The 71,502-nt window shown below is 36.2% G+C and overlaps 6 protein-coding genes across 7 annotated transcripts; 5 read left to right on the top strand and 1 right to left on the bottom strand.

Annotated features, from left to right (window-relative positions):
- The first annotated feature begins 1,220 nt into the window (after window positions 1–1,220).
- Window positions 1,221–8,415, top strand: LOC123883668. The gene is made up of 11 exons (XM_045932567.1): window positions 1,221–1,620; window positions 2,932–3,906; window positions 4,290–4,517; window positions 4,927–5,156; window positions 5,259–5,552; window positions 5,691–5,795; window positions 5,974–6,099; window positions 6,181–6,417; window positions 6,739–6,919; window positions 7,001–7,120; window positions 7,639–8,415. Exons 1-11 carry the CDS (start codon window positions 1,603–1,605, stop codon window positions 8,125–8,127), a joined length of 3,003 nt encoding a protein of 1,000 aa, XP_045788523.1. The 5' UTR covers window positions 1,221–1,602; the 3' UTR covers window positions 8,128–8,415.
- Window positions 8,416–9,353: 938 nt separating this feature from the next.
- Window positions 9,354–12,280, bottom strand: LOC123886169 (protein FAR1-RELATED SEQUENCE 5-like). Its single transcript, XM_045935506.1, has 2 exons — window positions 11,375–12,280; window positions 9,354–10,927 (listed from the first exon to the last, which is right to left on the bottom strand). The coding sequence occupies exons 1-2, from the start codon at window positions 12,258–12,260 to the stop codon at window positions 9,354–9,356; spliced, it is 2,460 nt and encodes an 819-aa protein (XP_045791462.1). The 5' UTR covers window positions 12,261–12,280.
- A 1,267-nt stretch (window positions 12,281–13,547) lies between these two features.
- Window positions 13,548–46,016, top strand: LOC123883667 (187-kDa microtubule-associated protein AIR9). Of its 2 annotated transcripts, XM_045932565.1 has the most exons (37): window positions 13,548–13,819; window positions 13,954–14,736; window positions 15,422–15,493; window positions 16,397–16,462; window positions 16,557–16,628; window positions 16,731–16,796; window positions 16,893–16,955; window positions 17,041–17,106; window positions 18,482–18,581; window positions 18,679–19,013; window positions 19,108–19,222; window positions 20,300–20,420; window positions 20,543–20,718; window positions 23,828–23,963; window positions 24,204–24,304; window positions 24,394–24,441; window positions 24,853–25,034; window positions 25,171–25,288; window positions 25,586–25,713; window positions 26,488–26,656; window positions 29,224–29,342; window positions 29,447–29,615; window positions 29,728–29,812; window positions 35,068–35,141; window positions 37,828–37,947; window positions 39,032–39,224; window positions 39,323–39,444; window positions 39,582–39,789; window positions 40,971–41,044; window positions 41,168–41,306; window positions 41,807–41,988; window positions 42,108–42,263; window positions 43,311–43,442; window positions 44,676–44,734; window positions 45,237–45,269; window positions 45,389–45,520; window positions 45,625–46,016. In XM_045932565.1, the coding sequence occupies exons 2-37, from the start codon at window positions 13,987–13,989 to the stop codon at window positions 45,799–45,801; spliced, it is 5,058 nt and encodes a 1,685-aa protein (XP_045788521.1). In that variant the 5' UTR covers window positions 13,548–13,819; window positions 13,954–13,986; the 3' UTR covers window positions 45,802–46,016. The 2 variants fall into 2 exon arrangements, with proteins under 2 accessions (XP_045788521.1, XP_045788522.1); XM_045932566.1 differs by lacking the exon at window positions 17,041–17,106 and having other exon boundaries at window positions 13,597–13,819.
- Window positions 46,017–47,754: 1,738 nt separating this feature from the next.
- On the top strand, window positions 47,755–48,378 carry LOC123886168 (iron-regulated transcriptional activator AFT2-like). The gene has a single exon (XM_045935505.1). It carries the CDS (start codon window positions 47,755–47,757, stop codon window positions 48,376–48,378), a length of 624 nt encoding a protein of 207 aa, XP_045791461.1.
- A 4,944-nt stretch (window positions 48,379–53,322) lies between these two features.
- On the top strand, window positions 53,323–54,965 carry LOC123883664. Its single transcript, XM_045932564.1, has 3 exons — window positions 53,323–54,516; window positions 54,599–54,687; window positions 54,766–54,965. Exons 1-3 carry the CDS (start codon window positions 53,337–53,339, stop codon window positions 54,862–54,864), a joined length of 1,368 nt encoding a protein of 455 aa, XP_045788520.1. The 5' UTR covers window positions 53,323–53,336; the 3' UTR covers window positions 54,865–54,965.
- A 454-nt stretch (window positions 54,966–55,419) lies between these two features.
- LOC123886167 lies at window positions 55,420–56,496 on the top strand. The gene has a single exon (XM_045935504.1). The coding sequence runs from the start codon at window positions 55,420–55,422 to the stop codon at window positions 56,494–56,496; it is 1,077 nt and encodes a 358-aa protein (XP_045791460.1).
- Window positions 56,497–71,502: the final 15,006 nt, after the last annotated feature.

Here is a 71,502-nt window from a genome sequence, read left to right as displayed (position 1 = left end):
TTATTTCTATTTTTATTACCTTAACATGTGCCATATATGCACATGTAAATGTTAACATTCTCCAATAAAATAAAATAAATAATTAGTTCCAAAACTGGATTTTTTTCCCCCAGTACCCCTATTTTTTTCTCTTTTTTCCGTAATACCCCTGCTTTGAAAAAAATTTCCGTAATACCCCTGTTTTGGGACAAAAACTGACGCGTTGCAGGTTCCCACTGATGGCGGAACCCACATTTGCGCCATCAAGGAGGCATGGCGGAACTGCCACTGCCGCCATTGACCAAAGACTGTTTTTTGTTTTTTTTTTCGTTTTTTTTCATTTTATGGGCAGAAATTGCCCTTTTTTTGTTTTTTTTTTTATAAAATAAATATGACGAATTGGAAATCACAGAACGTGAATTTTCCAAGTTTTATTTAGTTAAGTCCAGATCCAAATATTCAAACACGAAAAAAAAAAATATCAACAAAACAACAACAAAAAAGAAAGCAGATCTGAGAACAAAAGAAAACAGATCTGAGAAGAGAAGAAGAAGAAAAGCTCGAATCCATAGTTCAACCTTGACCTATCTTTTTTTTTTTCTATTTGTTTAAAAGTCTTCCGTTTTGGTTTGTTTTGATTTTTGTGAGGTTTTTACCGGAATGAAAAAGAGTCACATAACTTAGATCTAAGATTTTGGATATTTGGTTTTTTGTTTTAGTTCGGATTTGGTTTGAAAATAGTTTTATTGGTTTGATTTGGGGTGTTTTGGGTTTGGATTTTGTGTTTTGGGTTTGGATTTGGTGTTCTTCATCATGAAGAACAATGGTGAAGGAGAAGAGCAAGAGAGGGGCGGTAAGAGACTGAGAGGAAGAGAGAGAAAATTTGTGAAAAATGAATGATTTGTGAGGGTTTAGGTTATTTATACCTCCTGTTTCAGTGTGCACATGCCTACCATGAGTCCTCCCATCACAGCCGTTGATGTAGATCAAACGGTTCAGAAAACGAAAAATAAAAAAAAATATTATTTGGTCAATGGCGAGATTCTAAGTTCCGCCATGCCTCCTTGATGGCGCAGATGTGGGTTCCGCCATCAGTGGGGACCTGCAATGCGTCAAATTTTGTCCCAAAATAGGGGTATTACGGAATTTTTTTTCAAAACAGGGGTATTACAGAAAAAAGGAAAAAAAATAGGGGTACTGAGTGAAAAAAATCCCAAAACTGAGTCTATCTTATCATCGGGTCCGGTTATTATACATAAACAAATACTTATGCACGCTGCATAAGTCCAGCCCACTAGCCGAGCCCAACACGCCTAGCCCAACCCATTCCTTCCTACAACGGCTTCCCACTAACGACGTTAACTCCAAAAGTAACGGTTATCTCGCAACTAACATTTTTCTGTCCAAAACCAACAACAATCGTTCATCATCACCATCGCCGGAATCAACATCATCACCGGAAGCTACATTCATCATCACCGTCACTGAAATCTACAATCATTTCCATCAGAGTTCACTCCTTCATCATCACTGTCACCGAAATCAATCTTCAAACCCAAATACTGTTGATTTCTTACACGCAAGTAAAGGATCATCATCAACGATTCACTTCCAAAAAGCAAAATGAAGAAAACGACACAGGTTTGAACTTCCCTAATGCTTTTGCAAGTGTAACTGTTAGTTGGAAAATGCTTTTGTTTTGTTTGGAAAGAAATTGCATTGGTGTAACCTAGATTCCAATTTGGGGAAAATCATAATCTGAAATGGTTATGGTTTTGTTTAGTTTGGTTGTTTTGAAAAAGAATTGATGAAACTAAAAGTAGAGATGATTTTGTTTAGTTTGGTTGTTTTGAAAAAGAATTGATCAGTGTCTCTTTGTGATAATTGGTTGCTTTGAAAAAGTATAATTGTACACTTTTAGTGTATCTGAAACCAAAGTAGCCCTCTTATGGTTTACATGAAAGAATTCTTACTAGTTTATGTAGTGATATGAAAAAGTAGAGATGGTTTTGTTTAGTTTGGTTGTTTTGAAAAAGAATTGATCAGTGTCTCTTTGTGATAATTGGTTGCTTTGATAAGGTATAATTGTACACTTTTAGTGTATCTGAAACCAAAGTAGCCCTCTTATGGTTTACATGAAAGAATTCTTACTAGTTTATGTAGTGATATGAAAAAATAGAGATGGTTTTGTTTAGTTTGGTTGTTTTGAAAAAGAATTGATCAGTGTCTCTTTGTGATAATTGGTTGCTTTGAAAAAGTATAATTGTACACTTTTAGTGTATCTGAAACCAAAGTAGCCCTCTTATGGTTTACATGAAAGAATTCTTACTAGTTTATGTAGTGATATGAAAAAATAGAGATGGTTTTGTTTAGTTTGGTTGTTTTGAAAAAGAATTGATCAGTGTCTCTTTGTGATAATTGGTTGCTTTGAAAAAGTATAATTGTACACTTTTAGTGTATCTGAAACCAAAGTAGCCCTCTTGTGGTTTCCATGAAAGAATTCTTACTAGTTTATGTAGTGATATGAAAAAAGTAGAGATGGTTTTGTTTAGTTTGGTTGTTTTGAAGAAGAATTGATCAGTGTCTCTTTGTGATAATTGGTTGCTTTGAAAAAGTATAATTGTACACTTTTAGTGTATCTGAAACCAAAGTAGCCCTCTTGTGGTTTCCATGCGAGAATTTTTACTAGTTTATGTAGTGATATGAAAAAAGTAGAGATGGTTTTGTTTAGTTTGGTTGTTTTGAAGAAGAATTGATCAGTGTCTCTTTGTGATAATTGGTTGCTTTGAAAAAGTATAATTGTACACTTTTAGTGTATCTGAAACCAAAGTAGCCCTCTTGTGGTTTCCATGAGAGAATTTTTACTAGTTTATGTAGTGATATGAAAAAAGTAGAGAATTTAACTTATTATCTGCCATGTGAAACCATACTTACTAGTTTCCTTTGATCCAGGTGAAAAAATCAAAGAACGTACAGGAATTGCCATCCTTCAGTATCGGGCTGACACCGTCAGATGAGGATAAAAGGAATGACACCGATTCATCATCCAGTGGTGGTCAAAAAATTAAGCGAAAAACAGGAGCTGCAAAAGGTAATGAAAAGAAGAATAAAAAAAAGAAGGAACATAAAAAGGGTGATGAAAGCATTGCTTCTCGTGGTCGTAATAAGAAACCACAAATAGAGGCACAAGATTCCGATGAGACAAGTTCGGATGATGAAAATGAAAGGAATGGTAAGAAAGTTTCTTGTGCTGTTGAAAATGTGAAACAAGATATGGTAAAGAAAGATTCTGATGCAGATGCAAGACTGAGACATAAGATGAGTGTACCTAAGGTCTATGACCTTATGCATTCAGTACATGTCAAAAAAAGGAGAGACGAAATAATTGACCAACTAAACAACTGTGGCTTTGGAGGGATGCTACATATCTGTAACTGGACAAGGATCCACACCTTTTTTATCGATTGGGTTGTCAGAAGATTTGAAAAGGAACATATGTGGATAAGATTGAGCGATACGGAGGTCCTAGAGTTGAAAGAGGATGATGTGCATAGAGTCTATGAACTTCCAATGGCTGGAAAGAAGATAGACACTAATCTTTGCTCTGATGGAGCAATTAGAAGGCTAAGGAAGGAATTGGGATTGACTGGAGATTATTCTCCAGTTGTGAAGGTTGCTGAATTAGAAAGGATACTGAAGACTACAGAAAAACCTAAAACATGGGTGAAGGGTATAATTTGTTTCATCATTCATAACATTTTGTGCCCGACTAATAAAGGCAATGTGTCACTGCAGTATGCAGATATTTTAGAAGATCCAGCCGGTGTATCTTCATATAACTGGTGCTCACATGTTCTAGACTATATGAAAAAAGGCCTGCAATCTCCAGGAGTTTTAAATCCATTAGCAGATTTCCACTTCCTAATGGTAATGATGTCCACTCAATGATTTGAATTAAAAGTCAATTTTACAAACACATACTTATTCATATTTTATCCAACACAATCTTATAACTGAAACCATGAGTGTGGTTTAATGGTTTCTCTAGTTTTATATCTGTAACCAAAATAGTCCTCTTATGGTTTCCAATAAATATTCATATTTCATATCTCATTTATGTCTTTTATTCTTAATACAATCAACACATACTTGTCACATGCATATTTATTCATTTACTTTTGAGCATGTCTTTCATTTGAGCAATATTTATACAATCAACACATACTTGCCTTCATTCCTATATGTATATTCCTTTTGAATTGAATGTGTCATGTTTCCCAATTTGAGGCAATATTAACTAATTGTTGCAGATTAACTACATGGATAAAATGGGGAAACGAAGCCCATTTTTGACGGGCAAATACAAGCGGCCATCCCTTCGTGATTGGGATGTCAAGGCGGCAAACCAGGAACTTGCCAAGATCCATGATATCATGGGGCTTGAAAATGGATTGACAGCCGGGGTAACAAGTCTGTACAGACCCGCAGAAGGTCCGCTTGTACTGTGTTTTGATGCAGACACATGCCCACTGTCTAAGGTAAATGTTATTGCTCTTATGTTTGGATTATTTAGTTTAAGTTTTTATCGATATTTGTATACCAAATCCTATTTAATGGTGGAAATCGTGAATTATCGATACTCATGTACCGTCTTTTCTTTTCGAATCCTAATTTAACATAAACTTATTATAACTGAGACCAGAAGTGTGTCTTAATGGTTTCACTTGTGTTGTGTCTGAAACCACAATAGCCCTCTTATGGTTTCCAACAAAATATTCATATTAAATTTAACATAAAATATTATAACTGCAACATAAAGTGTGTCTTAATGGTTTCACTTGTGTTGTGTCTGAAACCAAAATAGCCCTCTTATGGTTGCCAACAAAATATTCATATTAAATTTAACATAAAAATTATAACTGAAACCATAAGTGATTGTCCTTGCAGGCAGAAATGTATCTTAATCACTGTAGGTCTTGTATAAATATCTATACTAGATCCGCAACAACATTGGAACGACGAATAGCTGAGGCAACTGTCGGAACTTCTGGGAAAAAAGATGCAGTCCCAGAAGAAACAAAAACTGACAAGGACAATCCAATGGAAGCCCAGGCTGAAACTGAAAAGAATAACAGTTCCAATAAAGACAATGATGCAGACAAGCACAATGATGAAGGGTACTGCATTTAGTCAATATCGCTTTGTCAAAAATCAATGTTGAAGCATTAGTTTAACTTTTTTATGTCAAGTGCTAAAACAAATCACATCAATGGTTTCAGGTTGAATAATGACAATGATGCAGAAGATGAGATCAATGCCAAAAGCATTGATGAAGATGACAATGATGAAAAGGATGAGATCAATGCCGTGATAATTGATGAGGATGACAATGATGAAGATGAGATCATTACCAAGATGATTGATGATTCAGTTAAGGCAGCAACCAAAATCATTGATGATTCAGTGAAGCTGACAATGACACCGGAAACAAACAATGTTGGACTCACATTAACACAGGAAACTATCATCAAGTTTCCGGAGTTTTTTGATGGGGCTGAAGCTTCAAACGCAGGGTAAGCAATGAATATGTATGATGTCTCTATTTAAAGGAAACATATTAGTTTAACATCTTAAACAATAACTTTAAAAGTGTTTGCCAATAGTTTTGATATGTGATTTCTGACAAACAAAATGATGTTTAATGGTTTCAGGTTCGATAAAAATCATTCAGTGTCACAAGGAACAGATTCAGTTACACAGGAAACTATCTCCAAGTTTCCAGAATTGTTTGATGGGGCTGAAGCTTCATATGCAGAGTAAAAATGAATATATATGATGTCTTTTAATGGTTTTTATTTGTGATTCTTATAATAACTTTGAAGATATTTAAAGGCAATATATTAATCTAACATCTTAAACCATAACTTTAAAAGCGTTTATCAATGGTTTTGATATGCGATGTTTGAAAACTAAAATCATTTTTAATGGTTTCAGGTTGAATAACGATGATTTAGTGAAAAAAGATTCAGTGCCACAGGAAACAGATTCTGAGCTAGTGTTGGTACCACATGCGATGCATCAGGAGAACCCTACAAAATCTGACTCGAATGTAGTCATAAAGTAAGAATCAAACAGTGTGATAATTGTAATATTATTTGAATTTTGCAAAAATTAACACTATTATGTAATATTATTTCACAGTGCAATTCCATTAAAGTCAATACAGCCAGATGAAATAATTGACTTGGACAATGTCACTCCAAAGAAAAGAAAAAAGCATAATATGCTTTATTCTGATAATACATATCCTGAGCGTCGACGGGCGGTGAAGAAATCGAAATACCTTGCAAGCCCATATGATGACGCTGTCCACAAGTCTGCTGCAACGGAGTTGCAGAAAAAATTATCAACATATGCTTGGAACCCGGAGCTTGATGAGTAAGTGAAAATGGTTGTTTTATTTGGTTTTTAAGCTGTTGTTTTGAACAAAATTATTATCTTGGCTGTTTGTGAATTCAAAACCATTTTTCGCAATGAATGGTTTCCAAGAAGTTTCCCTACAGTAGTAAAAAGTTGAACATGATATTTCTCAATTATTAGTATTCTTAAATGGGTGAAACCATTACTAATATTAAATGGTTTCAAGATGTTATACACTGAAACCATTGGTAATTGGTAAATGGTTTCAAGATCTTTGCTTAAGATTGTTCTAGTAGTTTGTTTGCTTATCCTAAATACTTATACTTAATTATTGTATAGGGATCACATTATGTACTGCTCAGACAACAAGGCTCATTTGTATTCTCTACAAAGGGCTGACTTCTGGACCCTTCAAAAAGATGAATGGGTATCATGCTTTGTCATAAACAGTTGGGTTAATTGTTTAAATTGGAATCAGCAGGACAACATGACAAGACTAGTGACACCATTGGTTAATTATGTATGTATTATATCCCTTTAATATTAACAATTTCAATACTTTTACATAATCTTATTGATTTTACTCATTTTATATAACCAGTTTGACATGGAAAGAATGCCTCCTGTAACTAAATCAATTGCGCACTGGAGATTCGTTGACAGACTGAAAAATTTTAAGTACATGGATTGGAAGGCCATTGACCCTACAAAGCTAGAATACGTAAGTAAATCAATTTTGTACTGTTTGGTTAATTTGTTAATACATTAAGTATAAATGCATAATCAGTAATCTGCATGTTGGGAGACCATCCTTTAGTAGGTTTCAACTAATGCTATTTCAATACAAGTGTATATATATAACTGAAACCATTTATCAAGAGTAATGGTTTCAGTGTGCAAATTAATGAAACCATTTATCAAGAATAATGGTTTCAGTGTAAAAATCCATCATAGGCTAATAACAATTTGACTTTTTTATGTATACATTGTTGAGTCTCTAACATGTGAGTTGGTGTATGAAGAAAGAATCTGACTTTCACATTGTTGAAAATCAGTAATCTACATAATCTATCATTGTTTCTGGATTTGTACACTGAAACCATTACTCTTGTAAAATGGTTTCATTAATTTGTAATATGTTTGATATGATGATTTAAGTATGATAAATTTAGTTTAGTAATATGATTTTAGACATCGTTTTATTTTAATTTTAATAATATGTTTGACATGATGGAACAGATCATGACACCAGCAATAGCTGGCAATCCAGGAAGCCATTATGTCTGCTTTGTCGTCAATTTTAAAAGCCACAAATTTGAATTCCTAAACAGCTTGACGGGGGGAGGAGAGAAATTGCAGTTACCAAATGGTGAACCTAGCTTATACAAACAGATGTTTGATGTTTGGCTGAATGAGGTGGAAGCATTTGTGACAGAATTATATAAGTTATGGAAAATCAAAATGCCTTTCCAATTCACCACATTCAATTGGGATACACCAAAGGTGCCTACTCAAGTTGATTCAGACAATTGTGGAGTGTTTTGCATGAAGTTTCTTGATGAATGGGGTGGTGAAATGCAATCTTTCAAAGGTTGGTCCAAACTTAGGAAACATGGGGACAATGGAAAGATTGCAAAAATTATGGATCTCCGCATTGATCTATGTTCAGCTATATTAACCAACTCTAGCAATTCCAGAAAAGAACAAGTCCTGAAGGATGCAACTTGATGGTTTTTTTTTTTGACAAAGAAGCAACTTGATGGTTAAGCACTACAATTTGTAAAATGGTTTGATGCTTCTCTGTAAAATGGTTAGAAACCATTAGTGGTATTAAATGGTTTCAAGCTGTTGGACAAAGAAACCATTTGGCAACAGGGTTTAGGATGTTTTAAACATTTTAATATTTGTTTACATAACATTTTAGTTTTAATGGATTTTACTTTGTATGGTAAAATGTAGTTGTTTATGTTGATGCTATGATTAACTTCTTATTTAAACTTTATGGTATCCGGAGCGTTGTCGACGAAGTAGATACACTTCTTATTTAAAACGTAATGATTCCAGCATTCAACTAATCAATCTCTGCGTTATTCGTACCATATAATATACACAAATGACAGTGTAGTTTGTAAACCATTCTGCCCAATGAATGGTTCCATACAGTTATCCTACAAAACCATTTGATGTACTTAATGGTTGCAGACAATTATTTGGAAGCTGTGATGTAATTTAGAGTATGTCATTGAGCAATATGAAACAAGCTAAGATTAATGGGTAAAAGTTAATTAGTGGAACGTCAAGTTTTTTTAAGATTAGTTTAAACAAGTGTGTTGAATAGACTCATTGATTCATTGAATTTGATTTATGAATCAAATAAGTCAAATTTGAGCTAAACTTAAATTATATATAGTTCAATTAGTTTGATTCACGAGTTAGCTCGATTATATATGTACTAGTGTATCAGACTGTATTCTTCCTCCTTGGGTGTGTCTTCTGTCTTAATTTATTTAATCTTCTTTGGCCTACGAAACCATTCTGCCCAATGAATGGTTCCAGACAGTTGGCCTACGAAACCATTTGATGTACTTAATGGTTGCAGACAACTATTAGCAATATAACCATTATATTAGGAAGCTGTGATGTAACTTACAGTATGTCATTGAACAATAAAATTTAAAAGTAACATAATAATCAAATATCTCTTAGCAATAAACTTATAGTATGGTTTCCAATAAAATATAGTCGATGGTTATTGAAACCATTTAGCAATAACAATGGTTTCGCTGTATAATATTGGGGAACCATTTGATGTACTTAATGGTTTCAGTGTAGTTAAAATATAGACGATGGTTATTATAATACCAACAAAAAAACATGAAATGACCAAGTACGTTTAATACAAGTCTAATGCTTCTGTAACAAAGTCTAATACAAAATTATAACATGTAAAAATATCAATCAGCAGACTCTTTCCCCTTTAAATCCTCAGCCCCTCTCTGTTTTCTCTTCCGGTGTATAAGCAATTTCTGGTGTTCTCTAGCCAATTCATAATCACTTTTAAGTCGTTTCTTTGATCTAATTGGATTTGGTCTTTTTTTGAACTTTGGACCAGTCGACTTTTGAGCATCAGATGCTTCACTGACAGCTGTTGTATTGCAAGACTTAGATGGCGTAACGGAAGATGACTTAGGTGGCGTCACGGAAGATTGAACTGTATGAATACCTTTCGAATTAAGCAACTCTTCTGCCTTTCTCCCAGCTTCAATAACACCATTAAGAAAAATTTGAGAAGCCTCAGGATCTGCACAAACACGTGTACAAAGGTTAACTGTAACAGCACAAATTTGTTGATATCGTTGTGCTTGAGTCGCGCCTTCAGTGGCAACATTGATAGTAGATTTAACAGACTGACGCACATCTCTACACCAACGCTTTAACACATATTCTGCAGGTATTGTCTTCAAACCATGATATTGCACAGAACCACCTAAAAACTCCAATATTTTGAAAATATGTCGACACAAGAAACCCCTGTTCTCAAACATACGGCATGTGCAGCTAATACGTTTGGCCCTAATATCAATTGTCACAAGCCGTTCATCAAGTCGATCATGCTTTTCAAAGTTTGGGGAAAGGTTTTCAGCAACTTCTTCATCCAAAACATCACGGTTTGAAGGCCCATCATTACAAGCATCATCATAATTAACACCATCTACTTCCTCAGGTTCATCAACATGTACAATTGTAAAAACTTTGAAAACCTTATCAATTGAAGAAACTTGGGGTGTGACCTCTTCATAAAAGTATTTGAAAGAAAAATCATACTGCCTATGAATGAATGCAAAGCAAGTTGGGGTGTATTTGTTTACAACTGACCGCATCAGTTGACTGTTGGGATAATTGTTTTTTGCTCTAGTGTTTGCAGCCTTAAAGTCTAACTCAGTATGATTATCCCTCATTCTCTGGACCATAATATTAAAATGATTGAAGAATATAACAAGTGAATGATCAGGCTGCAGAAAATGACGGAGAAAGGCATTGAAGGACTCACTTAATTGAGTTGTTTTCAAACCAGCAGTAAAATGATTTTTGACCCAAGCTGAAGACCAATGCATACGATTCCTGTAAGTTTGAACAAGCCACTTAAAGTCTGCAGTTGGCCTTCCATCAAAACAGGTTTTCATCATCTGATCCCAATTGTAATCAAAATCTGATTCAGTCTCAACATGTGAAATCAAAATATTCAACTCATCAAAAAAAGCACTATTTGCACGAGACCCGAGATTCTTCTTTGCATTCTCTGCCATATGCCATGAGCAAAGTCCATGAAAAACACCTTCAAAAATATTTGGAACTGACTTCAACAATGCAGTCGCCTGATCCGTGTATATCGATTGTGGTTTTTTATTGGACATACATTTCAAAAATGTTGTAAACAACCAGTCAAAAGTTGCTGCAGTCTCGTCATACAACAGGGCAGCGCCAAATAACACACTTGTACGATGATTGTCAAAGCCCATGAATGCAGCTGAAATGTAAAAATGAACCAAATCAGAAAAAAAAAAAAGCATATATCAAAGTTACAGTATAGCAAAACCATTAGAGTGGTCAAATGGTTTAAACATGTTATACAATGAAACCATAACTGTGGCTAAATGGTTTACCAATGACCTACATTAGAAATTATAAGAAATATATAAGAAAAACACCTCTGATAACATCACAAGACTACAAATCTCATAAAGTACAAATTTGGTTAGATGAAAACAATGATGGAACTACTATTCATATGTTATTCTGCTAGAAACCATTAGAGTGGTCAAATGGTTTAAACATGTTATACAATGAAACCATAACTGTGGCTAAATGGTTTCAATAAGTTCAAATTACCTATACTATTCATGGCAACACAGTGCATAACATAATGATATCAAACCAGTAATTTCAAAACCTGATAGAAGTTCAAAAAACTAACCTAAAGGGCGATACTGATTATTGGTTCGGTAAGTTGTATCAAAGCTTATAACATCACCAAATAAGGCATAATCAAGCTGCATAATCCCATCTGCCCAAAAAATACTAGCTATATCTTCCGCAGCATCAACTTGAATATCATAATAAAAGGATGGTTTCGACAAAGCTTCATTTCTAAAAAAATCTTGAATCACGGTTGCCTCACCAACTAGCATCTCTTTTTGCCGATTTGTCATCAGATAATTCTTTAAATCTGAAAATCGAAAAGGCAAGTTATCTGTTCCTCCAACTCCCTGACCCATGACTTCATAAGAAGTTCTCATCGACATCCCGGCTTTCGAATTTATTACAGCAAGCTGTCCTTGCACTTCATTGACTTGTTTGAATGATCTCAAGTAACATCCATGTTCCGGTTTATGTAACGGATGACAATGGGGCACATCCCATTTGTATATCTTAAAGACATTCAGAGTTTCATCCAACTTCAAAGATATGGCAGCTGTACAACCAACCCTTTCCTCAGGTTTTTCTTTTACTTTCTCAAATTCAACCACAACCGGACTCTCTGATTTTGGCTTGTTCTTCGGATCAAGCAAACTTCCTTTCTTGTAACCTTGTTTGTTACATCCATATCGTAGATAGTGTATTTTATCAGTTCGCTGATTCTGTGAATTGTTTCTTGATTTCAACAAAATCCGAATTGAAAACCCACTTTTAAGTGCATAATCACCATAAAATTTTTCAACCTCTTCAACCGATTTAAAAGCAAGATACTCCCAAGTTTCTTTTTTAGTAGGAGAGTAGCATTGCAAACTATCAGCAAGTGTGTCTGAACTATCAACAACAGGCATTTGGGCAATTCCAGATGAAGTTGATGTCAAATCCATTGAAAACAGAAACAATACCCTATAAACGACAATCATTTAACATTAAATTAACCACTGAAAACACCAAGCAAAGTAACATGCATGCAATAGTATACTTAAAATACCATTTACATACACAAGCGTTGTTCTTTAAACCATTGAACAGTCTTAATGGTTGTACTGTTGCACATCTGGAAACCATTTAACAATAATAATGGTTGCATTTAATTTAAATCAGATGACAATAATGATGATGATGCTGATAATGATACATTAGAATTAATCCACTAATATGAAGACATACAACCCAAAAATTCATCAACATTACAATTAATTGAATAATAGTAATATGCATCACCAATGACTAAAGCAGCAGTTCATTGCCCTGTATAAAAGCTTGCAAACATAGAGAATGTGATACCATACTCTAGTTACATGATTAAGCAGCAGTTTATGCTAAAAAATAGACTAATTACATGATTAATAATTCAGTTACCATACTCTAGTTATACTGAATTCATTTATTTAAATGGTTTCAATGTGTTGTCTCCTGAAACCATTACTAGTGCAAAAATGGCTTATCAATGGCCTCCATGCAAAAATTGTTAAAAACATAAATCCATCAGAAAAAAACACCCTCCCTCTGATAAAATCAGCAGACTAGCAATTTCTTAAACACCCAAACTAGTGATTCTTGTACCTCTTCATGCAAATCAATAAATAACCACAACCATTCACAGATTTAACAAATACTGAAAAACACATAATAATCAAAATCAGTAGAAAAAAAGCTCATGAAACAACCTCCAAATCAAATGTGATCACTGTGATTTGAACTGTGTTTGAAGTAATGTTGCCGGCGATGTCGATTAATGATGAAATCGATTTCGGTGATGATGATTTCAGCGAATCATGGAATAGGTGACCGTGATGATGATTTGGATGATGATGATTCCGGCGAATGATGCAATCGGTGACAGAGATGATGATTCCGGCGGCAGAAATCGTCTGAGAAGGTTTGATAAGCTCGTGTGAAATCGTTTGAAGAATTCTGTTAATTTTGGTGACGGAATCCGTTAGCTCCTGTGAAAGAGTGTGATTATTACACGTGTCACGTAATCTGAAGGCTGAGGTTCAATTCCTTTGACAGGCTGAGATTGTAACACGTGTAAAAATGACATCTGGTGGTTGTCCTTTACTTATGCACCGTGCATAAGTATCAGGTTTATGTATAATAACTTCAGCCCTTATCATCATCTCATAATAATCCGCTTTATTATTCGCGGGCGTTTCCGACAAATTTAGTTTTTAAATTTTAAGAAGCTACCCCACACTGTCACTTTAATCTTTTGGCTCATTTCCATTATTCCCATCCACCATTTGTTTATTGTCTTCTGTAGTTCCTCCGTCTCTCTCAACAACAACACTCCTTCCACCTTTTTCCTACCCACTCCCTCCACTCCACCCTCTCAAAACCCCTCTCTCTCCCTCTCTCTCTCTCTCTCTCTCTCAATCAATCAATGCTACTCAAATTCCCCTTCAGTATCTAGATCTCCTCATTTTTCTAGCTAGGGCACAAGGTAAACCACCATTCCTTCACTCACATTAGATCCAACCACCCATACCATTTCTTGTTTACACTTTAATTTAACGAACAACATTGCTTATTTACTTGCTTCTTTCTATTTTTGTTTTTATTTTTATTTTTTTTTAGGTTCTGGAAGTTTTTGTGAAGCAATTCATTGAAATGGAAGTTCCGTTAGAGTCTGAAAAGAAGAAATCATCTTCAGAAGCTGTGAAAACCGCTTCAATTGGTTCGGTTTCTACGAGAAAGAGAGTGGAGGCTCGGAATGCTTCGGATTCAGGTTCGGTTACAAAGAGATCAGGTTCGGGTGGTGGTTCTGTTAGTTCAGTACCGAGACGGAACAGTACTGGAGGGTTAGCGGCGCAACGGTCTTCGTTATCATCAGATGGAAGAAATAAAACTGCTGTTAATGCTAAAAGTGTTTCTTCAAATTCAAATTCTCCGGTTACTGAATCTGTTCGGAGATCTCTCCCGGAGATTCGCCGGAGTTCGATTTCTGCTTTGCATGCTGGGAAGCCGGTTGCTGGTTCTCCTGTCGGTTCGGGATTGCGGACATCTGCCGTGTTCGGTTCGAGTTCGAGTAAGACCGAAGCTGTTAAGAGGCCGTTGAATAAGCCGGCGTTGTCGGTTTCTGCTTCTTCATCTTCGACTAGGGATAGAGTTGGTTCTTCGACGGTGGATGGTAGTGGTGGCAGTACTGGTGGTTCTGTTAGGAAGACTGTGGCAAAGTTTTCTTCTCCGTCAGCACGGTCACCGTCTTTGTCTGCCGGGTTGAGAGCAGGGTCGTCTTTGTCATCCTCTTCGGATAGAAGTTCTGGTTTGTCTGGAAGGAGGAAAGTGGCGACTCCTGATAGCCGTAATTCGCGGTTTATTGTTCTTCCTCAGATTGAGGTTAAGGCTGGTGATGATTTGGTAAGTTTTGTTGTGATTATTGCAATGATATTAATTTTATTAAGTTACTATTTAGAATCTTATTAGTGAATTATTATTATTAATATTATTACCGTTGACTCTGGAAATGATGCTATTGTTGAAAAGGAGAGGATTATATGGGCTGTTACAGCAGGATATCTCAATCCAATTATATGTATGTGCATTATTAGATGTAAGGTGCTTTTGTTTTTTTAAAATAATTAGTGGTTGTTGGGTGGTTTTATCTATTTTAGTCTTAGTAGAGAAAGATCTCTATTATGGAGTTTTAACTTAATAGCTACCTTTTTCTTTAAAAATAGAACTGAATGGGTTGCACAGTCACATTGATTGTGTATTTAAAAACTAATACTACTTCATGTTTGGCATATTGGAGTGCTCAAAATGGACTCACCACTCAGTCTACTTACTTTTTTTGGCGCGGGGGGGGGGGGGGGGGGGGGGGGGGGATGTTTTGAATTACAGTTGCATTGTGAGGGTTGATATTGAGGAAATAGGCAGTAAAATATGACTGATATGGCCAGAATTGTGGTTACAATTGAGGTTGCAAACCGTTTTTAAAACCTTGCTTGAAGCTAAAGATCTATTGGTTGGTTAGTGAGCTAATGTGATGGAGCTTTCATCCCTGTTTACTATCTAATTCTGAACCATGTTGATGTTTTATCAGAGATTGGATCTTAGAGGACACAGAGTTCGTAGTCTCACTGCCAGTGGATTAAACTTATCCTCAAACTTGGAGGTAAGCATGTCTTCTGTTTAGCACATTGTTTTAGATAATTTGCTCAAAGTTGTTTGAGGCAATTTTTAGATGAAATTTAATTTAATTTATGGCCCCATTTTATTTATCAAGTCCTATAACAGATGTGGATGAGTAAATTTATATCAATGTGTCAGTATGTTGCTCTACTTATTCTCTAACAAACATAAGTTAGCTACCATTTTCATTTGCTATCTGTTTTTAGGAAATACATTTATATATTTTTTTGAAATGGCCAATGTTAGTAAATTAGTTGTTTTATTTAGTATTTTTCTCCTTTGTCCGGGTTTAAACCAAGGATCTCCAACTCCCTTAACTCTTAGCTCAAACCAGTTGAGCTGCCCACCCCTATTTTTAGGAAAGAAATTTGTTTGCTATGGTTCAACAAAGACAGTAGTATGTGTCGAAAAATAGTTGAGAAATATTTTTATTTGCAAGAGAGAAAAGTTGTGTGTAAAGTGCATCTCTTTCTTGGTGCAATAGTTGAGAAATCTTTTCATTTGCTAGAGAGAAAAGTTGTGATGAAAGTGTATCTCTTTCTTGGGGTTCGTTTTTGTATTACTCGTATTTTAGTGAATGTCTAGATTGGTTTAGGCTTACAGTTTTCCTAAATGGGCCGAGAAACATTGTCCAGTTGCCTCTGTGCGAAATACCATGAGAAGGCAAGTGCGCCGATGTTGTTTTAATTGCTTTTAACTCTGTCAATGACTTTAGCTTTTGTTGTATAAGATTATGAAATGAAAATATCTTATTTGCCTTTATTTATTCCAACGACTGCATAGTTTATAGGAGAGAATCTCAAGTTGTAATTTAAATTTTAAAGATCATAGTTATATTTTATTTTGAGGATTTTCATAGTATTTAACTTATGATTCTTATTCGCAGTTTGTTTATCTCCGAGACAATCTCTTGTCTACATTGGAAGGAGTAGAAATATTGACAAGAGTGAAGGTTTTATACATAAATTTATATTTGGTTATTATGTTTGAATATTTTCAAGTTAACTTTTTACTAACTAGTTGAAAGAAAGCATTTAATTTATCAGGTTCTTGATTTGAGCTTTAATGATTTTAAAGGGCCTGAATTTGAGCCTCTTGAGAATTGCAAAGTACTGCAGGTATACATATGTTTATGTGGGCCTACTTGCTTTTGCCTTATGAATGCAATAATAATATGTAATATTAATAATACCATTATGAAATTCATAACCTTTATATAGCAACTCTATCTTGCTGGAAATCAAATCACATCATTGGCAAGTCTCCCGCAACTTCCTAATTTGGAGGCAAGCTTTAAAAGAACCTTTTCTGTTCTATTTTTTATTCAGATCTTTTTTTGGTCTTCAACTTAAGTTTTCATAAAACATTTGTATTTTTTGCAGTTCCTCTCTGTAGCTCAAAATAAGTTGAAATCTCTCAGTATGGCAAGTCAACCTCGCCTCCAGGTTGTTTTGTTGTATCAATTATTGACCATATAGTGTGTGCTTTATTTAACTCTATATTGAATAACAATAATGTAATCTGATGTAGGTCTTAGCTGCCAGCAAAAACAAAATTTCTACACTTAAGGGTTTTCCATATTTACCAGTTCTTGAGGTTAGTCTGATATCATAACCTCAATTTTGACGGGGAAAAACCGAATTGACCGGGTTTGAGTTCGGGTTTGGGTTTTCCCCGATTTTAAAAGACGGGGGTGGGGCGGGTAATGGGGACATTGATACCCACCCGAACCCGTCGCCGTCCCCGTACCCGCCCCGCTTATGTCTAATTACATTTTACCTCTTTTAAATTATAAACCCTTAAACAAAGTCTTATATTATATTCATATGTTTGTGTTTATTTTTAAGTTGAGTATTAAAATAGTAAAGTTGTTTTTTCTATTTATATTAATTGTTTAAAAAAAAATCATATTGTTGAAACAAAATAGTTTTCAACTTTTACCCCTTTTTTAATAAAAAAAATTACCAAAACTCAACCAAGTTCATATGGAAGCGAGGCGGAATGGGGATACCCGAACCTCGTTGGGTTTGGGGTTCTACTTTTACCCGCTGAGAATTGGGACGGGTTTGGGGAAACCCGAACTTTATGGGTTTGGGAGAGGCAAAATCCATCCCCAACCTGCCCCATTGCCATGCCTACCTGGTATGTCTTGATTATTGGTGGGTGTTTCTATCAGTTAGCATTTATATGAGCTAGCAGTAATTGTAGCCGTTGCTCTGATTGTATACAAATTTGTTTCACTATAAATTTTGTTTTCTATATAAAGGAAATTATATTGGCTTCTATAAAACTGAAGGACGCACTTCAAAGAGAAAAGCACATAATTAAACCATTGATTAGAAAAACATGGTGAGTTTAACCATTCCTTTGTTTTATATATATACACCATTTCCACAATCTTAATCTTTGGTTTTCCAATCAATGGGTATACTACTGCAATTTTCTCTCTAATGCGATCCCCTGATTTCAAAATAGCCAAATCCTTATTATGAAATCATATACCTGCTAGCCAAGGGGTAAATAAACCTTTGCATTTAGACCAAAGTTGTATCTTGCTAAATGCTCCCCTTTTCTCCAACACCGCTGAACATTTGGTTGAAGAGGTCATGGCTGATGGAAAAAAAAGATAAATATATAATAATGTACTGGTTGCAGTATGAGTTTAGTTTTAAATACTTCATTTCCATTGAACCAAAACCATATATTTTCATTTCTAATATCTAATCGAGTTTGCACTGCATGAAAGGGGACATCATGGACCCATTTAGAAACAACTTGTAATATCAAGCCAAGGGTACTAATATAAAAATTGGATAAGATATCAATAATAATGAAGTAATTTAACTTAAGAAATTCAAAGTAACTTTCGAAGACTTAAATTAGGGTTGAATTTAACATGCATGGATGAATACTTTAGTGTAGAGTCTGTTGACCGATTCATGTTGTTTTCAATGATTTATTTTCAATGTAGCATTTGCGAGTGGAGGAGAACCCTATACTGAAGATGCCTCATCTGGAAGCAGCCTCAATATTGCTAGTTGGGCCTACTTTAAAAAAGTATAATGATAGAGGTATGGGCCATCAAACGTTAGCCTTTGTACCGGCATCTTCAAATTCTTATGTTCTTATGCATTAAAATAGTTCATTGAATATGAAAAAGTTGTGTAGATCTTTCTCGTGAGGAAATGGCAATAGCAAGGCGATATCCTGCACATACAGCTTTTTGCATTAGAGATGGTTGGGAGTTTGGTCGACCTGAGCATGCTGCAGAGTCAACTTTTCGCTTTCTAGCTGAGAAATGGCAGGATCATATTCCCTCTGGTTTTTTTCTCAAAGAAGCTTCAATAGATAAACCTTTGGAAGAAGATGTGTGCCGCAGCCACTTCACATTTGTTCATGATGGTGCAACGAGTACAGTCCCACCATTAGTCTTAAAATATCAATGGTTTTGTGGTGATTTAACTCTTTCAAATTTTATCCCTATTCAAGATGCTACTGATGAGGTATTTTAGTAGATTATATGATTATCATTACTTCAAATTTGTTTGTATATATAATTAAATTATTTATCTTTATGATGATATTGTATTGTTTCAGTTTTACTCGCCAAAACATGATGAGATTGGAAAAATTCTGAAAGTGGAATGTACTCCCACTTTAGGAGAGACAGAATATCCTTCTATATTTGCTATCTCTTCCCGTGTTAAACCAGGTAGGCTTGCCTTGTTCCTTATAAATGAACAACTAACATTTTAGATCTTAGACTGAAAGGATTTCTACTAAATATAATTTTTGTTAACAGATGATACAATCACCGTTTTCAATCATGGACCAATATTAAATGCTAGTCTCGAATTACACATTAATAGAAACAACTCATGTCAATTATGCCACATTGCATTCCCTTTAATATAGTTAATGGGTATTTATTTTTCCTAGTTTGCTAGTAAGATCTGTGTGGAGCATCTCAGTAAACATGTCTGCTACCGTATCTCAAGATGTAGTTGTCAAACCCTGAAGGAACATATATATACCCTGTGCTTGTGTATCTCAAGATGTTTTTTTTTTTATGTTAAATCTGATTGTTTACAAATATTAATGGCTGGCGGCTTATATTTAAATAAACAGCTTTACGTGAGGTAGATGTATTAATGAACATTTGAAACAATCCTTTTATGTGTAACTTAAGGTACTGTAGAATCCTATTCACTTCTTTCTGCCGTCTCATCCGCGAGTCATATGTGAATTGAATTATCGACTGGCTGCACATGTTTAGTCTGGTACTGGGTAAATATATGAATTCCCCGATAATTTCTGATATTGAGTGTTCTACACTATTGGGCTTCTACCTCATTTATAGGTCTTTTATTGTTAGTTAAGAGGATAGTTAGTCAATTGTCAGTTACCGTTTAGTAAGAGGTTAGTCAATTATTAGGTGGGGTTAGTTAGAAGAAACAAGACATGTTGCCTATAAATAGAAAGGAGGGACTAGAGAATAAGTTTCTTGTTAATTGAGTGTTTAAGGGTCTTTTGGCACTGGGATGTGCGAAGACACATGGAGAGATGCCAGTGTTCCACGTTTAAAGGGAATTTTGTGTTACCGATCAATATCCACCTTTGAATTGATTATCTTTGAAGGACCTGCCTACTCTATAATTCGGACCGGTTAAAGAAAAAGGATTTATATATATTCTATATTAATTAATCAATATTAATTTCCTATTGTTTCAATAATTTCTTAATGCTTACATAGTTCATAATCATGTATTAAATTTCTACTTTTCACAAGGGAGTGGAATTCCAAAGGTTTTAAACCTTGAAATCCGCGGGGAACTGGTAGAAGGAAGTATCATCCGGGGTTGTGCTAAGGTTGCATGGTGTGGTGGGACTCCAGGAAAAGGTGTTTCTAGGTCAGATGATATTCCTTATATTTGTTTGTGTCGTTTTGCATTATGTATATATGTTTGAATCATATTCAACTAAAAATGGTGTATTGCAACTCTGCCATTTGTTTGTGTCCTGGTTGCTTTAGTTGGCTGCGGAGAAAGTGGAACAGTAGTCCTCTGGTCATTGTTGGGGCAGAAGATGATGAGTATCAGCCAACCATTGATGATGTAGATTCAAGTTTAGTTTTCATGTACACGCCAGTAACAGAAGAAGGTGCCAAAGGAGAACCTCAATATAAATATACAGATTTTGTAAGAGCTGGTAATGATTGAAATTTATCTATTTTTATATTCTTCATTTTTTCCTAGCTCTGATTAAAATGCTTGATAACATTTGCAGAATACTAATCTAGATTTGTCAGCATGTTTAACACTTGTTAAAATATGGGTCGTTTGGATTAGCTTATATTTTAGCTTATGCAAAACAGCTTATGCAAATAAATAATTTTTTATGTATTATTGTAAGTTTGTCAAGGTAGTTTATGATAAAATAGCTTATAAAAATACAATTTTTATTAGTAGGAACTTATAAATTAACATAAAACCTCATTTATTTGCATAAGCTGTTTTGCATAAGCTAATCCAAACGGGCCCTATATGGTCAACAATAATTATGAAATGTATGTGTTAGTGAGTTAGTTGGCTTTCAGTTTGCAATGGAGTTGTTTAATTAGCTCCTCGATTGATTTGATTGCAGTCATACTTGGATAGGATATAGTTATGGAGCTTTGAGGCACCCTAGTTCTTCCAAATGCTATCTGTTTTAATTTGGTATTAAAGTTGTTCTATCCCTTATGATCTGATTCTTTCCCTATTTCTATATCTGAATTTCAAAAGTTTGGAATTACTTTTGTTTACTCCAGATTTGGCCTGATGGGTCTCTTGCTGTTGGCAGTCTATTTCATTTGGTTGCTGGAATCTGTGATTTCCCTCACAATTGTTACTACCATATACCTTTCTAGAAACCATTAGCGGCACTTTTGCCTTTTAGGTATGTTTCTCCTTCCAGGTTCCAGCACTGCCAACCTTCCGCTCTTTCTCTTTCTGATAGAGACTTGAATGTGAAAGTGGGCTTTGACTTTGGCCCAAAACTAAGGTGTGATGAGGTGACATGAGTACATGGAGAGTATGAGGACTTACTCCACTATATAAGGAGTGTTATGCACAAGGAATAATTTAGCTAGAATTTCAGTTAGAATTAATGGGATCACTTTTAGTGATTTGGGGCACTTTAGTGCTTTGGGGCTAGTAGACTCTCTCTACTAGTTTGTTATCTTTGTTATTTTCATTCTCCATTTTCATAAACTGTGTAATTGTTCATCTGTTTCAATCAATACAATTACATATTTCTCCATTTCAATCTTATTTTCATTATTTGAGATCTAGAGTTCTATCAATTGGTCCGACCTACCGGATCCATACCACCCATACCCGATTCACCATAGGTGCGACAAACACAATGGGAGATAGCATTCAGTTGTTGGTAGAGAAGTTGATAGAAGGGAATGCAAAAATGATATTGCTATCAAAACAAATGATTCAACAGGCTCTCGGGTTGAGTGAACAGATCGGAAGGATGAGAGAAGAGATTCAAAAGGTGAAAAAGATAGAATCTGAATCGCTGCAGAATTTAACCAATTCAGAGCAATCATCGGAGCCGTCAAATCGGAAATTGCAGAGCCACAAAGAATCGATGGCTGGGCTTGATGCAGCAATTGAGAAGAAAGAAGCAGAAAACAGAGCGGCGAATGTTAAGGTGAATCAAGTGGTGGCGGTCGATTCACCGCAGTTGCCGGAACTGCCGAATGCGGAAATAGAAAGAAAGGAGAGTTTACAAATTTTATTTTGTCCGCCGATTTGGAAACCGCCAGATGCTGAGTCACGAGTCGTGACTTCCCCAACTCCACCGAAGCCATCAGAATCGTTTGAATCACACTTAGCAACAACACAAGGAGGTTTTATTGGAAGTTTTCATTCGTCACTGAAGCAGAAGGAACAACCTCCACCGAAACCACCGGATTTTTATTTCAACGCATTCTCGGTTGCCCTCTCTATACTATGCTCCAAAAGCATGCTCCTTTCTCTAATGCCTCCTATTTCTAGTTAAAATCAACCCCCATGCCTTTTGACTTATGTTTTCGGCACACAAAATCTCCCATTCCATCTCTTTCTTTCATGTTTCAATTTCTCACTCTTTTTCTTTCATTTGTCTGCAAACTCTTCTCTCTCTTTCTTCCTTGCATGTTTCTTTTTATACCTATCTCACCGTGTTTGAGTGTGTATCTCTAATAAGTACCCAAGCACTAGGGTACCCTGACTTAAAGTTAGCTATCAAGGGAGAAGAACCAAGCCGTTTGGATGGAGGATTTTAGAGGGGAGGGCTAATTTTCTTTTCTAAATTAAAGAAGCTATAAATTTCTAAATATGAATTAAGTATGATTGAAATGTTATAATATCATGTATCCTATTATTCTTTCAATTTTTTAAAATTCTCAATTGTATATCAGAGTATAGACTCAGCCTTCCAAAATCATCCCCTCAAAAACCCTGAATCCAAACACACCCTTGAGTACTCCACCGAGCATCTCATACTACTGAATGTGGGACTTAGACACCCGTAATATCCAAGTCGCTATTGTTCTCATTATATTTGTGTTTTACTTTTTGATTACCTTAGTCAGTGTTATGTATACCCTTTGCTTTTTTAATAAACCATTATGCCATTTTCCATTTTTTTAGATTAGAAAACATATATGGTAAAACAATGGTGTCGTTTGATCCATGTAGCCAACCTCACTTAGTGGGATAATGCTTAGTTGTTGCGGTTGTTGTTAAATTAGAAAACAACAAGCTTGATAAACTCAAACTGAGCCAATCCGTTCTTCATTGGATTGGTTTTGTTTTTGTTTTGCGGAAAATTACAAAGTCGAACCTGACATTTTTTATTGGTTTAGTTTTCCCCTTTCACTAAAACTGAACCAAACCAACTAGTTACAATCTATTCTTACCGTACTGGCTTGTTAGGTGAATACTATCAAAGCCTTCGTAGTTTCCGTAGATAGCTTAGGCTGGTTGATTTTATTCCAATATGATGGAATCATGTTTCTCGTTGTTCTAGTGTATATATGCTTTTAAATCTGTTGTGAATGATTAAGTGAAATATTCAGATTCAAATGATTTAATGGCTCATAATCATTAAACTGGATTATTTGTTTATTTAGATTGGTTTTGTCAATAAGTGATTAGTTTTATCACTATATATATATATATATATATATATATATATATATATATATATATATATATATATATATATTTGTAATCATGTCTAACTAATTCTCTATAATTTCCTTTTTTTATTCATATGGCAGCTCCCCCTTCAGTCAGTAATGTTAGAATAGTTGGAGATGCTGTTGAAGGAATAACCATTAAAGGAGTTGGTGATTATTTTGGTGGACGGGAGGGACCTAGCAAGTTTGAATGGTTACGAAAGAACAGGGATACTGGGTCAGTATTCTCTTCATCATGCTTTGCTGAAGGGCATGGAAATATTACATTAATTAAAGCCTCATATTCTTGTTTTTGATTTGTGCTTCCACAAATTGGAAAGTGAATTGTTGCATTCATTTTGATGCTTCAGCGATAGTTAACACCTTACTTTTACCTAATTTTTTTTCTCTTTTCCTGTCCTCTTATTTTTCTTCACTAAGCTCTTTTGTCTTGATTGATTATGACAAATATTTGCAGAGACTTTCTGTTAGTGTCAGCTGGTACATCTGATTATACCTTGACCAAAGACGATGTTGGTTGTTGTTTGACTTTTGTATACATACCAATTAATTTTGAAGGTTTGCTATCTGGGCTGGACATAATCAATTTATCCTTTATATTTAATTGTCATGTATTTCAATAACATTGTCATTGGTTTCTCTTTCAGGCCAGGAAGGAACATCATTGTCAGCAATGTCTCCTGTCGTAAAACAAGGTATCTTGATGATTATTAACAATGTCTCCTGTACTGGGTACTTCTGTTTTGTGTCATTTCCATTTTATTATGCTTTTAGGGAGTGTTTGTTTCTAATCATGTATATTCATTTTTTTTGCTAATAACTTTTCCTCATAGTGTTTGGTTAACATTTATAGCATTTCGTTGTATCATTAGTAATGTGAGAAGTCAGCTCTTAATTCAATAGAAGGAATTTGAGAAGTCAGCCCTTAATTCACAAGACAAAAATATTTACTGTGTTTCTTACCTAATTAGGCGTGTGTTTAGTTCTTTCTCGTTCATTTGCTAACATGATGAAATGTTTGTTGGGGATGATTTTAAGAAATACAATTTCTGCTAATATATACTGGCAATTGGCATATGGTTATAATGCTTCGGTCTCAATTTCAGCCCCACCAAAATTAACAAATGTCAAAATAATCGGTGATCTACGAGAGAATGGAAAAGTCACTGCGACTGGTATTGTAACTGGAGGAACTGAAGGATCTAGTAGAGTTCAGTGGTACAAAACATATTCGTCAACTTTGGACGAAAGCAATCTTGAAGCATTAAGTACTTCTAAAATAGCTAAAGTAGGTGGTTTGCTTTTTTTGGCCATTGGAGTTCTGGTTGTTTCCCATTTAGTTTCAATTATTTTTCCTTGTAAAGGGTACATTTTTCTCCACTATTCACCAAATTCCATTTTATTGTTTTGTTTTGACCGGTCAGGCATTCCGCATTCCTCTTGGAGCTGTTGGCTGTTACATTGTTGCAAAATATACACCAATGACTCCTGATGGTGATTCTGGTGAATCAACATTTGTAATATCTGATAGAGCAGTTGAGAGTAGGTTTACTTGTCTCTTCACACTCCCATTTGTTCTTTTTCTGCCATATATTACCAAGTATATAAAGACATAATCTATTAGTGTGTTTGTGTTGGCGTTGGGAGAGGTCAAACACTCCATGAGTTCGCAGAAAATATTTGTTGTATTGGCATGGGAGGTGTTTGTAATGTGGGCGAATGCTAAACCAAACACACCATATATGGACTGATTCCTTGAAGTATCAAAATAACTTTTTTTTTTCAAAATAAAAATCTATCTGAAGTTTGATATAAAAACTTTCTGTTTCTCTTTTGCAGCTCTTCCCCCAAGCTTGAATTTCTTATCAATTATTGGAGATTACAGTGAGGATGGAATATTGACAGCTTCATATGGATATGTTGGAGGTCATGAAGGAAAAAGTATATACAATTGGTATATTCATGAGGTATGCACACTCATTGAAGTTCCACAAAATATGCTTAATTCATTTTATATATGCAATGGGAGCCTAATCCCCCTACTTGTGTTTATCGAATGGTGGGTAAACTTTATCTGTTTCAAATTTTGACTTTCACTTTTTAATACATGATAGATAGGCTCATTTAGAATTTCAGTGTGCCATGTTGTTGTTATTTGGTATGTCATGGTAGCAAGACTGTTTGAACATATTTGATGGAAAATGTTTGCGCTTAGGCATGTTTTGGTTATTTTAAAGTGAGGAAAAGCACAATGGCAGTCATAATGAAACAATATGGAAAAATTTAAATGTATGAAACTGATTATAGATTGCCATACCTGTGGTGGATGTTATAGTCTGTGGCTGCCAATGTGGACCCGTGCATTCCACTATGCCATTTTGATATGGAAAGCATTGACAATATCTGCTGGATATGGTTATCTGTATACTGTCTTTCACTGCCTTCTTTATTTTGGTCTGGGGGCTGTCATTTATGTCAAATAATTGAAAGTTTTATTATCGAGTGAAATTACTTTAATATGTTGAGGAGACTTTTTTGTTTTATTCCTTCATATATTTTGGCCATATTTTTGATGTATTTATTGGCAAATAACAAAATGTATTGAGAAATTTTATCAAAAGGTTGGAAAACAGGAGTACTTTGGCCTACTACAAACAAATATAAAAATGCACCATTCCTACCTATGAAAATTGTCCTTCAGATAGAGAACTTAAGGTCTAAAACGTCTTCTGAATTTCCAGGTTGAAGGTGATTTTGGTTCTCCGATATCAGGGGTTTCTGGACTTCTACAATATCGTATTACCAAAGAAGCTATTGGAAAATTCATCTCATTCCAATGTACTCCTGTACGTGATGATGGCGTTGTGGGTGACAAAAGAATTTGTATGGGCCAGGAGCGCATTCGACCTGGTAACACCTTTATATGACCTATGTGGCAAAATTTGAATAAAAAATAGTTCTATTTTTTTTTTTATTGTTTTGGGCATAAATGAAATTTAATATTAATAACATGTAAGCTAGAATTTCTGATACGAAAAGTATTTATTCACATAAAATTTATAAAAATGGAGAATCATGAAGCTTCCGTAAGCTATATTCACATGAAATTTATAAAAATGGAGAATCATGGAGCTTCCATAAGCTACAAAGAAAAAGCAATTCAATAAATTCAATAAAGAGAAAACACAATCCTTGAACATGTCTGATGTAGGAAAATTATAAAGTCTATTTGCAACAAAAAAAGAGGCTATCCCATTAAATTTGCGAAGGACATGAGCTTTGCTAAAATTTCTAGAATTATGTTCCTTTCAAATGCAACTCTTAGAATTGAGAGTTGAGCCTAACTCAACCCTCCAAAACCGGCTTATAAGGTGAGGATTTCCCTCACTTATAAACATATATTCAGGCCACCTCGCAACCGGTGAGGGACTCTTAACACACCCCCTTGCACCCAACACTATAGGGCTTGGTGCGCGAATATAAATGGTGGGTGGCCCGATCAGAAACCTGATAGCAGGCGGCCGAGCGGATCTTGAAGGAGGCTCTGATACCATCTTAAAATTGATACTCCCTCTGGTCCTATATACAAGAGAAAACTTACTTATTAGATTCATTAAGAATCTAATGTATCTAGACCATATTATGGATTAGATACATTAGATTCTTAATGAATCTAAAAAGTAACATTTCTCTTATATATAGGACCGGAGGGAGTAGTTGTAAGGTGAGGATTGCCCTCACTTATAAAGATATATATAGGCCATATCGCAACCAATGTCGGACTCTTAACAGCAACAAAGTCCATCAGAGAGAGTGCCTAAGCTTTGTATCCTTATATGTGTACAAACTACAGAAATTGGAACATTTGTACTAAACAAGGAAAAAACACTTTGAAAATCTTGAATAGTTTGCACAAAGGTTTCCATGATTCCTTGTAATGCAAAATGAGGTGGTCATTTATTTCTGAGCATTTAAAGAACAATGGAAAATTTGGGAGAAATTACCTTCATTATTTGGATAAGTCAATAGCGCTACTCTTTAGGGTATGTTTGGATGGAGGGTGTTGGAGGGGAGGACTTACTATTCTTTTTTAAATTAAGAATACTAAATGTTTTTAAAAATGACTTGAGTGTTATTGAAGTATTATACGATCATTTATCACATTGTTCCTTCAAATTTTCTTAAAATATCAAGATATATAGATTAGGCCTCAAAAGCCCCCCCTCCAGAACCCAACTCCAAAACACACCCGTATTGAAATTTGAGATGGGAGAAAATGAAAGTAAATAACAGAAAATCAGAGGTGTTTTTGAGAATTTTCCAGGAGAATGTAGACTAAATACAGTCTGATGATGAAAACCGACTCTGTATTTAGATAGTGCTCTAGTAGTTGCTGAACTGCATTATGCATGACAGCTCTTCTGTCATAGCAGAATTAGTTACCTGCCATGTGGTGATTCTATACAACAGGCTGTAACATCAGCTGCATAATGTGCCTGTGCCGTGCACTCATTCTATATTAAAGGACACACAAAGTGGTGTTATAGCACCAATGGCTGAAGAAAAGCCTTGGCCATCAGAGGAGCTTAGTAGTTGAAGAATTAATGTGGCAAATAATTAATAATAAGAAACAGGTCGAAACAGTTGATGGAAAAGTTTAATAAATTAACAAAATAGTTTCGAATAAATGAAATGTATTAGGCACCTACATTGTACAAATTTATATACATGAGGTAATCTCTCAAAATAAGGAAAATAGGACTATCTAAGTAAACTAATTTCAAAAGTAAAGAGAAATGTTAATCCTAATTATGATTATAATTAATATGATTGGAAGTCTGAACACATGCATACATGAGATTAGAAATCCAAGAATGCTAAACAAAGAAACAAGTTTGAAAGCCTCGTGATCATTCAGATCGAATATAAATAGAATTTCTTCCATATATTGGATCCTTCCAAAATTGTTAAAAGTGAAAGATAAAAGCATTGTGCAAGTTAGTAATGCCATACAGGCTTGTACAGAAATCCAAATGGTAAATTTTGCCAATTTCCCATCCCTCTTAAGACCGGAAATTAGAATCACTCCCCACTTGAGGAGAATGCAAAACTATTCAATTAAGGTTATTAGAATAAAGCATATCTACAGTGAACACTATTAGCTATTATGGACTCAGGAGGGATGTTTGAATAGCCGCAATTTAGTAGATGATGACTTTGTAATTAATACTTAACATGATATAAATGCATACTTGTTTTGACCGATTAATCACAGTTTTCCCTCATACCTGCAAATTTTAAATAAGACACCAACATATATACAAGTCCACCAAAAGATCTCATCTGCACTGAATCACCAACAATAAACGGGCTTTGCTTATTTTTTAAACCATGCAATTTATTCCTTTTGCTTTATCTGAGATCATCCTGTATTTTTTATTGCGTTTCTTATGGTGGAGTTGTTTCATGGTGATCAGGAAGCCCGAAATTGCTTTCTTTACACATAGTTGGAAATGCGGTTGAAGGAACAACACTAAGAATTGAAAAAACATATTGGGGAGGTGAAGAGGGAGATTCAGTTTACCGCTGGCTTAGGGTACTTATTCGATGAACCTTTTGTGTTGTGAAAGTCTTTCTTCGGAACATATTATTTTCGTTAAACATTTAGTGGACTAACATATTATCTATGCCTTTATGTAGACCAGTTCCGATGGTTTCCAAAGTGAAATTATGGGTGCAACCGGGGCATCATATATGCCCTCAATTGATGATATTGGTTTCTTTATTTCTGTTTCTTGTGAGCCTGTCCGGAGTGATTGGGCTCGTGGACCCATTGTTCTCTCTGAACAAATTGGACCTATTATACCTGGTACTGATCAGTTCTTTTTTTCTTTGTATGCTCTGCTAGCTTTATATTGTTCAAGTAGAATGGAGATTTTTTGAGGCAATTTTAACTTTTTTGCACTTGTGTTGCAATTTAGGTCCACCAACTTGTCATACTCTAGAAATTCTTGGATCAATGATAGAAGGGCAGCGCTTGAACTTCAATGCTGTGTATAGCGGAGGGTCAGGCTTTTACTATCCAATGTTTATAAATTCATGTCTCTACGTTTAGGGCTTTTGATTTTATCATCGTGTTTTTGAAATAGAATTTTGGATGTTTAGGGAGTAAATCCGTTAAATATCCTTTCCTAGATCTAGGAGTAGTAGTTTTAGAATACCACTCGAAGGTACAGGAGATAAAGATGAAATCCAGAGAATAATAGAGGTGAGAAATAATGTTTGCTGTAAATGGATAATTTTTATTTGCTCACTTGAGCTACTATATAGGCAAAATTGGTTACATGTGTCCCATCATAAGGGAGAATCCTATGACCAAAACTGCCAGCTAATACATAAAAGATAATTCAAATAAAAGCTAATGCTTAAAATCTACTGAATAAATGTTACTTATTTAAATAAGTGACTTTCGGTCACAATACCCCCTCCTTTGAGAACACCCTTGTCCTCAAGGGTGAAAATCAGGAAATTTTTTCAATAGATCATAGTAAAATTCCCATGTAGCATGTTCCGGGGGGCTGTCCTTCCACTGTACCAGAACTTTGGTGGCTGCTCTACGCCCTCGCCGAACCATTTTTCTGTCCAAAATCATGTCTGGAGTTCGGGCCTGTTGATCAGTAGCAACTGTTATAGGAACAAAAGTAGTGGAAGCTGGATTGGGGCACAACTTAAGTTGAGAGACATGAAACACATTGTGTATGTTAACGGAGGCAGGTAATTCCAGCTGATAAGCAACTTGACCCACTTTATCTAGCACCTTAAATGGACCAAAAAACTTCGGGAGCAATTTGTTGTGCACGTGTGGTTTAGCAGACATTTGTCTATATGGTTGCAATTTGAGATACACAAAATCACCAATCTCAAATTTCCTGTCACTTCTATGTTTGTCAGCTTGTTGGATCATTCTGTTCTGTGCTCGAAGTAGATGAAATTTCAATAGTTTCATGGCTTCCTCTCTAGCTAACAAGGACCTGTCCACAGTGACAGAGTCTGATGCACCAGGTAAATAAGGAAGATGGATAGGAGGAGGCTGCCCATAAACGACTTCATAAGGGTAGCTTGAATTGAAGAGTGAAAATTGGTGTTATACCAATATTCAGCTAGTGAGATCCATTGAGACCATGTTGAAGGTTTATCTGAACACATACATCTAAGATAAGTTTCCACAGCTTTATTAACAATCTCTGTCTGGCCATCCGACTGAGGGTGATATGCTGTAGATTTGTTCAATTCAACGCCTTGTAGTTTAAAGAACTCATTCCAGAACTTGCTTAGGAAAATGGGATCCCTATCATTAGTAATGGAATCAGGTAATCCATGTAATTTGAAGACATTATCCAAAAAAACCTTAGCTATATCCATGGCAGTATATGGGTGAGACAAAGGAATAAAGTGAGCATATTTACTCAACCTATCAACAACTACCAAGATGACATGTTTACCTGTCGACGGGGGTAGGCCCTCAATGAAGTCCATGCTAATATCCACCCAAATTTTTGTTGGAATTGGAAGTGGGTGCAGCAGACCTGGACAAGCACTCAAATCAGATTTGTTTCGTTGGCACACCACACAGTTTTTGATATAGTTATGGATATCCTTAGCCATACCCTTCCAAAAGAATAAAGATTTCACTCTAGCTATCGTGCAATCCCTACCAGAGTGACCACCAACTGCAGAATCATGTAACCATTGTAAAATTGATTCTTGAAGCTGAGTATTATGACCAATTACTAGTTTTCCTCGCCTTCTCAACTCGCCCCTAACACAAGTGAACTTAGGGTGAGAATTAGGATTTTGTTGTAAATCTTGAATAAGTTGCTGCAGTACCATGTCACTATACCAACATGCTTTAATAGAATCATAAAGGTCGGTAGAAGCAGAGTTAAGTATCATCGGAAGAAGTTCAGCCCCTTCTTTTCGTGAAAGAGCATCTGCAGCTACATTATGGGCACCCTCCTTGTAATGGATCTCAAAGTCAAAACCCATAAGTTTAGCTACCCAAGCCTGTTGAAATGCAGTGTTTAACCTTTGTTCCAAAATGTGTTTGATACTACGTTGGTCAGTTTTGATGATGAATGGAGCATGGGCCAAATAAGCACCCCATTTCTGAACTGCATAAACAATTGCAAGCAATTCTCTTTCATAAACAGACATGACTTGTTGCTTGGGGCCGAGGGACTTACTGATGTAAGCTATAGGATGGTGGTCTTGCATCAAAACAGCTCCTATCCCTTTACCAGACGCATCTGTCTCCACTATAAATTTCTTTGAAAAATCCGGTAAACTCAACAGAGGAGCGGAGATTAAAGCTTGTTTCAGCTGTGTAAAAGCGTTGGTGGAATCTGAACTCCATACAAAATTGTCACGTTTCAGCATATCAGTCAATGGCTTAGCAATTTTGCCAAAATCTTTGACAAACCGTCTGTAGTAGCCAGCTAGTCCCAAGAATCCTCGTAATTGCTTAAGGGTTGTAGGAAAAGGCCAATTCCCTACTGCTTCAATCTTAGCAGGGTCAGTTGAAACCCCTTCTTGGGTGATAAAGTGTCCCAAGTATTCAACTCTTGAGGTGGCAAAGGTACACTTTTTTTGGTTGAGGAATAAGTTGTTATGTCTGATCAGCTGGAATATTGAATTCAAATGTTCTGTATGCTCCTGTAATGATTTACTGTAAATAAGCAGATCATCAAAGAAAATAATCACGAACTTTCTTAGGAATGGCTTGAATAAATGGTTCATGAGAGCCTGAAAAGAAGCAGGAGCATTAGTTAAACCGAATGGCATGACTAAATATTCATAATGCCCACTATGAGTCTTGAAAGCTGTTTTATACTCTTCTCCTTTAGCCATTCTCAATTGATGATAACCTGATTTGAGATCCAACTTAGAGAAAATGGATGATCCTGACAACTCATCTAGCAAATCTTCGATAAGTGGAATGGGGAATCTATCCTTGATAGTAAGGTGATTCAGCCTCCTAAAATCTACACAAAGCCTCCATGATCCATCTTTTTTTCTTACTAACACTGTAGGGGATGAGAAAGGACTGTTACTGTGTTGAATGATCCCTTGATTCAACATTTCAGTAATCAGGTTATCAATGATGGTTTTTTGAATAAGAGAATACCGATAAGGTTTCATGTTGAATGGTTCAGAACCCTCTTTTAAGGGAATGTTGTGATCAAATCCAAGACGATGGGGTGGCAGTGCAGATGGCTCTTTAAAAATATCTGGAAACTCTTGTAATACCTGAGCAATGAGGGTTGGAATAGGGAAATCAGCATCAGCAGGCTGAAGTAATAAGCAAGTAGGGATATCCAAATTCTGGGCAGGTTGGCATATGGTTAAGAAACAAACTTCAGCGCCATTTTGCATAGCATGAGCAAAACTTTTGTTGTTGACCAACTTGATGGAAGGAACTTTCGCACCCCGGAGTACAAATTTTTTGCCCTTAGTAGTAAATTCCATTTGAAGCTTCTCAAAATCCCATAAGATAGGACCTAGTGATTTGAGCCACTGAATTCCCAAGATGAGGTCAGAACACCCCAAAGGTAAAACTATAACATCTGCAGTAAAAACAGTTTGTTGTAGAAGCCATTTAAAACCCTTGCAAATAAAAGCTGCCTGAAGCTTATGTCCACCTCCACTAGTGACTGCCAATGGGGAAATTGCTTCTAACTTACACCCTAATTTCTTAGCCAACTCCAAATCCAAGAAATTATGTGTACTACCACTGTCTAAGAGTATATGTATCATCTTTTTTTCTTGCAGCCCAGTCACTCGCATAGTTTGATAGTGAGAAATACCAGTCAAAGCTTGTAAAGACAATTGAGGACTGTCAAAGACAGGAATATCAACATTCTCAGTAATTGCAACAGAGTCGATTTCCTTCTCACCAAGTTCATCCTCATCTAATTCCATAACCATCATATGAGATCGCCTATGTTTAAGTTGGTGACCTGGGGTAAAAACCTCATCACAAAACATACACAATCCTTTGGCACGTCTATCTTCCATCTCTGCAGCTGAAACGGTTCTGTTTGTTTTGGAAAATAAAGGTTTTGGGTTTGGAACATTTGGGGTTGGAGGAGTTTGGACAAGAGAGGTGTTTGAAGTCTGGTTAGGGGAAGATTTAGAGTATGAAGGGGAATACTTAGAAAACGCAGAAAAACGGCCTTGGGTTTTAATATCTCTGGAAGATTCATGAAGTTTAGCAAGGTTGGCAGCATGTGCAATGTTAGTGGGGTTAAACATCCGAACATGCATTTGAGTGTGATATTCTAATCCAGCTAAAAATATACTTAGAGAATGTTCAGGAATTAGGGATACCTGAGTTAGGGCTAATTCAAATTTATCAATATACTCTTGAATCTTTCCTACATGCTTGATTTGTAACAACGAAGATAAAGGATCTTCATAAGCATCTCCAAATCGAGCAGTAACATCAGTAATGTATTGTTGCCAAGAAGGATAAATATCAAACTTCTGGCGCATATAGTTCAGATGCCATTGCAGAGCTAACCAATCAAGATGAATTGAAGCTAAACGTACCATGGAGGTTGCCGGAGTTTCGTCGAGAAGAAAAAATTGGTCACATTTGTAAAGCCAATCCCTAACATTTTTGCCGTCGAAACGTGGGAACTCCACCTTAGAGATTCGAGTAGAGTAGAAATTGGAGTTACCAGAACGAGGACCACCAGAGCCTTGGCGGCCGTTGGAAGCTGGAGAACTTTGTTCATCCCGAGCACGCAGCAAAGAACGAATTTCGTCCATGTCGGTTGAACGTTGAAGCTGTAGTTGTTGAAGACGATCTTCAAACCTTCGTTCCATTTCATCTAGGGATTTTGAAGGGGATGCCATGGCCAAGGTCACAGGATGATACCAATTGAAATAGAATTTTGGATGTTTAGGGAGTAAATCCGTTAAATATCCTTTCCTAGATCTAGGAGTAGTAGTTTTAGAATACCACTCGAAGGTACAGGAGATAAAGATGAAATCCAGAGAATAATAGAGGTGAGAAATAATGTTTGCTGTAAATGGATAATTTTTATTTGCTCACTTGAGCTACTATATAGGCAAAATTGGTTACATGTGTCCCATCATAAGGGAGAATCCTATGACCAAAACTGCCAGCTAATACATAAAAGATAATTCAAATAAAAGCTAATGCTTAAAATCTACTGAATAAATGTTACTTATTTAAATAAGTGACTTTCGGTCACAGTTTTCTTCCCCTGACATGGGATTTGTTGCTTGCCTTTCAGGGAGAGAGGAGAATGCATCCACGAGTGGTTTAGAGTAAAAGACAATGGTGTTCGTGGGAAAATAAGTAGTCAAGGTGAGTTTTGTGTAGTCGAGTTCCTAGAGAAGTGCGGTGATATGTATTTATCTGTTATCATCTATTTTTTTCCACAGAAATCTATTATCATCTATTATAGTATTATATAATCTCAAGGTGCTAGCTAGTTTAGTGGTAGCTAGTAAGAACTTGGTGCTTAGCCTTGTAACCTTAAGGTGCAATGATCAAACCTCCCTTGAAACCATTGTAAAATGGGCATTAGTGCCACTTTGATTAATAAACATTTCCCCCTTCCCCAATTTTTTAAAATAATTATATAAAATAATAAAACTTTTTTTTCGACAAAAAATAATTATAGTCATAACTATATAATTATGTACTCCTTTTTTTTTTTATAATAATAATAATAATAATAATTATGTACTCCTTTAAAAAATATATAATTATTATAATTATAAAGTAAGGTTTTCCAAATAAGGAATTTTCCAAGTGTCTCGCGGTCTCACCCACATTCATTGTGATTCCCGCCTAATTCCAATTTTCCAAATTTTCAATTTTACGTATTATTTATTATTATTTTTTTATGAGTTTAATTGTTGTGCACCGTCGGTGTAATTTTTTTTTACACATACATCTAATGACGCGTTGCCACATCATTTAATGAATGTGACACATCATGTGTTTTTAATTACCATACATGACGTGTCAGTATATTATTGGACGCATGTGCAAAATAACTTTACACCGACGGTGCATATAAATTAAATTCTTTTTCTTTTCTATTTTATTTATTCTATCATTTACTTACATTACAATGTTCATTTCAAATTCTCAATTTTCTCTTAAATCACTGTTTGTTATTGTTGCTCTTTTTTTATTTTCAATTTCAAATTGGTTTGATTTAGTTATTCATAACTTCAAACTTTTCCTCCATTCATACATTTGCTTTCATGGCCTCTAAAAATGTTTAATTATTCTTATTATTCTTGTGTTCTCATGTGATATGACGTTATGTGTGTATATACTTATGTATTGTTATTAAATACAACTCTTATTTTATGTATTGAAAGTAATAATAATTAAAAAATGATATTTTTCTTTCAACAAACCCAAGTTATAAAATTATTTTTATTTTAAGTTTTTTCTTTCAAATTTACAAAATGTATAAAATATATGTATCTACGTTATAAAATTTTATACCATATAATTAATATACTAAATACATTTTTCTGAGTTTAGATCAGCTCCATTGGGTTATCCTCCTTTTCCTCCAGTCTATTGCTCAGATAGTGACATGTGGCAAAAACATATTTCAATGGTCCAGATTAAAAAAACAGAACAAGGAAATTAACACGGAAACTTTTCTCTCTTATTCCTGCACATATCACTGTTCATCTTCCACAGGCGTAGCCACCACCATGCCAAAGCTCACCACTGTAATAGCCACCACCATGCCAAAGCTCTGCAGCCACTGTGTCTAGATTCTTAGTCTCTTCTTTCTATCAAACTCACCACTTTGGATCTGCAATTTTTTTCAATTCTTTTGGATCTGCCTTTTTTCCCCAAATATTTTATAGCAATAATTTTCAAACAAATCTTCAATGAAATACTAAATACGGCGGCGACGATTCAAAGAGACGGCAACAGAGATTCAAAGAAACGGCAACGGAGATTTGTTTCAAAAATACGACAACTAGCTATAATTTCACGACTCCATTTAGTTGATTGTTACAGCCCTGAAGATGATGAGGCGAGAAGGAAGAAGAGGGGAGACCTGGCGCCGCTGCCGACCGCGCGCGGCTTCTCCCGCTGCTGTGTTGTTTCGCGGCCGTGTTCGGCAAGACGAAGATGATGAGGCGGAGACAACAAGTTGAATGAGTTTTATTTAATTTTAATCTGGACCATTGAAATATTTGATTGCCAGATGTCACGATCTGAGCAATAGACTGGAGGAAAAGGAGGATAACCCAATGGAGCTGATCTCAACTCCATTTTTCTTACTATTTACAATAAAGAGTCATTACATTTATCATTAAAAATATGTATTTCAAAATGTCATAAATTTTTTATTTGTACACTTAAACTCTTATTTTAGTTGTGTAAATTATTATAGAACAATAATAAAAAAAAAGATTAATTTTATGCACCAACAAATTAACTTTTTCCACATGCATCCAATCGAATCATACCATGAGGCCACTTTGCTATATTATTTCCTAACATGTATTGACAAATATCTACATGGTAAAATGAGATTTGATGCATGTGTAAATTAATTTTACACTTATAGTGTATATACGTTAAATTATAATTAAAATTATTCTCCTACCTTGATCGTAATTTATATATGTTTAACCTATTATTTTTTAAAGAGTCTAGCGGTGAGAATTACACAATAAGTTTAGAAAATGTCTGTACAACCTTTTACCATTTGAGCTGCCCTTATGAGACACCCTATTTTATATTTTGAAGTAAATAATGATAATCTATCCAACCAACTATTTAGTATTTACACTATTAAAAATTATTATGTTAATGTTATCAACTATTAAAACATAATTTTTTAAATTTTTGTATATAGTTCTTCATACAAGCTTTTGAAAAATTATCATATAAAAGTACTAATATTTTTAAAAAAGTGTAAAACTTAATTGATACCCGTGCATGACATTTGTCATTACTCTAGTTATGGAAAACTTAAATGCTTGATATTTGTGATTAGCAGATTTCTTGGATTTGACTCTTGACGATGTTGCTGCCAGCATAGAGCTCGTCTACACACCTGTGTGCAAAGATGGAACTAAAGGCAGCCCAAAGAATGTGGTATCTAATATAATTTTTCCTGGTAAGTTTGTTTTGCGCATGAAATTGGAAAAATAGTGTGAATTTTATGTAACATGGTCCTAATTTTGTAGGTGGAGTCCAAGATACAATTAGTGATATCGGTTCTCTGTTAATTACTTTAACCAAGTTTTAATATACTTTAACTAATTAATTGTTAATTCAATGTGCAAATCTTTGACAAAATAATATCTTCATTACTTAATTGAAAATGACCATTTATAAGTTGTACTACCTCCATCCCTTATATCATATATGTACGACCCGCCTATAAAATTTATTTATCCCTTTTTTATATGACCCTTTTTGAATTAAAAAATGTATTAGTTATTTTTTTACAACAACACTCTTAATTAAATGGAGAGAATTAAAACACCAACTGTTTCTCTTTCTTAATAATTGAAGGATAATTTTTGAAAGAGTATGTAAAGAAGTTTTTTAGTTCTTGTTCTTTGGTCAATGCAGTCTTTCATATAGGACAGAGGTAGTAATAGTATTACTTCCTCCGTCTCATAAAAAGTGTCTCGTTTGCAATATTTCTCTGTCCCAAAATAATTATGACTTTAAAATACCAATGAAACATTAATTATTTTTTTACACTAATATACCCTTATTTATTGTATTTCAACTCGTCTAACTACTCCACTAACTACAATTAATAAGGGTGTTTTAGCCAATGAAATCTATTTTATCATTAAAATCAACACAACTAATTATTTTTTTAATAACCCTGCACAATGCAAATAGGACACTTCATGAGAAGGAGGGAGTAATCATTAATAAACGAGTTTCTGAATGTCATCATACTCCTGAATCTTAATTATATTTTAATAAATAGTTGCTTTGTGCAACTGTAGAGCTAAGTACACTGAGTACTCTATTATACTTTTGACGAGCTCTTTTAGTATAAACACCAATGTTTGAAAGTTCTGAATGATGTCGTCTGTGCCTATATTTCCTGGATAATGGATCAGTTTTGTTAGTTGTTGTTTTGTATGTGTGTGTATGTATCAATTCTATAATATTTTGTGTCATGGTTATATACACCCCTAATGTAATTTATTTGTTCTTTTATCTTCTTTGCTCAGCGGATCCTAAGGGAATAGAGCTCATAATTCCGGACTGTTGCGAAGGCAGGCAGGTTACCCCATTGAGAATATATTTTGGTGGACATGAAGGAGTTGGACAATATATTTGGTACCGGACAAAGATTAAGCTTGAAGGATCTGCACTGCTAAATATATCTAATGCTTCTGACATTGTTATGTGCGGGACAGAGCAGTAAGTACCAACATATTTTATTGTATTGTAATTATCATATGATAGATCATATATGCATGAAATTGAAGATTATCTGATTATTTTCTTTGTTATGGCAGAACATATAAACCAACTCTTGAAGATGTTGGATCTTTTTTGGCCTTGTATTGGGTACCAACTCGTGTGGATAGCACTTGTGGGGAGCCATTGGTTGCAACTTGCAGCACCCCAATTTCCCCTGGTATCTTTGTAGCTCTTAGCTTGAAGTTCTTATTTAGTTATTTCTGATGCTGTTTATGTGGGTTCTGTGTAAATACATCTGATGTAGAGTGTGGTATTTAGCACATTTTGTTGACTTACTCCTATAATAATTTGCAGCACCTCCAGTAGTTGTGAATGTATGCGTGAAAGAGTTGTCTTTGGGAATCTATTCTGGTGAAGGTGAATATTTTGGTGGATATGAAGGAGAAAGCCTTCTTAGCTGGCATAGAGTAAATGGTGAGGGGATCGTTGAACCGATTAATGGGGCAAATTCTAGAACCTACACAGTTACTGATTCAGATTACACTTGTCGTTTGTTGTTTGGGTAATGTTTCTATATTATTCTGTAGCTTATCATTTTTTACCATGAAAAATGTGAATGATATGCCATGATAAACATAACAGCTTGTTTAAACTCAGCTTCAGAATGTGAAAGAGATAGTTTTTTATGTTATTTGTCCATCATTTCAGATTTGGGGAACTTTTTAGTGAATTTATTTTGAATGTAAAACCATCTTTTTAGATTAGATAAATTTAGTTAAAACCACCTTTTAAAATTTCAATTGCAAGTATAAGGCATCATAATTTTGTTCTCATGTACAATACAGGTCAGTAAACGATTCACAATTTCAACATATGTTGGTCCAGTTGGAGGATTCAACTCATCCCAAAAGGATGCGAGTTCGAATCCCACAACTTCTCTAAAATGATCATGCAGCAAATATAATTAATTTTATTTTGCTAGGGATTAATTTGAATTATAGATGCTATCTAAAATGCTATTTCCTAATCTGTTTATTATTTTTATTAGCAGGCTTAGGCTTGTACTATTTTCATAGACTAGTGCATGACCTAATCATTTGCGTAAAAAGGTTGCTTATGATATTATTGTATCACATCATCATGTGTCACATCAACCAAATATCAATTGCGAGGCTCCTCTCCATTACTCCTTTTACACCCAAACCTTGTAAATTCAACAAGATAAACAATTAAGATGTATTTTAATCATAATATCCTGTTGGTACTTGTTGAGGGTCTCAAATCAACTAGAGATAGGGCCTTGTTACTGCATATAAGGCTTGAACAGTCCTCTTACAAGTTAGTTTTGTGGGGTTGAGTTATGCCCAATCCAAAGTCTAAGATGGTATTGGAGCTTATCATTGGGTCATCCATATTATCTATTTACCAAGTACAGTAAGGGGGTGTATTGGAAAAAAAAACTCAGGTCCCACAATGATTATAGTGCCTACTGCCTAATAATTGCTTATAAAAGCTTGGACACTCATTCTAAAATACACTATGGTATTCGAGCCTGGTTTGATCTCTTACTGGGCCAGGATTTCTATTATTCCCCCGACATTTGTCAACGTTCTAGATATCCCGTTAGGGGGTGTATTGCTTATAAGACTTTGGAAGCCATTAACTTACTAGTTGATTTTGTGTGCTTGAGTTAGGGCTGGAGCCCAAATTCTATGATGGGCTAATTTTCTTCTATCTTTTCAGATATACTCCAGTTCGTTCAGATTCAGTTGTAGGTGAACTCAGGTTATCTGATCCAACTGACATTCTTTTCCCAGGTAACCATTGTGCAAATGTGATTTTCTAAGTTGGATATATTTTTGAACAGTAAAGCACTTTTATTTTTTAAAATTTTAAAGTTGTTCTTGGTAAGTAATTTGGGTTCTTGCATTGCCTTCTAGAGCTTCCATATGCAGAGATGCTTGCTCTGACAGGAAAGGCAGTTGAAGGTGACATACTTACAGCTGTTGAAGTGATACCAAATAGTGAGATGCAGCAACATGTCTGGAGCAAGTACAAGAAAGACATAAGATACCAATGGTATGGTCTTGTACTTTACATTGATGATACTTCTCATTGAATTTACTTTTTATTCCCTGGAGTGATTCATTTACAATAATAGCTGGTAGTCACTACTACTATCTGAATAATTACGATTTTCATATGGGCTCACAAATCTAGGTCATGGTCTGCAAATTTATCTATATAGTAGGTAATAAATATATCATAATAGGTACAATAAATATTAAATGAGTGAAAAGAGCATTTCCAAGAAAGAAAACAAAGGTTCCCATGCAACTTAGTTTTTTATTTAAGAATGATAATTTACCTACGTTGTCTTTCAAGCTGAAACATATTTCACAATATATTCATTAGAGGAGCATTGATTGTATCAATAAGCATATATTTCCATATATGGTTTAAATTTTTTTACCAAGTAAATGTTATATTTGTGGTGATATTTATTTCTATATCATTGCAAACTTGCGATGATTTTAATTGAAAACCATTATTTGTATTCCATCAATATATCATTGCAGGTTTTGTTCATCAGAAGTGGGAGACAGTTTTTCATATGAGCCATTACCCAATCAAAATTCTTGCTCCTATAGGGTGCGGTTGGAGGATATTGGCCGTTGTTTGAAATGTGAATGTGTTGTAACTGATGTGTTTGGAAGGTCGAGTGAGGTGGTATACATTGAGACAACGCCTGTATTGCCAGGTGCATTGAGACAACGCCTGTATTTGTGCTTTACCATTATACCTGTTTTATGATTGATTCTTCCGTGTATTTTTGTCATTATTTCTGCCTTGCTCTAAGTATTATATGTGCATTCTTAGGGATTCCTAGAATACACAAGCTTGAGATTGAGGGAAGGGGATTCCATACCAATCTCTATGCTGTTCGTGGCAATTATAGTGGTGGGAAGGAAGGGAAAAGTAGAGTCCAGTGGCTTAGATCAATGGTTGGAAGTCCTGATCTGATCTCTATACCAGGTATGCTAAATCTTTTAGCTCATTATGATAAGTGTTTCCAGTTAAAACTGTAGAGAAGTATTATGATTGAATTTCAATACATAAACCAGATGATGAACTAAATTGATGGAAAAGTCAGAATAATTGCATGTATGCAGATGTAAAAATATGTATGTATTTAAATTGATCTAAGGGACATGATTTAACCCTCTCATCTCTCACAATAAAAGTCCTCTCACTTTTTTTTTTTTGACGAAGTCCTCTCACTTGAAAGCTCCTATATATATATATATATATATATATATATATATATATATATATATATATATATATATATATAGGAGTATAATTGGGTACTCCAACACAATAAGAAAAACACATCCAGGACAAGCAAATCAGACTAGCCAATACCCACCAAAACCAGAGGACTACACAGGTCTTTTGGGCAAGAAGTGGTTTAAAATGTTTAGTCCCACAAAATAGGATAACTATTGACTTTTGAAAATTTTCCATTTCCTGCTATTAGATCTATCTACAAACTGTTATTGAAGAGTCATAAGTTTCTTGGTACATTTTGGTGATTTTTGTTATTGCTCAAGTGGAGACAAGATAGACCATTGACGAAAAGGCTAAATTAATAAATCTGTTTAACTGGTAGTCTTAATAATTTGAAAGAAGCAGATTCTGAAAAAACTATTAGTCGAGTACTGCAATGAAGCTAAACAGACAACTTTATACCATAGCAGTGGCAAAAGGAGATAACTGTTCTTGTAAATTCTGTCTTCTAACTCTATTAACTATTAATATTAGAAAATAGAAATGGAAAACTGTAAAATCCTGTTAAATGAATTTTGTAGTGCATAGAAAGGGCTTGATAACATGGCGGTAACTATGGATACCTACTAATTGTTTAACATGTTATATTCTAGTAATCATCTGTGTTGCACAGATACGGACATGTGGCAGCCGCCAAGTTGTACCTGTGCTTTCTGGATAAACCTTACATGAATAATATTCTTTTCTGTTGTGTATCTATGTTTATCAAACTTTTTTTCTATTAAATTTCAGGAGAAACAGGCAGAATGTATGAAGCAAACGTTGATGATGTCGGCTATAGGTTGGTGGCCATCTACACTCCTGTAAGAGAGGATGGAGTAGAGGGACAATCAGTTTCTGTATCCACAGATCCAATTGCAGTTGGTAAGTTTTAATTCTTTAACTAAATGATAACATGGTTTGATGTACCAGTTGAAATTCTTTCTTTAACATTGTTTTTTGACATTATATAGTACTTGGGTTGGGTGAGCTGCCAAACATTTGTTGGTTGCTAGTTTTTATATATATATATATATATATATATATATATATATATATATATATATATATATATATATATATATATATCTGTGTGTACTCGAATTCATTAATACAACTAACACATTGATCTGTGATCCTGCATGAGGTAGCCAACCCCTAAAACACTTGGGTGGTATAACATGATTTGCTGCTAAAGGAAAGTATTATTATACATATATAAATTTTTAAAAATACAAAATTGCTTAAAATCAAAGACATGTTTATAATTAATAGCAATGAGAGCATATGAATGAAATGAAACCATTGATTGAATTAATGGTTAAAGTCATAGCATGTTAGATACGTAAATAGAGATCAAAATGAGTTGGTAGAAAATAATTGTGAAGTGTGAATGTGTTATGATATAGGGACAGTTAGGGCCCAATTGGTTCGAGGTAGATGGAGGGAAGGGGAGGTGAGGGGGGTAATCTTGACAAAAAAGATTTCTTTTTATTAAATCATTTTTTCAAAAAAAAAAGTTTTTTATTCTTGTATTAATTGGATAAATAAGAAGAGAGGAGGCCATTCTGTATATTGGAGACTTTGTGAATGGAGTAATTCTTTGCAGAAGGGGAAAACAATTGGAGCAGAGTTCTCTCAGATCTTAAATCATTGATTCAATAAAATTTATTTCTTGTCCACTGTTTCTATCATATTTAACAAAAAATTGAATTGGACTATGTATTCAGTTTCTCGATTAGACAGCTGGAATAAGATAATCCTAGTGTATGAGATATGGAAATTCCAAATAATTGCCATGGAAAGGAAACTGTGGTCTGATCTTTTATTGTAATTGCAAACATTTCAAAATTTGATGGTGTTCTGTTCTATGCATGACTTTTCATATTTCTCTATTATCTAATGTCTTTTGAAGCTTTCCCTTTTTGTTTTGTGGATACGATTCGCGGACAGTTAGGAATCATTTTCAGTTTAAGTGTTTGCCAAACCAGGCACTTAAACAATGGTTTTCTTTCCTATATTAATCATTATTATGAGGCCTTGACATGCCATTATTGTTTAAAAAGAAAGTTTCCATCTTTAATATTGGACTTATATCTGACATTTAAATCCATGCAGAGCCTGATGTTCTTAAAGAAGTGAAGCAGAACATTGATCTGGGATCGGTGAAATTTGAGGTAGGTTATATCTTCGACATAAGTGGAGCCATGCATTTAGTTAAATACTCTGTTCCCTAGTTCTGCTGGTGTTATGGTGTCTAAAGGAAGCATTCAATAATTCACAAAAGACTATGACACGCTGTTAAAACCATATTGTCTAAGTATCTGAAATGCTTATTTTTGGGATATAATGATTGAGTAGTGTTTTGCTTTGGAGCTTGTGTCTCTTGTTTCTCATTTCTAGTTGTTATTTATGAATAATGTCATTTATGTCTGTTTGCTTTGCATCTCAGATTTGGTTTGCCTCAATTTTGAGCTGCACTTCTTTTTCTTCTCTTAACCTTCAAATGCATTTGCAAAGATAAAGTAATATTACTTGCAAATTAAAATAGACCAATTAATGGGTTTGATTTTTCTTAGATATTGCATTGGAAAATGCTATGTAGCATCAAGTTTATCTTTTCCCTCCTGTAGTTTTTACCCTTCATAGGCTAAGCTCTTTGCTTGTCTTCTGTGGCAGGTATTGTGTGACAAAGAACAAACTTCGAGAAAGGTATTTTTTAATAATAGTCTTCTGATGTTTTCATTTGGAATTGGAATATATTCATTTAAAAAGTTGCAGAAAAGCAAAAAGGAGTAGTTCTATTTTTGACATGATAATTTATATTTCAGATTTCATCGGTGGGCACATATGAGAGACGAATACTTGAGATTAACAAGAAAAGGGTGAAGGTGGTAAAGCCTGCCACCAAAACTTCTTTTCCAACTACAGAAATCCGTGGTAGTTATGCCCCTCCATTTCATGTAAGTGTGGGTGACATGAAATACATTTTCTCTCATCTCTTTGTAATGTCACTGCCAGAGTATGGCATCCATGATTTACTTGTGTTGATCTTTGAATGTATCAGGTGGAGCTTTTCAGGAATGATCAACACCGTCTAAAAATAGTAGTGGACAGTGAGAGTGAAGCTGACTTGATGGTGCAGTCCCGACACATTCGGGATGTTATCGTTCTTGTGATTAGAGGACTTGCTCAACGATTCAACAGTACTTCCCTCAATTCCCTTCTCAAGATAGAGACATGATTTTTCTTTCTTTTTTTTTTTTTTATTGAAACATTGTATAGTCGTATTCGATTTTAGAAATCAAGTTTCTGAAACCAGTTATCTCACTCAAGGTTTGCTGAGTGCAAAGTCTTGTTTTGAGAGAAAAGTTAATTGATGCCATAATTATTTCAGGCCATTAATTATTCAAGTTGTTTTTTACATGAGATAATTATCATTTACGAGTTTCACATCAAGAATTGCCTACATATCATGTATAATTTTCATTTCAGACTCACCTGACATGTGACTAATTTGGAGTTGCTCTTAGCTTTTTTTTTTGGGTCAACTTGAGAAGTGAAATATATCCATATCCTTCGCCAATGTCACGCCTGCAATGATGGCATCCGGTCCTAGCACCACACTTGCTTCACTTCCCTTCAAGATTGATGCTCCATCTGTTGATAAAGTCCACGCTCAAGGGTAGATTATTGAGTAGGGTTAATAATTCTACGAAGTCTGCTGTTGCATGTTAAATGCAAGTGTGCAAGTATAGAAAATCATGACATAATAAAGTGATAGTAGATATCATTTCCTCGAGTATTTATATGGCTAAGTTTTAACTTTTTTTAGATTTATAAGTTTAATTAATTAGTCAAGATCCTAAGAAAACAAGTAACAACGATAAATATTTCGAGTTGACAGTAAAACGTAAATTTAGATAGTTTGAATTGCTCGAGAGAAAATACTCTAAGCATATTATTGGCCAATTCTAACATATGGTAGACTTGATACTTCATCAAGTCTTCCATGATGTACAAATTGGCAATATTATTGTAATAAATACGAATTTTATAAAATCGATCCTTGGATTGAAAGTTTATATCGTATAGATCATCTATATTATTTTTTTTAAAAAAAATCGAAAATTATTTGATATGTTATTAAGATCCATCAAAATTAACGGTTTATGGGTTTTTATTGAATATCGTTAATTTTGATTGGTCTCAATTACAACATATTTTATCGATAATATTTTATATATTTTTTAAATAAGATCCCTCTTCCTCTCTTATTTCTCCATGAATGCAACTGGTAAAGATGAATATCCTAATTTTCCGAACAATATCTGGCAGATGAACAACCATACATAGATAAGAAAGTTCTGAGATCACAGGATTGTTAAAGGAGTTTTTTCTAATGTTTCATAGACTTCCTAGTGTATTCTATCTTATTTTATGTGCCTTGAACTTGTAACTGCGTTCTTGCGTTCATCTGCTTCTTCATATTCTCAGAAATTGTCCTTATTTGATTTGAATCTCCCAGCCCAATCTATGAATCGATTGATATAGCCTATTCAATTGTGCGAGTGGAAGTTTTCTCTCCCCCTCATTTTTTTTTTACCCCCAGAAAATCCCATTTTGTCCCTTGCGGTATAAAAATTTTTTGCCAGAAAACTTCGGTTTATACGAACCGCAGGCCAAGGACTTCGGTTTATATAAACCACTCGCTGAATTACTTCGGTTTATGTTAACCGAAGTGTTTCTATATATAAATACTCTGCTGTCACTTCTTATTCTACACAAAACGAAAATCAAAAAAGCTTACGGGAAGAAGATCGATTTTTCACGCATTTGAGGCTTGAAATCAAGATTGGAGCATCATCTAATGGATTCAACACGCACCAAAGCTCAAAACTCAGGTAAACACCGATTTAAATTCGTTTTTTCTAGCTATCACAGGCTCTGTTTTCGTAGGGGTTCTGACAGTAACCCTTCGGTTAATGGAAACCGAAGTATAGGTTATATGACCTTCGGGTTATACGAACCGAAATATTGGTCCACTGCCTTTGGCTTGACTTGGCTTCATATTGACTTATAAATTGTACTCCTAATTGCATAATAGTGTCCTATGTGTTTAATTAGTATTGTAATAGGATTGTAACTATTATATGTGGTTGATTGATTTTTTTTTGCATTTGCTTATGTTGTAGTTATGGAAGGCGAAATTTACGAAGTTGACGAAGATAAACCGAGGCGACCTGTTGTGCTTGGCCTTTTTGCAACGGGCATTGTTCCAGCTGTTGCTCAACCAAGTAATCCTCCTAATGTGCCGCAACCGATAGAAATAGACACATCGTCTCACTTTGCGACTGATAGGCAAAAGAGAGACAGAGATGAGTTGATCAAATGGGCTCGAAGTGTGTCAGAAAGTTTAAGGTTCGCCATTATAGTTAGGCGATCCGATTCGGGCGAAAAGAGAAAGGCTCAATTGGTGTTAGAGTGTGAACGTAGTGGGAAGTATGTTCCAGCCAAGAAGAAGTTGAAATCCGATTCGTCCGGAACGAGAAAATGCGAATGTCCATTCCGACTTCGTGGTTATTACAACAAGGAAACAAAACTATGGCGTTTGACTGTTGTCAACGGTATGCATAACCACGAGTTGGACAAAGGGCTTGAAGGGCATCTCGTGGCGGGGCGTTTGAAACCGCAGGAGAAGGATTTTATGGACGAGATGACAAGGAATGCGGTGGCTCCAAAAAAACATATTGTCCACATTAAAGGAGAGAGATCCAGAGAACAAGACCTCGGCAAAGCAAGTGTACAACGCTCGTCATAGGTACAGAGCTAAAATGAGGGCGTCCATGACTGAGATGCAACACTTATGCAAAAGGCTTGACGATAACAAGTACTTCTTCAAGTATCGGACGATTGTTGAAGATGGAGTTGAACATCTTCAAGATATATTCTTTGCACATCCGAGGTTCGTAACGTTGTTAAACTCTTTTCATACTGTGTTGATGATGGACTCCACATACAAAACCAACAAGTACAAAATGCCGCTGTTTGAGATAGTCGGATTCACTTTCACCAAGAAGACATTCAACGTTGCTTTTGCCTGGCTCGGTAACTGCAACACCCGAACCCGTTATTTAAGTAATTCTTCCTTTATTAAATCTTTTTCAAAATACGCAACGGAAAATTTCAATTTAATTTATAGAATATTAGTTCTAGGTATTACACTCCACTTTACAAAATAATACTAACATGATTACTTAATAAAAACTCGTTTTATACAATATAAATTCCCTTATAAAAGATACATTTTTCCAATCTAAATACATGAGTCATGAATGACTCTATATACTATATACAACCCCCTTTCCCGTGTCACAATCAGAGCGGAGCTTCACCAAAGACTCGAACAACGAAAGACACATATCCTGTAAAATCTGGACCCCCAACGGTCCAGCACATAACACATAAAAGAGAGTTAGAAGTCATACTCAAATAATATCCAAGTGTAAGTAAATAAACATAACACTTCATCATATTCTAACTCATTAGCATGCTTCATATTCAATTACTTATGAATACCACATAATTGAAATAAAACTTCATTCGTAATCATCAAACAATTAATGTCTAACACATAAAGACATTTCATCAACAAGTACAAATAATGTCACTTATCCATCATCATGTAGACAAATACATCAAACAATTCCAATTATGTGTCACATACCAATTATCATATAATGTACACATAACCTAATGCAAATCTAATGCTTCAACTTCATGCTATGTCATCCTAGACATTTCTAATGTGTAACGACCCATTTTTCGTATTCGTATATTTTATTAAATGTTATTTTATTTATTAATTGGCTTATATTATTTTAGTGAGCGACGAATAATTATTTAGCCAAGCGTAAGTTATTAGACGCGAGAACCTTTGTTTTGGGCTTAATGGGCGTGAGAGGCCATATGGGCCTAAGCCAATTGGGCTTGGTTCATGACTTTTATGGAGAGGTATTTAAGGAAAACTTGTCATGAGACTTAGCTCATTTCATGATCTTTTGTCTTAGAAGCAAGATAGAGCAAGAGCTAGGGTTTGATCAAGAGAGAAAGCTTGAGCGAGAGAAGGCTTGGATCATCATCTTTGCTTAAGGTAAGAGATTAGAATTCGTGATTCTTGAGTGGCAAGGAGAGGGGAGATTGTCTATGTCTCCATTCCCGAACTCTCCCACTCAATTTCTTTTAGACTTTTGATTAAGCTTTTGTATGTGAGTATGATGTTCTTCATCATCACTTTGTATGTGTTAATCACTAGATTGATTTCATGATAAATATGTATGTGTTTGAATCATGTTTGAAAAGTTTATGAAAGTTGCTTAAAACTCAAGAAATTGGCATGATTTTGATTGTTAGAGGTATTTGGATGTTTGGAAGGGATGATTAATGTTCCTTGATACCATATATGCTTGGAATAGCTGTTTATAAGAATTTATAACATGTTTGAATGAATTTTTGAGTGGATTCAAGGTTAAACCGCCTTATTGAAACTCAAGAACAGATATTTTTCTGGTATAGTTCGCTAAGCGACCAGGAGTTCGCTGTAGCGAACATGTTCGCTGAAGCTCGCCAATGCTCGCCATGAGCAGGTGACTTCCGGGTGAGGTTCGCGTAGGCTCGCTAAGCCTTCGCTCAGCGAATAGTTCGCTGAAGCTCGCCAATGCTCGCCATGAGCAGGTGACTTCCTGGTGAGGTTCACCATGTCTCGCTAAGGCTTCGCTTAGCGAAGGCCTCTGTGACAGCAATTTTTGTTGATGTTTGTAAGTGTGATTAGGCACTTGTAACATGGTTTAATGGTATCCTTACATGATTGTTGATACATGTTGATACTATTAATGCTTATTGTTAATCGTTATATGATTGATAAACGTGTATGCAATAAGTTGTAGCTTAAAGTGAGCAATGTTATGTTTTGGCATTAATTTGCAATGTTAAGTGAATGTGTTAGGATTTGTGTTCCCGCATTCATAAAAGAGTAGCTTCGAGCTAGAGAATATCATATGGTTGATATGTGTATACATACATGCATTCATGATTGTATGTGAACATTGGAAACTTGGGTTCCAATAACGAAAATGGATTATGTGTCCATAATGAAACCGAGGATCGGATTAGATGAATCCATGAGTCCGGAGTTGCTATCCAACAGGATATAAAACTGTGTTGGCTTATCCAAGGGAGATAAGATGGTTCGGTAAGTTCCGACATATCCAGCAAGATATAAAACTGTTCTTGGTCCACCGTTGGTGTGACACCTTGGTACCACATGCATTTAGTTATGTCTAGGGATGGCATGACAGTGAATTAATTGGCATTAGATACCTTAGGGTAAATGCGCATATATTTGATAAATGGTATGTGACATTTATTTGGTTGAATTGTGTTCAACTTTATTAATTTATAATTGTTTAGTGCGATGTTTTGACGTGAGTTAGAATATGTATGATGTAGTTCGAAAGTGTAAGACCTTTCTTATACTCGTATGATATGCGGTTATGTTTTCTAACTCTCTGTTTTGTGTTATTTGCTGGACCTTTGGGGGTTCAGATATTCAGGCTGAGGACTGTGCCGACGTTTAGACTGCTGTTTTAGCTGGGTGTTGAAGTACCTTTTGGTGAGGAGACTTAGCATAGATTACTCCTCTTAGTACTAGCTTTTGGTTAGAGTTTGTAAATAGTAAATGCTCTGGTAATGTAACATCGAGTCGGGGATTACGCTTGGATTACATCGTATATCGGTGTTACCTTTTTATATGCTAGTGCTTGTATAAGTGACATCCTTAGGGATGAATATGGCTTATGTATATATATATGTATATATATGCATGCTTGGTGTGAATGAATCCGCTGTTGCTTTTCATGTTAAACTTCATGACGCTCTGTGTGTATGCTTGTGTTTTAATTACCGCGTGGCACTCTGCCTTTACACTTGTGTTTACACTGATTTTTGGTAAACAACCGCTAGTTTAAATTAATTACTTGAGAGATCAACTAGTAAATCTCGGGACAATTGTTCATGCATTTTGTTAAAGGAAATTTGGAAGTTTATCTTTGAAGACATCCTTATTTTATAAAAGAACACTATGTTTAATTTCTGAAACATATGTTAAATGCAATTAAAGCAAGTTCACTCGAACGAGGGAACTAATGAAAAGCAGAATTTGTAAATGCTTTAAGAAAATAAAGACTTATGAAAAGTAAATTTGCATTTAGAATGTAAAAGTTACAAAGAAAATGTAAAGGTTCACCGATTCATACATCTTTCTCGAGTAACTCGTTTCTCGCCTTAACATGGATACTTTGAGTGTTTGAGATTTTGTGTAAATGAATTGTGACCCCTACTTCGACTATACATACTTCTATTTATAGAAAAACTAAGCAACGTCTATCCTAACGTTAAACTACTAAACTTCAGCCACGCGTCCTCTTGCATTTGAAATGAACCAAGGCCTTTAAACCGTTGTAACCGTCGAAGTCGAATCACACTTAAATGATAAAAAATGCTCTAAGTCCATAGTTCTTGACTACTTCGATTCATTGGCTTCCATCGAAAGATTCTTCAGTCTCGAGCTATGAAGCTTTTCCATTAGGATTCTCTTGTTCTTGAAGACATTACCCTTAACCTTCATTTAAACGATAAGAGAAAGAATCTCTCTTGTTTTTGAAGACATTAAAGACTAAGGTTACTTAAATGTCTTTGGAACTGGAGATTATAACATATTTTACCTTGAGCTAAAATATGGGATAACAAATTGCCCCCAAAAATGCCTATTTCGATTTGAATGACTCGAATGAAATAAGAGATTGGCATTTTTCAAAGTACCTCTATTTCCAAACGCCATTCCTTTTATTTCGATTTGATGATGTCATGGCATTTAAGAAGATAACCGTTTCACTTCTTACAAAACTGTCACGTTCTGCATCCTTTTGAGTAGTGGGACACGCGTCAGCCTGAGAAGTTGAATCGGAACAGACAAAAGGCGCTTTTTCAGCATTTATCCCTTTTTTTAATTAAATTTTGTCTTAATCCAAGATTGCCTATAAATAGAGCTCTGTCACTTCAGTTGAAACTTTTCCAACTTCTTCCAAAGCTTTTCACGCTCCAGAAATCTCTCAAAATCTTTCTCCCAATCTTGAAACACCAAAGATTCAAAACAAATCTGAACTTACCGGATCTTTGATTACCTTCTTCAGTTCACATCTTTCAAGATCTCAGATCTACATCTTTTCTTTCGTTTTCCCAAGAACTTTCATGGCGTCTTCATCTAACAAGTTTCAAGTCCCTTTTGCTGGAAAATGGAGCGATTTCTCCGTTGCTGACGATGGAACGAAGTATGTTCCAGAACCCAAAGGTAGCAAAGAACATCGAGAAATCTGGGAAAGTCAGGTAATGATTCCCTTTGCTATTGATAAAAATGTTTATGCTTTTGGTGGTCCGATTCCGGATGATATGAACTTGACTAGGGAAGTAGATGAGATATTTCCATGTCTCGAAACTTGCGAACCTAGAATCTTTGACAGCAAACCCTATAACTTTGAATATATGCTGACAAATTATAAACCCTTTCGATCCCATCCTTATTACGGAAATAGCCTTTACCTTACTTGGCTTGATCGAATAGAACAATCTTTTGGCAAATTCTGGAAAGATTATGGAATCTTCGAGTTAATACAATTTTCTAGGATAGGGCCTAAATACCAACCTGAAATGCTCATTGCTGCGATGCATTTCTTTGAAAAATCTACCAACACCTTTCACTTCAAAAGTGGTATGATGACACCCACCCTGTTCGATGTGTCAGCTATCACAGGGTTAAGACCCACTGGCAAAACTTACAGCCCTGATGATGTTAGTGATAACATCACTTTAAACTACAAGGAAAACGCCTTCTCTGCCTTTATCCTCAAACATTCAGGACCTGAGAATGAAGAAGTCTCAGATGAGGAACATGTGGCCTTTCTCACTCTATGGCTATCCCATTATGTATTTTGCTCTCGATCTCTCCAAATTGCTAGGAAATTTATACCCATGGCTGTGCAAATACATGAAGGATGCCATTTTGCCTTAGGACGCCTTCTGCTGGCAACCCTGTATGAGTCGATTGGGGAAGTTTGTGATAACCTAAAAGGTTTAGTTCCTGCCAAATCGAAATCGAAGAAAGCCGCCACAGATGGATGTTTTCAAGCTGCTGGGCCAATGTGGCTATTACAATTGTGGTTAAATGCCACCTTTGAAAAGGAACTTGGTTTGTTCATTCCCACTGAACATCATGCTTCGATAGCTAAAAGGAAAATTGAAGGCACCCGCTTGATAAGGCTTCAACCTAATCCCCTCGAACAAAACTCTCAACAGCTTTTCATGAAGTACATGAAAATTTTCTTAGCCATTGACCAGTTCAAGCCTGAGCATGCTCCATTTGTGAAGAGAACCATTGGTCCCTCCTGGTTCGTCAAAGAGATACCAGTGTTGAATCCTAATGCTGAGGAGGAAATAAATGAAACCTGGACAGCATACTTAGATCCTACCATTTTGTCTATTCGAATTGGTACCCTATCTTCTGAATATGCATTAATTGGGTATCAACCGAATTTGGTCTCTAGACAGTTTGGCTTTTCGCAGCTTCGACCAAAGAGCATGTATATAAGAAAGAAGAACATCGTGCTTGGGACTACTGTGACTTCCACTTTGTATGAAAGGTATATGAAGATTAGTCGTGATAACGTTTATGGCTTCGAGCCATTTGACTTCAACCTTTCTTACTACTGTACACAAGAGTTTACCACCTGGTGGAGGCGCTATTTCGACAGCAAACACCTAGGAGATGCGGTGCTTATCTCGAGGTTGGAGAGTGGGTTTACTCGACCTCAGATAAAGAGAATCGAACAGCAAGTCAAGACCACAGGTAACTTGTCTTTATATATGCACTTTCTTTTACCAAATATTCTCATATTGTTTCGATTTAACCTTTTGCTTATGTTTCCTAGTTACCAAGAAACAAGCTGCAGAAACTGTTAAGACAGTTAAAGAACAAATAACACCAAAGGCAGTTGAAACAACTGGAGAGCCTTCTAAGGTACTTACTGAATCGAAACTTGTTTCCCTTTGAAAAATTCTAAGTTAAATCTTTATTTTTCTAACCCACTTCTTCTAGGCACGTAAAAGACCAACCAACGTCCCTTCCACTGAGACTGGCCCATCGAAGAAGCCAAAACCTAACACAATAGTCGTCAGTGACGAAGAAGAGGTATAAGTTTTTCTAACTTATTTTCAAAGTTCCTCCCAACTCAAATCCATTAATTCAAATGTTTCTTATCTCGACTTCTATTTGCAGGAGGAAAAAGAAGAACAAAGTTTCCAGAGAAAGAGGAGCCAGCCTCCTGTGATTATTGAAACAAATATCCCAGAAACTACTTCTGATGATCTCTCTAATGAAGAGAAGGAAAAGAAGATGAAAGAAAAGAAAGAAAAGAAGGAAAGGAAAGCAAAGAGGAAAGAAGAAAAGAAGAAAGAAGGAAAGAAAAGTTCAGAGGATCGAACCCGGGATAAAAAACATAAAAAGTCAAAGTCCTCAAGTGATCCCTCTGCAACCAACCTTAAAACTCCTTCGATCTCGAGTGAACAACAAGAGCCTACCCCTGAAGCTGAAGTTCAAGAAGATGTTGCTATGCCTGATGCTACACTCAATGAATCGGACAACATGCCCCAGCAAGACATCAATCCAGAGGTACTTGAATTACTTGCATTTTCTCATTTATCATAAATAAAGTCATATTCCCTCATATTCGATTCTGCTTTGTAGGACATTATGTCGAACAGGTCTAGTGGTGATACCTTTAAAGATAGTGAGACCACTATTTCTGAAAAAATCATACCAGAGCCTATTCAAGATCAACCAGAGCATCCTATATCTGCAGAAACTGATACTAAGACCTCCCCTTTCAAAGAATGGAACGAAAATCCAACAGTCGAGGTCGATGCTGATGAAACTTCCTCAGAGGAAGAAGATTTTGATTCTGAAGCCATAAAGGAAGCAGAGGCTGGTGGATCAGAATTGCTACCTGAAACTTCGACATCGAAGCTGTCAGCCAGCCTAGGGCTCGCTGAAGAAGAATTCATTTCCTTGCAAATTCATGATCCTGAGGCTGCTTTGAAACTTCTGATTTCTAAAACAACTACTGATCCCGTAAGTTCGAGTGGACCCAGTAATTCAACTGCTTCAGACTCAGAGATCAATTCCTCTGTTCGACAAGACTCTCTGATTTCAAAGCTATATACTGATTTCATCAATGGAGACATCTTGGCATCAGTTGAGGAGCACCCTGCTAATGCTTTTAAGCATAAATCCTTTTTGAACAAGTTGCACAACCCTCAAACTGATCTCGAAACCTTAGGGAAAGTCATCCAGCTCGAATCGATTTTGGACCAATTTGCTACTACGGTGCAAAGCCTCAAACGCAACTCTCAGAAACTTGTTGGTCAGCAGGCTGCTTATGATGCATTATTCGAGAAGGCCATGGCTGCTCAATCGAAAGTTGACCAAATGAAGGCACAAGTTCAGCAACCAGGCCTTGGGATTCAAGAATGCACCAACAATATTTCTAAGTGGGAGGCAGAGATAGAATCTCTTCGAGCCGAGATTGCTGATCGAGAGAAAAAGATTCTCGAAGAGAAAGCAAAGCGTACAAAGATTGAAGAAGCTGTTGCTGCTACCACTCAAGAATCTATCCGCGAGGCTGCGAAGGAAGGTATTTCTCACTTCAGTGCTGCCACTGTGATCAAAGAAGAGATTAAGTCTCTCGAAGATGCAATCAAGATCCAGACTGTCGAAGTTGGCCTTATCAAGGACCATTATGCTGATTTTAAATCCAAGTGTTTGTCTTAGATTTTCTGTTGATGTTTTTTAAATTCTCGAACAATTATCTGGTTTTATTTCTATTTGGTTTGTACCTTTGACAATTGCCTTTTATGGCACTTTTTACCTTGTTTATGCCATTTCAATTTCGTTTCGAATATTTATTCTGTGCTAATATTAACTTCTAAAAGCGTTGGCTTATATTTTTTCAAATACTTACCATTTATATTCAATGTTCGCTTTTCTGAAGTCAATTCTTCTATTTCATACGCACCATTCGAAAATACTTGTATTATTTTAAAAGGTCCTTCCCAATTTGGAGACCATTTGCCTAAAACTCTATCTTTTTTGTCCATAGGCAAAATAACTTTCCAAACTAAATTCCCCACGTCAAAGGTTTTTGATTTAACCTTCTTATTATAGGCCTTTGCTACTCTTTCTTTTTGTCTACTTAAAGTATCAAGCGCTCTTAGCCTTTCTTCGTCTAAATCAACCAATTCATCAAACATCATACTCCAATAGTGATCAGTTGGTATCTCCATTTGCCTTTGAATTCTGATAGATTGCAAATAAATTTCTACTGGTAACACAGCATCATGACCATATGTTAATCGAAATGGGGTAGAATTTGTTGATTCTTTAGGGGAATTTCTACATGCCCATAAGACTTGATTTAAAGTCTTGTTCCAATTTCTTGGCTTTTGAGCAATATGTTTTCTTATTAATCCAATAATAATTTTATTGGCAGCTTCTACTTGACCATTTGCTTGTGCATAATAAGGTGTCGAAGTCAAAAGTTTAAACCCTGTTTGCCTGGCGAATTCTTGCATCTTTCGACCAGTAAACACTGAACCTTGATCAGTTGTGATGGTTTCAGGAATTCCAAACCTATAAATAATGTGGTTTTGGATAAAACTTATAACTTCTTCTTGATCAACGTTAGGCAGGGGTATAGCCTCGATCCATTTGGTAAAATAATCAACACCAACTATTATGTATTTTTGATTTTTTGATGATGCTGGTTTGATTTCACCAATTAAATCCAATGCCCAACCTCTAAATGGCCAAGGTTTTATTATCGAATGTAATTCACTTGCAGGTACATGTTGGATTCCTGCATGTTTTTGACATTCTTGACAACCTTTAGCAAAATCTATGCAATCTTTTAACATAGATGGCCAGTACACGCCTTGTCGAACTAAAAGCCATTTCATCTTATGGCCGGATTGGTGAGAACCGCAAGCCCCACTATGAACATCGGATATTGCTATGTAGGCCTCATCCTCACTAAGGCATTTCAACAGTACTCCTTCGAGGGTCTTTTTAAACAATTCATTACCAATGATCACATAATTCGATGCCCTATATTTGATCTTTCGAGGAGCACTCCCGATTGGATTTTCCAAATATTCTACAATTGGTTTTCTCCAATCACCATCTATTAAATTGTCAATGACCAAAATTTGGAGTTCATCATAATTCATTTCTTTATCAGAATTATTTATGTCATTTGGTGACATCTCTGCCCCCTCAAGTTTTGGTATTGACAATTCCAATTGCATTGGCTCATTAGAAATCAATTTTTCTTTGATTTCTATTAATTGTTCTAGCTTTTCTTTGGACACTTTGTATCGTGAAGCAATCTGGGCTAAGTCATTTGCTTCTTGATTTTCTATTCGAGGAACATGTTCTATGTCAATCGAATCGAAACGTTTTAGTAACGCATTTGCTATGACAAAATAACGAATCAAATGCTCTTTGATACATTTGTATTCTTTTGTCAGTTGTTTCAAAACTAGTTCTGAATCACCTTTTATTTTAATGTCTCTTGCCCCCAGGCTTAATAATATTTCTAATCCTGCTATCAAAGCCTCATATTCAGCTTCATTGTTCGAACAAATACCATTAATCCTGTATTTGAACTTAGTAGGAATTTTTTGTGGGGAAATTATCAAAATACCTATTCCAGTACCATGTTGATGTCTAGACCCATCGAAATACAGAGTCCATGGTTCTAGAGCAATGTAATTTTGAGGTGATTCGATTGCTGAATGATCAACAATGAAGTCAGCCACTATTTGGCCTTTAATTGCTTTCAAAGGTTTGTATGAAAGTGAATACTAGAAAGAGCTAAAGCCCATCTCCCAATTCGACTATGTAAAATTGGTTTTAGCAACATATGTTTAATAACATCATAATGAGAATAAACATAAACATCAATAGGCTTTATATAATGCTTCAATTTCATACAAGAAAAGTACAAACAAAGACAAAGCTTTTCAATACTACTATATCTAGTTTCAACATCATTAAGGACTCTACTTAGATAATAAATGGCCTTTTCTTCACCATTTTCGTCCTCTTGGGCTAACATACTACCTAATGTGGTATCAGATGCTGAAATATACAACTTCATAAACTTATTTCTAATTGGTGGCATCAGAGTTGGAGGATTAGATAAATATCTTTTGATTGCATCGAATGCTTCTTGCTGATCCTGCCCCCAAGTAAAAACATCCTCTTTCTTGAGTCGAAGCAATGGCGAAAAAGCTTGGGCTTTACCACTTAGATTCGAAATGAATCTTCTCAGAAAGTTGATTTTTCCCAACAAGGATTGAAGTTGCTTTTTGTTTGTTGGAGGGTTAGTCTCCAAAATCGCTTTTGTCTTGTTTTGGTTTATCTCAATGCCTTTTTTATGCACCACAAACCCAAGGAAATCTCCTGCATGTACACAAAAAGCACATTTCAATGGATTCATTTTCAATCCATATTTCCTCATTCTTTCGAATGACTTTTTTAAACAAACCAAATGATCATTTTGTGATGATGATTTAACAATAATATCATCAATATATACTTGCATAAAAGTATCTATAAAATCATGGAAAATTGAGTTCATTGCTCTTTGGTATGTGGCTCCAGCATTTTTCAATCCAAATGGCATTACGACCCATTCATAGGTACCCAAAGCCCCTGGGCATCGAAAAGCTGTTTTTGCCACATCTTCCTCAGCGATAAAAATTTGGTTATATCCAGAATACCCATCTAACATGCTAAGATATTCGAAACCTGCTGCTGAATCTATTAACATTTCTGCTACAGGCATCGAATATTCATCTTTAGGGGTAGCATTATTTAAGTCCCTAAAATCTATACATATTCTAAGAGAACCATTTTTCTTAATGACAGGAACTATATTTGCTAACCATTCGACATACCTGGCAGTCCGGATGAACTTGCTTCTCAGCAGCCTTTCAATTTCCTCCTTGATCTTAGATAGGATTTCTGGTGCAAATCTTCTTGGTGATTGTTTAACTGGTTTCTTGTCTGGTCGAATGGGTAATCTATGTTCAACCAAATTTCTGTCTAGACCTGGCATTTCATTGTAATCCCAAGCGAAACAATCTTTGAACTCTTTAAGGAGTTCGACCAGTTTATCACGCAAGTCCTTTGGGATATTGGCACTTATGTACGTTGGCCTTTTGATAGAGCCATCTCCAATATCTATTTCTTCCAAAGGATCTTGGGCCTGCATCTTTTGACTGGAACTGGAAGGATCTTTCTCAAATCCTAATGGTTCTTCATCATAGATGCAGTCCATTTTTTGAGTCATTGGCAATAATTTGCCATTTTCACAGTTGTTGGCTTCGACAGCCATGTTTTCTTGCAGCATTGTGGCTTCTAAAGCCATCTTTATCTTGTTTTCGGCCATATAAGCCGAAATCTTGGCCCAAGCATTGGGCTTAGTCATCGTAGTATTCTTCAAGGTCCCACCCAGTTGGGCGGACTTTGCCTTCATCCACATGTGGACCTTCGTCTATCTCCTCTCTCTCCCAAATGAATCCATGAGTTGGATCCAATTTGACAGAATGGTAGACATTATCAGCAGGGGCATAGGCATATCCCTGTTCAGTGCATGGCGATATATTCGCCAATTTCTTATCAAATGAATGCTTGGTTATGTGGTGTGTTTCAGCCCTAAAATAACTTTGATCAGCTTCGATATTTTCTACCACACCATCATCTCTCCAAATACTCACTCTCTGATGGAGAGTCGAAGGCACTGCTCCAACACCATGTATCCACTCCCTTCCTAGAAGCAGATTATAATTGGCCTTCGATGCTACAACCAAAAACAAAGTTGGCCTAACAGTGCTGCCAACTGCCACATCGACTTGAATTGCCCCCAGCGAGAAACCAGTCTCACCTTCGTAATTCGAAAGAACGATGTTGTGAGGGTGCAAGTCAGTAGAGAATTTACCAATCTTGGTAATCATGAATTCTGGCATCAGGTTTACTGCTGCTCCTCCATCAATCAACACTTTGTTGACCCCCACATTGTTTACTTTGGCCTGAATAAAGAGGGGTTTCAAATGATTCTTCATTCCTTCAGTTGGCCTCTCAAAATTGGCCATCTGTTCCTCTAAGCAGCCATTATTCATTACATAATAACACATTGGCTTGTGTAAAGCCAATTCGGACTCATCGAATTCATCCTCCCCTTCAGTCACTTCTGACCACACGTCGTACTCAGCAGGGAGAATCGACACTACGTTCACCAGCACATCAAACTCGGGATCTGAATCGAGGAGATCCTCATCTTCCATGTTCTCTCCTTCAAACTCATTCTCAACCTTTTGATCATCCTCTGGTTGAGTCAATCTTTCTTTCAGAGGCCTTCTAGCCACTTCGACAACTTGTTTGCCTTTGTTGTCTTCAGTCTTTTGAGCCTCTTGGAGGGAGAGCCTTTGTTGGCGCTGATGCCTACGCCATTGTGTGCGGGTCATGGGATTCTTTCCCTTGTAATTGTTTCTGTAAGCATACTTCTTCGAATCGACAGAATGACTCGAACTTCCTTTGTCAACAGAATTTCTGACAAAGTTGGATGCATGACCATGAACCCATTTGTTCATTGGTGATTTGTTGGATGGCACAAAAGTATTTGGGTTGCCCAACCTTTGATGTATTGGTTTAGCATGCGCCATGTTCTGTTTTTTCATTGGCCTTGAGTTTGGCCAATTCTCTTTGTTTCTTCTGAATGGTATAAACTTGTTAAGGCCCTCAGTAGCCTTCTTGTCGAATACAGCACTGCACCTTGGGCAAAGCATCACCTCAGACTTGTTAAGCTTACACCTTTGTAGAAAATCAATCAGTTCCTCTTCAGCCCCAGGATATACTACTTTCATTTTCTCATAGTACTCATTCTCTGGAATAGAAACTAATTGAGCGCCTCCTGATAAGTCCATGGCATCGATCATCAAGCATTCGACCGGTTCCACATAGGAAGCATCAGATATTTGTAGTGGATCTTCGTCAATTTTCATCTTGTGTCCGGATTTCTCTCCAAACTTCAGCCTTCCATCTTTCAAAGCCTTTTGAACCAGATCCCTGAAAAGAACACATTGTGAGGTTTTATGACCCAAAAAATTATGAAATTTGCAGAAACCTCTTTTCTTTTGCTGTTCAAGGGGAGGCACTTTCAATCCCTTTGGAACAACAATTTGGCCATCAGTAACCAACAAATCAAATATTTCATCACATTTAGTTATATCAAACGAATAAGTTTTAGCGACAAATTTATCATTCTTGGGTTCGACAGGATTTTTTCCATTCGAAGGTTTTAGTAATTTGCAGACATAAGGGGGCCCAGGTTTTAATTCGGCCACATTAATTTCATTATCCTCTATGTCTCCGTAGTTTATTACATATTCCTCATCATCATCATCTATAGTTTCAACATAAGCAATCTTTTCTCTCTTCTGAAACTTCGATGATCTAGCCTTCTCAGCCTTAAGGCGTTCGACCTGTCTTACCCTATCTGCTAATTGTGCCATGTCTCTTAGATGTTGTGTATCTAATTTCTTTCGAATTGAGTAATCTAGGCCTCCAGCAGCCATTTCGACTAACTCATGTTCAGGCACTTGAGTAAAGCATCTAGCCTTAAGTAGCCTAAATCGATTCAAATAGTCATCTATGGACTCTGGTGTCTTTCTCCTGACACTGGCCAATTCCTTCAAACTAATCTTAGATTGGCCCATATAAAACTGTTCATGGAAAGCCCTCTCCAATTGAGTCCAATGCTGAATCGACCGGGGGGGAAGAGTTGTGAACCAAGTGAAAGCATTTTTTGTTAGGGAATTTGGGAAATATTTCAACCTTAAATTTTCGTTATCTGCCAAATTTCCTGCTTCGGCAAAAAATCTTGCCACATGTTCCACTGTTGACTCAGTTGTGTCCCCAGCAAACTTTGTGAATTTGGGGATCTTCCATCCCCTTGGCAATTCAGTTTGTAACACGTATTCAGATAATGGGGAAATAAAGTTAGGCCTATGTAGGCCAACATTGAAACCGTTTTGAGTTAAAATAGTTTCGACTAAATTTGCCAAGTTATCTTGTTGCGCAAAATTATTTCTTTGCACATTTCGAATCACTTCGTCAGCATTCTGATTTCGATTAACCAAAATTACTTCAGGCTCTGGCACATGGTGCACCACTGGAGCCGGTGGTTCCTCTTGTACCACTTGTGGTACTTGATCGTTTGGAACTTCATTGTTCACACGAAACCCTTGGTTCTGAACCTGTGTTTGGTTTCGAATGGGCTGAAGGTTTTGGTTAGGCATTGTAGGAGTACCAAAGAAATCTGCAATCCGCCCCATCTGATGGGCTAGCAACTGATAATTATTATTTGTATTGTTGATTAAAGGGTTCAAAATAGTCCCCAATTGTGAAGTCAGAGTGTTAACCATTTCATGATTACTCTCGTCCATTTGTTGTCGAAAGGACATCATAGTTACATTGGTTAAATTTTGTAAGGCAATATCTCTGGTCCTATTTCCCACAACAGAGGCTGCTGGGGAAGGCATGGTACTCCTGTCAGGATTTGGGTTGGAATTATGTAAGCCTGCCATCAAAGAATCTGGCATTCCTAATCCTGATTGGTTCAACAAAAACGATCGAATGGGGCTCCTTACATCTTCAGCACCAGGCTGACTGCCCCCTATACCATGTGATACTAACGAAGATATCGACCCAGATACAGTCGAACTCGTTGAGGGCATTGTTACCCCTATATTCCCAAAACTGACTGCAGGAACGCTCGAAGCAGATGTTCCAGAGCCTTGGGCCATGATAGTAGCGTTACTAATTGACGCTTGTGTTGGCTGTCCTTCAGGATTTGGGACATTGTTGTTATTGTTTTGATTATTATTTGGTGGTCTAACCATTTTTGATCTAGATTTAACACTGGTTAAATTTGGTAAAGATTTACCACTTCTCAAATGCATACAAAATCAAAACACAAACTATAAACACTAACTGTCTTAATACTTGTAAAAGGATTTTTAGAAAATAAACTTCTTTTAAACAATGTAAATTGCACAAAACAACCCGTCCCACTGGGCGTGCCAATTTGTTTACACTGATTTTTGGTAAACAACCGCTAGTTTAAATTAATTACTTGAGAGATCAACTAGTAAATCTCGGGACAATTGTTCATGCATTTTGTTAAAGGAAATTTGGAAGTTTATCTTTGAAGACATCCTTATTTTATAAAAGAACACTATGTTTAATTTCTGAAACATATGTTAAATGCAATTAAAGCAAGTTCACTCGAACGAGGGAACTAATGAAAAGCAGAATTTGTAAATGCTTTAAGAAAATAAAGACTTATGAAAAGTAAATTTGCATTTAGAATGTAAAAGTTACAAAGAAAATGTAAAGGTTCACCGATTCATACATCTTTCTCGAGTAACTCGTTTCTCGCCTTAACATGGATACTTTGAGTGTTTGAGATTTTGTGTAAATGAATTGTGACCCCTACTTCGACTATACATACTTCTATTTATAGAAAAACTAAGCAACGTCTATCCTAACGTTAAACTACTAAACTTCAGCCACGCGTCCTCTTGCATTTGAAATGAACCAAGGCCTTTAAACCGTTGTAACCGTCGAAGTCGAATCACACTTAAATGATAAAAAATGCTCTAAGTCCATAGTTCTTGACTACTTCGATTCATTGGCTTCCATCGAAAGATTCTTCAGTCTCGAGCTATGAAGCTTTTCCATTAGGATTCTCTTGTTCTTGAAGACATTACCCTTAACCTTCATTTAAACGATAAGAGAAAGAATCTCTCTTGTTTTTGAAGACATTAAAGACTAAGGTTACTTAAATGTCTTTGGAACTGGAGATTATAACATATTTTACCTTGAGCTAAAATATGGGATAACAACTTGTTAAAAAGTTTTTAAAATTACGTTTTTAAGGGTAGTATGGGTTAGGGTGTTACAATAGTGGTATCAGAGCAGGTCGGTTCGTGTGAACCAATTAGGACTTTTCTTTTCCCCGTATGAGCATGTGTAGGGAACACTGTTAGTACTTTCTAACGTCTAGTTGTGATTCGTTCAGGAATCATGGCTGCTGCAAGAACGAATGCTCAGATTGCGGAGGCTTTGGCCGCACTCACCAACATAGTGGTTAGAGATCATCAACCTGGAAGAGAGGTAGAGATGAGGTTGGAAAGGTTCATGAAGCAGAAACCGCCAACATTTACCGGAGGTTACAACCCGGATGGAGCTCACAAGTGGCTGGAGGAACTTGAAATAATTTTTGAAGCAATGGATTGTTCCGAGGAAGGGAAGACAACCCTTGGGACATATGTGTTGCGTGAGGAAGCGAACGTGTGGTGGAAGAACGCCAAGTTGAGGCTAGGACCCGGTGGTATGGCTATACCATGGGCAATGTTTAAAAGAGAATTTTTGGTTAAGTATTTTCCTGTGGATGTGAAGAACAAGAAAGTGGTGGAATTCATGGAGTTGAAACAGGGAAATATGACGGTAGCTGACTATGCCGTCAAGTTTGAGACTTTGTGTGCGTTTAGCCCGCATTACAACACTTTGGAAGCGGAGAACGACAAGTGTGTGAAGTTTGAAAGTGGTCTACGTCCAGACATTAAGCATATGATTGGATTTTCGCAGATAAGGGATTTTGCGACCCTTGTGAACAAGAGTAGGATCTGTGATGAAGATGGTAGGGCAAAGGTGAACTACTACAAGGCTGTGAACGATCGAAAAGGGAAAGGACAAGAGCGCGGAAAACCTTATGACAACCGCGGTAAAGGGAATACAAGTGGTGGTAAGAAGCCGGTGAATGGGAATTGTTACAACTGTGGAGAACGGGGTCATATGTCTTATGATTGCCCGAAGAGAGGAGATAGGTGTAAGAATTGTGGAAAGCTGGGCCACAAGACCGAGGTTTGTAGAGGAAAAGTGGTGTGTTTCAACTGTGGAGATGAAGGCCACAAGAGTCTGACTTGTAAGAAGCCCAAGAAGGTGATGGGCAAGGTGTTTGCTTTGAGTGGAGAGGATGCTAGCCTTGAGGACAATCTCATTAGAGGTATGTGTTTCATCTATGACACTCCTTTAATTGCGATTATAGATACGGGAGCGACGCATTCTTTTATTTCTTTGGATTGTGCGAAGCGTCTTAGTATTCCTTTAACGGATATGATGGGTAGGATGGAAATAGAAACTCCTGCTAATGGTTCAGTGATTACCCGACAAGTATGTCGTAACTGCCCCGTAACCATTTTTGGTAGGCATTTTGGTATGGATTTAGTGTGTATTCCACTTAGTGGTATGGATGTAATTTTTGGTATGAATTGGTTAATCTTCAACCGAATTCATATCAACTGTCGTGAGAAGGCCGTTGTTTTTCCGAAGCCGGAGAAGAACTTGCATTTGATGAGCGGGAAGGAAGTATCGGAAGCGTTGAAAGAACATGCCGAGATGTTCATGATGTTTGCATCATTGAAACTCGAAGGAGGAGTTAAGATAGAAGAGTTACCGATCGTTTGTGAATTCCCAGATGTGTTTCCGGATGACATATCTGACGTGCCTCCAAAGCGAGAGGTAGAGTTTTCTATCGACCTAGTACCTGGAACTAGTCCGATATCGATGGCGCCGTATCGAATGTCAGCGTCTGAGTTGAATGAGTTGAAGAAGCAACTTGAAGAGCTGCTTGAGAAGAGGTTTGTTCGACCGAGTGTTTCGCCATGGGGAGCGCCGGTATTGCTTGTGAAGAAGAAAGATGGAAGCATGAGATTATGTATAGACTATCGTCAGTTGAACAAAGTGACGATCAAGAATAAATATCCACTTCCGAGGATAGATGATTTGATGGATCAACTAGTTGGAGCTTGTGTGTTTAGTAAGATAGATTTGAGATCTGGATACCATCAGATTAGAGTGAAGACGGAAGACATACCTAAGACTGCATTCAGGACGAGGTATGGGCACTACGAGTATTCAGTTATGCCGTTTGGTGTGACCAATGCACCTGGAGTTTTCATGGAGTATATGAACCGAATTTTCCATTCATTTTTGGATAGATTTGTGGTGGTGTTCATCGACGACATTTTGATTTACTCAAAATCCGAGGAAGAGCACGAAGAGCACTTGAGGATTGTTTTGCAAGTCTTGAAGGAGAAGAAGTTGTATGCCAAGTTGTCAAAGTGTGAATTTTGGATGAAAGAGGTGAGTTTCCTAGGGCATATAATTTCAAGTGGAGGAATCGCGGTAGATCCTGCGAAGGTTGAAGCTGTGTCACAGTGGGGAACGCCGAAATCTGTTTCAGAGATTAGAAGTTTTCTTGGTTTAGCCGGTTATTATAGAAGATTCATCGAAGGTTTTTCGAAGTTGGCTTTACCGTTAACCAAGTTGACGAGGAAAGATCAAGCGTTTGTTTGGGACAGTATTTGTGAGAAGAGTTTCCAAGAGCTCAAGAGAAGATTGACTACTGCACCCGTGTTGATTTTACCTGATGCCAAAGAGTCGTTCGTCGTGTATTGCGATGCTTCGAAGTTAGGACTTGGCGGAGTGCTTATGCAAGGGGGTAATGTGGTAGCATATGCTTCAAGGCAACTGAAGGTTCACGAGAGGAACTATCCAACGCATGATTTGGAGTTAGCCGCAGTGGTGTTTGCTTTGAAAGTGTGGAGACACTACTTGTATGGATCGAGGTTTGAAGTGTTTAGTGATCACAAGAGTCTGAAATACTTATTCGACCAGAGGGAGTTGAATATGAGGCAACGAAGATGGCTCGAATTCTTAAAGGACTACGATTTTGAATTGAGTTATCACCCCGGAAAAGCCAATGTGGTGGCCGATGCATTAAGTAGGAAAACTTTGCATATGTCATCATTGATGGTGAGAGAGTTAGAGTTGATTGAAGAATTCCGAGACTTGAGTCTTGTGTGCGAGGTTACTTCTTCTAGTGTGAAGCTTGGAATGTTAAAGTTGACGAATCCTTTTCTCGAGGATATTAAAGAACGTCAGAAATCGGATAAGAGATTGATGGAGAAGATGATACTCATCAATGAAGGTAAGGAGACCAATATCAAGATTGACGAAAGTGGAGTCATGAGATTTCAAGGAAGAGTTTGTGTACCGGATGTACCCGAATTAAAGAGAATGATCATGGAAGAAGGTCACAGAAGTGGTTTGAGTATTCATCCTGGAGTAACCAAGATGTATCAGGATTTGAGGAAGTTGTTTTGGTGGCCGGGAATGAAGAGGCAAATTTCTGAATTTGTTTATTCATGCTTAACTTGTCAGAAATCGAAGATCGAACATCAGAAGCCGTTTGGTTTGTTACAACCAATGTTTATACCAGAATGGAAATGGGATAGCATTGCAATGGATTTTGTGGGAGGTTTACCGAAGACCAAGAAAAGTAACGAGGTGATTTGGGTAGTAGTAGATCGTCTGACGAAGTGTGCTCACTTCATTGCTATCAGGAAAGGTACTTTGGTGCCTAAGTTGGCCGAGATTTATGTGGAGCAGATTGTGAAGCTACATGGTATTCCAACAAGTATTATTTCGGATAGAGATCTGAGATTTACTTCCAGATTTTGGGAAAGCTTGCAAGAAGCTTTAGGAACGAAGTTGAGGTTGAGTTCAGCTTATCATCCTCAGACAGATGGTCAGTCGGAGAGGACGATACAATCCTTAGAGGATTTGTTGAGGGCTTGTGTTTTGGAGCAAAACGTGAATTGGGATTCTTGTTTGCCGTTGGTAGAGTTTACATACAACAACAGTTACCATTCTAGTATCGGAATGGCACCGTTTGAGGCTTTGTATGGGAGAAGGTGTAGGACACCTCTGTGTTGGTATGAAACTGGAGAAGGTGCAATTCTTGGACCAGAGATTGTACAAGAGACAACAGAGAAGATTCGGATGATTCGTGAGAAGATGAAAGCGTCTCAGAGTCGACAAAAGAGTTATCATGATAAGAGGAGGAAGGACATTGAATTCCAAGAAGGGGATCATGTATTCCTACGAGTTAAATCGACTACTGGAGTAGGACGTGCGTTGAAGTCAAGGAAGTTGACATCGAGGTTTATTGGACCGTTTGAGATTTTGAAGCGAGTTGGGAAAGTTGCGTATAGGATTGCATTACCGCCATCATTGGCGAATTTGCACGATGTTTTTCATGTATCACAGTTGCGCAAGTATGTGTCTGATCCGACACACGTGATTGAATCGGACGATGTTCAAGTGAGGGATGACTTGACCATCGAGACTGTACCTTTGAGAATCGAAGGGAGAGAAGTGAAGAGGTTGAGAAACAAAGAGATTGCATCCGTGAAAGTCGTGTGGGGAGGACCGGCTGGTGAGAATGCAACGTGGGAGTTAGAAAGCAAGATGAGAGATTCTTATCCCGATCTGTTTCTAGGTAATTTCGAGGGCGAAATTCTTTTAAGGGGGGTAGGATTGTAACGACCCATTTTTCGTATTCATATATTTTATTAAATGTTATTTTATTTATTAATTGGCTTATATTATTTTAGTGAGCGGCGAATAATTATTTAGCCGAGCGTAAGTTATTAGACGCGAGAACCTTTGTTTTGGGCTTGATGGGCGTGAGAGGCCATATGGGCCTAAGCCAATTGGGCTTGGTTCATGACTTTTAGGGAGAGGTATTTAAGGAAAACTTGTCATGAGACTTAGCTCATTTCATGATCTTTTGTCTTAGAAGCAAGATAGAGCAAGAGCTAGGGTTTGATCAAGAGAGAAAGCTTGAGCGAGAGAAGGCTTGGATCATCATCTTTGCTTAAGGTAAGAGATTAGAATTCGTGATTCTTGAGTGGCAAGGAGAGGGGAGATTGTCTATGTCTCCATTCCCGAACTCTCCCACTCAATTTCTTTTAGACTTTTGATTAAGCTTTTGTATGTGAGTATGATGTTCTTCATCATCACTTTGTATGTGTTAATCACTAGATTGATTTCATGATAAATATGTATGTGTTTGAATCATGTTTGAAAAGTTTATGAAAGTTGCTTAAAACTCAAGAAATTGGCATGATTTTGATTGTTAGAGGTATTTGGATGTTTGGAAGGGATGATTAATGTTCCTTGATACCATATATGCTTGGAATAGCTGTTTATAAGAATTTATAACATGTTTGAATGAATTTTTGAGTGGATTCAAGGTTAAACCGCCTTATTGAAACTCAAGAACAAATATTTTTCTGGTATAGTTCGCTAAGCGACCAGGAGTTCGCTGTAGCGAACATGTTCGCTGAAGCTCGCCAATGCTCGCCATGAGCAGGTGACTTCCGGGTGAGGTTCGCGTAGGCTCGCTAAGCCTTCGCTCAGCGAATAGTTCGCTGAAGCTCGCCAATGCTCGCCATGAGCAGGTGACTTCCTGGTGAGGTTCGCCATGTCTCGCTAAGGCTTCGCTTAGCGAAGGCCTCTGTGACAGCAATTTTTGTTGATGTTTGTAAGTGTGATTAAGCACTTGTAACATGGTTTAATGGTATCCTTACATGATTGTTGATACATGTTGATACTATTAATGCTTATTGTTAATCGTTATATGATTGATAAACGTGTATGCAATAAGTTGTAGCTTAAAGTGAGCAATGTTATGTTTTGGCATTAATTTGCAATGTTAAGTGAATGTGTTAGGATTTGTGTTCCCGCATTCATAAAAGAGTAGCTTCGAGCTAGAGAATATCATATGGTTGATATGTGTATACATACATGCATTCATGATTGTATGTGAACATTGGAAACTTGGGTTCCAATAACGAAAATGGATTATGTGTCCATAATGAAACCGAGGATCGGATTAGATGAATCCATGAGTCCGGAGTTGCTATCCAACAGGATATAAAACTGTGTTGGCTTATCCAAGGGAGATAAGATGGTTCGGTAAGTTCCGACATATCCAGCAAGATATAAAACTGTTCTTGGTCCACCGTTGGTGTGACACCTTGGTACCACATGCATTTAGTTATGTCTAGGGATGGCATGACAGTGAATTAATTGGCATTAGATACCTTAGGGTAAATGCGCATATATTTGATAAATGGTATGTGACATTTATTTGGTTGAATTGTGTTGAACTTTATTAATTTATAATTGTTTAGTGCGATGTTTTGACGTGAGTTAGAATATGTATGATGTAGTTCGAAAGTGTAAGACCTTTCTTATACTCGTATGATATGCGGTTATGTTTTCTAACTCTCTGTTTTGTGTTATTTGCTGGACCTTTGGGGGTTCAGATATTCAGGCTGAGGACTGTGCCGACGTTTAGACTGCTGTTTTAGCTGGGTGTTGAAGTACCTTTTGGTGAGGAGACTTAGCATAGATTACTCCTCTTAGTACTAGATTTTGGTTAGAGTTTGTAAATAGTAAATGCTCTGGTAATGTAACATCGAGTCGGGGATTACGCTTGGATTACATCGTATATCGGTGTTACCTTTTTATATGCTAGTGCTTGTATAAGTGACATCCTTAGGGATGAATATGGCTTATGTATATATATATGTATATATATGCATGCTTGGTGTGAATGAATCCGCTGTTGCTTTTCATGTTAAACTTCATGACGCTCTGTGTGTATGCTTGTGTTTTAATTACCGCGTGGCACTCTGCCTTTACACTTGTTAAAAAGTTTTTAAAATTACGTTTTTAAGGGTAGTATGGGTTAGGGTGTTACATAATGCATGTGGTACTATCTTCTTTATTAGAGTA

The sequence above is a fragment of the Trifolium pratense genome, linkage group LG5, assembly GCF_020283565.1.
Source record: "Trifolium pratense cultivar HEN17-A07 linkage group LG5, ARS_RC_1.1, whole genome shotgun sequence".
Classification (NCBI taxonomy): domain Eukaryota; kingdom Viridiplantae; phylum Streptophyta; class Magnoliopsida; order Fabales; family Fabaceae; genus Trifolium; species Trifolium pratense.
This window is presented reverse-complemented; position numbering and strand designations above follow the sequence as displayed.

What these genes read in the sequence shown, in the direction of transcription:
- LOC123883668 (XM_045932567.1), top strand. An exon ending in CAGATTTCCACTTCCTAATG is followed by an intron (nt 3,907 to 4,289) that starts GTAATGATGTCC and finishes TAATTGTTGCAG; the next exon opens with ATTAACTACATGGATAAAAT. An exon ending in TGACACCATTGGTTAATTAT is followed by an intron (nt 6,920 to 7,000) that starts GTATGTATTATA and finishes TTATATAACCAG; the next exon opens with TTTGACATGGAAAGAATGCC.
- LOC123886169 (XM_045935506.1), bottom strand. Translation starts at nt 12,260, where the DNA reads ATGGATTTGACATCAACTTCATCTGGAATTGCCCAAATGCCTGTTGTT. An exon ending in TAATCAGTATCGCCCTTTAG is followed by an intron (nt 10,928 to 11,374) that starts GTTAGTTTTTTG and finishes TTTACATTTCAG; the next exon opens with CTGCATTCATGGGCTTTGAC.
- LOC123883667 (XM_045932565.1), top strand. Translation starts at nt 13,987, where the DNA reads ATGGAAGTTCCGTTAGAGTCTGAAAAGAAGAAATCATCTTCAGAAGCT. An exon ending in TACAGATTTTGTAAGAGCTG is followed by an intron (nt 20,719 to 23,827) that starts GTAATGATTGAA and finishes TTCATATGGCAG; the next exon opens with CTCCCCCTTCAGTCAGTAAT. An exon ending in ACAATTGGTATATTCATGAG is followed by an intron (nt 25,714 to 26,487) that starts GTATGCACACTC and finishes CTGAATTTCCAG; the next exon opens with GTTGAAGGTGATTTTGGTTC.
- LOC123886168 (XM_045935505.1), top strand. Translation starts at nt 47,755, where the DNA reads ATGGAAGGCGAAATTTACGAAGTTGACGAAGATAAACCGAGGCGACCT.
- LOC123883664 (XM_045932564.1), top strand. Translation starts at nt 53,337, where the DNA reads ATGCATTTCTTTGAAAAATCTACCAACACCTTTCACTTCAAAAGTGGT. An exon ending in ACAGCAAGTCAAGACCACAG is followed by an intron (nt 54,517 to 54,598) that starts GTAACTTGTCTT and finishes TATGTTTCCTAG; the next exon opens with TTACCAAGAAACAAGCTGCA. An exon ending in CAACTGGAGAGCCTTCTAAG is followed by an intron (nt 54,688 to 54,765) that starts GTACTTACTGAA and finishes CACTTCTTCTAG; the next exon opens with GCACGTAAAAGACCAACCAA.
- LOC123886167 (XM_045935504.1), top strand. Translation starts at nt 55,420, where the DNA reads ATGTCGAACAGGTCTAGTGGTGATACCTTTAAAGATAGTGAGACCACT.